The sequence below is a fragment of the Mugil cephalus genome, chromosome 1 (assembly GCF_022458985.1).
Source record: "Mugil cephalus isolate CIBA_MC_2020 chromosome 1, CIBA_Mcephalus_1.1, whole genome shotgun sequence".
NCBI lineage: Eukaryota > Metazoa > Chordata > Actinopteri > Mugiliformes > Mugilidae > Mugil > Mugil cephalus.
In genome coordinates, this window is record NC_061770.1 from 30,721,676 (window position 1) to 30,793,764 (window position 72,089).

General features: G+C 38.7%; 4 protein-coding genes across 4 annotated transcripts; all 4 read right to left on the reverse strand.

Annotated features, from left to right (window-relative positions):
• Positions 1 to 27,119: 27,119 nt before the first annotated feature.
• On the reverse strand, positions 27,120 to 44,812 carry LOC125003844 (lamin-A-like). Its single transcript, XM_047578074.1, has 5 exons — positions 44,758 to 44,812; positions 41,275 to 41,442; positions 29,868 to 29,966; positions 29,629 to 29,736; positions 27,120 to 29,504 (listed from the first exon to the last, which is right to left on the reverse strand). The coding sequence occupies exons 1-5, from the start codon at positions 44,797 to 44,799 to the stop codon at positions 29,400 to 29,402; spliced, it is 522 nt and encodes a 173-aa protein (XP_047434030.1). The 5' UTR covers positions 44,800 to 44,812; the 3' UTR covers positions 27,120 to 29,399.
• A 4,970-nt stretch (positions 44,813 to 49,782) lies between these two features.
• On the reverse strand, positions 49,783 to 57,866 carry LOC125015948 (butyrophilin subfamily 3 member A2-like). Its single transcript, XM_047598059.1, has 7 exons — positions 57,822 to 57,866; positions 56,215 to 56,317; positions 55,649 to 55,990; positions 51,907 to 52,248; positions 51,053 to 51,340; positions 50,836 to 50,949; positions 49,783 to 50,746 (listed from the first exon to the last, which is right to left on the reverse strand). The coding sequence occupies exons 2-7, from the start codon at positions 56,294 to 56,296 to the stop codon at positions 50,667 to 50,669; spliced, it is 1,248 nt and encodes a 415-aa protein (XP_047454015.1). The 5' UTR covers positions 56,297 to 56,317; positions 57,822 to 57,866; the 3' UTR covers positions 49,783 to 50,666.
• A 5,136-nt stretch (positions 57,867 to 63,002) lies between these two features.
• LOC124995885 (butyrophilin subfamily 2 member A1-like) lies at positions 63,003 to 65,636 on the reverse strand (the record flags this gene model as incomplete). The annotated part of the gene is made up of 3 exons (XM_047568626.1): positions 65,615 to 65,636; positions 63,360 to 63,701; positions 63,003 to 63,235 (listed from the first exon to the last, which is right to left on the reverse strand). Coding segments are annotated over exons 1-3 (597 nt in total), but the record flags the coding sequence as incomplete, so codon positions are not given.
• Positions 65,637 to 69,607: 3,971 nt separating this feature from the next.
• LOC124995905 (lamin-A-like) lies at positions 69,608 to 71,712 on the reverse strand. Its single transcript, XM_047568665.1, has 5 exons — positions 71,617 to 71,712; positions 71,375 to 71,434; positions 70,848 to 70,946; positions 70,612 to 70,719; positions 69,608 to 70,487 (listed from the first exon to the last, which is right to left on the reverse strand). The coding sequence occupies exons 1-5, from the start codon at positions 71,710 to 71,712 to the stop codon at positions 70,386 to 70,388; spliced, it is 465 nt and encodes a 154-aa protein (XP_047424621.1). The 3' UTR covers positions 69,608 to 70,385.
• Positions 71,713 to 72,089: the final 377 nt, after the last annotated feature.

The following is a 72,089-nucleotide window of genomic DNA, read 5'->3' on the forward strand; positions in this document are numbered from 1 at the left end:
GTAGAGTTGTATTTCTGGACTTTACATGTTTCTCTGAGTTTTGTTGTTTGTGATGAGAATGATGTGTGTGAATAAAATACTTTTCTCTCCATGTCTTTGAGCTTCTTCTTTATCTCCTCCATCTCCTTGTTTCTGGTCTCCATCTCTTTGTTTCTGGTCTCCAGCTTCTCTTGCAGCTTCTTCTTCTCCTTTAATTCATTTACGTGAGGGGAGAGAGAAGATAAAGTTAAGATTCTGAACCCTTTATTAGACACGTGTTGAAATATTTGGAAATACAGAATTTCAGTCTCAGAGTGTTGTTGTTGGACATTAGAAGACTTTTTTACCTTTGGGATTTTTTTCAGAAAATCAAGATCGACTAATTTACCATATATGGTAATGGTATATATGGTTCCTTGTCCTTAAGTGGTGAACAAATGTAAAAATGTATTTAGAACATCAGAACATCAGAGCTGATTCAGACACTGATCAAAATACACATTATCACCTTAGACAACATTAGGAGACTTCTTCTTCTTCATGGTCCCTAATAAACCAGTTCTGCTCAGAGGTCATTCATAGGTGGGCCTTGTAGACCACATTAGACCCTGATTAGACCTGAGAATGTTGGCTCAATGAAAACCACATGACAATAAACCTCACTGAGAGGCCCTTTACAGGGTTAAACATGAAACTCTGTGTTCAATATTTCCAGCTCCTTCATTTCTCTCTGATGTTTCTTCTCCGTGTCTTCTCATGGTTGAGCTTCTTATTGGACTTAGATGAAGAAGCAGATATTTAATTCAGTGTTTTTAGTGTCTGTTATTCCAGCGTAATTTTGTTCTTTCTCGTCATGTTAAATTATTTAATGTATGTGGCACTGATTGACCAGATAAAATATCTGTGAACAGCTACTTAAGACCTGCCTCTGATGGTCTCAGTCTCTTCCTACTGCCAGCCAGCTCCTATTCTTTTGTCTTTTGTTTCCCATTACAACACTCATACACATTACATTTACACATCCCCACTACTGATTCCACTGACTTTCACATCCTACAGGTTTAGATTTTTACATGAACATTTAATTTTTTTATGAACATTATACATATGACTAATAGAGAGATTCTGATTCTGATTTAATCAATATTTTTTGTAATTTATTGTTTTGATTTATATAAATTAAATTCGTATCTGTATCATGTGACGACTCCTGTCATGGACATCTGTGGAGCAGTGAGAATGAAGTATGTTGGGTGTGTCTCAAGACTTGTGTTTCCCTGAGGTTGCCATGGAAACGGAGTGACTGATTGACACCTGATGTGGAGCACCTAGACCCGGTGTTTTGCAGCAACTTAAGCCCTGCCTCTGATGGTCTCAATCTCTTCCTACTCCAAACCAACTCCCAGCCAGCTCCTATTCTTTTGTCTTTTGTTTCCCATTACAACACTCACACACATTACATTTACACATCCCCACTACTGATCTGACTGACTTTCACATCCTACAGGTTTAGATCGTTACTTTTGAGTATTTGATTATTTTCTGTTAAATAAATTGTTGTTAAATCGCTCCTGCCTTCGTCCCTCTCTGTCCTTTGTTGCAACCATTGAGCTGGGTTGTAACAACATCTGAGTAAAAAGTGTTGATATCCTCTCCTCCTTTAGTTCATTGACCTGAGTAAAAAGGAGGTGAAGTCCAGATTGTTAACAGTCAGACTCTAACTTGTCCAGAACATATTCTCTATTATCTACTGTGTGGATTTTAAATGCTGTTTATTCCTGTAGTTCTACCATTTGACCTGTAGATGGAGCAGAGTTGTGTTTGTGTTTGTCAAACTCCACCAGTAGTTCATTAATGACAGAGAACTCAGTCTCTCTGAGATTAGAGTCAAATATGTGAAGGTTTCTGTCTGATCAAATCATTTCTTTGTGTGTTGATCCAGCAGGTGGTCTACATCATACCAGTCTATTGGAGTTAGGAGATAGGACAGAGTATTCTGGCTAGAACATAGTCAGACCTTCTGACCTTCTAACAAGCAGAGAGAAGATGTTGACCACCAACATCAACCTCCTTAGAACAAGACAATGATCTGAATATTAAATGAAACAGAAACACATTGAAACAAGAACAAACTAGAATCTGTTAGAAACTACTAACCTCCTCCCCCTTCTGTGTGTTGGAACTAGACGACTGAGAAGAACGAAGAGAGATCAGTAAAGATTATAAATGATGGACATACAGATTGTATCATAGTTCTTTTAATGTGATCACTTACCCAAGAATACCAGGAAGACGTGGAAGCAGCAGCTTTGATTTTCTCCAACTGGAAGAATTTATTGAAGTCAAATAAAAAGATTTTATCATCACTGATTCTATTTCTTCATGTCAGACTAAACAACACATTTAACTTTTAATCTGAAGGATGTATTCATATGAAATTATTTATAGAGTTGTATATCTGGACTTTACATGTTTCTCTGAGTGTTGTTATTGCTGGTGAGAATGATGTGTGTGAATAAACTACTTCTCTCTCCATGTCTATGAGCTTGTTCTTCACCTCATCTTTTATCTCCTCCATCTCTTTGTTTCTGGTCTCCATCTCCTCCTGCAGCTTCTTCTTCTCCTCATTTAGTTCATTGACCTGAGAGAATTGACAAATCAGTGTAGCGTGTAATCCAGTGTTGGGCATGTTACTCTTAAAAAGTAATTAGTTACAGTTACTTCTCCCCAAAAGTAACTGAGTTAGTAACTGAATTACTGCACTATAAAAGTAACTAGTTACCAGGGAAAGTAACTATTGTGTTATGGTCCTTTTTTCTTTTTAAGTTTAAATATGTTTCATAATTAGATTTTTTTCTTAGCAGGTTTCAGCCAGTTGCATATAGAATTGTATAGACACGTATTTACACAGAATTTTTAATATTTATTGCCCCTCAACTCCAACTGGTAGACACATAAGGCTTTCACATCCAGAGTCCGAGGTCGGACCTCCACCTGTGAGAGCTGCATGTCTGTTTTTTCGTCCCTCATACGTCAACGCGCACATTTCAGATAAAGTTTCAGTTTGTTGATGACCTGAAGAATGGACCCGTCAAACCCCCGCTCTTTCTAAAGGCTGCTGATATTAGAGTAAATCACTGTGTCCTGTACAGAGCCCGATATCTGCCTCCAAATCCCCCTTTCTTCAGATACAGAGCGCTGCCATGATCGTTAAAGTGGGAGATCACTATACAAGCTGGATATAAACACAGTCACTGTTCATCTATGAGCTTCATTAACGATCATGTGACAACACATTTGATTTGTTTGAGAAAAAAAAGGAACAACAATCTCTGCCCTTCAGAGATCAGTCTTTATGGGAGAAGATCGAAACTTGTTTTTGAGCTTAAGCTTCTACACTGATCCAGTCTGTCAGGCCTCTAGTCAGAATGTAACAGGTAGATATGAGCCAGAGAGAAAAACCCGGTCCAACCAGTTACGACTCGCATCTTTTCCTATTAAGCTTTGCTGCCGCTTACCTCTGCTAGTTGGGTGTGGGTGTAATAATGGAACCAGTAATTAGTTAGATTACCCCGTTACTGAAAAAAGTAACGCCGTTTATTTTAACGCCGTTATTCCCATCACTGCTCATCACATGTATCTAGTCTTTATTCTATGTCTGCAGCGCCATCTATGGGTGAGACATGGTATTTTTACCTGTGGTTCCTCAGCCTGCTCACCAGGTGTGTGATTACCTGATCTACTGAAGATGATTCTATGCTCAGAGTTAAACCCTGAAGAAGACGCATGGGTTGTATCTCAGTGTGTCCCACTGATGTTTTCAACATTTCATCATGAAATAACCATCTCAATAAAGGCTAGAAGGAGATATACAATTATATTTAAATGTCTTTTTGATCTCGTCTGTTTCTATTTGTCCATGTCAGACTGGTTTAGTTGATCTGAAGGAGGTATTGATATGAAGAATCTACTTTGAATGATGTGTGTGAATAAACTACTTCTCTCTCCATGTCTATGAGCTTGTTCTTCACCTCATCTTTTATCTCCTCCATCTCTTTGTTTCTGGTCTCCATCTCTTTGTTTCTGGTCTCCATCTCTTTGTTTCTGGTCTCCATCTTCTTCTTCAGCTTCTTCTCCTCTTGAAGCTTCTTGTTGTCACCAGTTAGTGTTTCCAGCTGAGGAGAGAGAAGACAGAAAGAGGAGATGAGATTAACAACAGACCTCCTTCATGAATGTTCTTTTCTCTTTTCTTCTCATTCAAAGCAGTCAGAGGTTAAAGAAGAAAATCCTACGTGGATACGTAGGTCTGACCAGGATACTTGAACTCCTTCACTTGGGCCACAAACTTAAACCACAGACATTTTCTTCTTTATCCTCATGAAATCAATTTATTTTTGTAGCATCATTATCAATATTTAACAGCATCACAAGCCAGTAGACTTTAGTATTGATATTTAAAAAGAAAACTCAAGATCTGCCTTTACAGTTTGACTTTGAACTGAGTCTCAACTATTTATTTATTTATTTGATTATTTTACTGCTTTACTAGTTGGTCTTTTTATTCTCATGTTGCAGGAGATTACTCGGCCATGCTTTGAAGTAGAGACATTCTGAAAAGTTTGTACGAGGCACGACAAGTGTAGCTTTCTTTTTCACAAAACGGCGTTTCTGTACCTGCTACGGTTTGGTCACAGTCGCAGTTTACGTTTGGGTGAAAAAAGTAGAAAAACATGGTTTAACATGGGACCCTATGGCCGCACTCTAATCGCACTCTAGCCATAGGATTTTACTGTTTTAACTGAAAAAAAAGTGGTTCAAAGTGGTCTGGCAGCCACAAATTTAGAGCTACAGAAATAACAATTACACAAAAACGTAGGACTTTTTTTTGGCTTTCCGATGGTGCATCTCTGATTCGTGTATGTCCTACGGTTTGGACTCCAGGCCCTTCCGAGCGAGGAGTGCGACCAACATCCCGCCCATCCACTCCCATGTTAAATAAAGGTCAGATTTGGGGTGAAAAACGGCAACGCGAGGTGTTCTCTCTCTCGTCACAGCGGCCACAGTTTTCTCCGTACGTGCATTGAACCAACATTAAATCGAAGAGGACCCTCGTCTGACGCTCACAATGCGTTAATTTTCCCCGTACGACCTATCGTTGGGGAGTTATGAACATTTGTTCGGAGGCCAAATCCTAGGGTACAGAGATAGCTACTCCCCACTTACATAAGAACTAAAGTTCTTATATAAACTGTGAGAGAGCAGGGGAGGGGCCGTAACCATGGTTACAAAACCCACACGCACGGAGGAGGAGGGAGGAGCTTATAGTGACAGCGTCATATAGGGAGGAGGGGCTAATTAACAGCAGGTGTGTACCTGCTCATCATGTTTGCTACAGTACCTAAGGAGGGAGACTTTCATTAACACAACAGCTGTGTACCTGCTGACATCACAATGGAACACTAAGTCACTCACACCGCCAAATCATTACGACCACCTTAGACATGGACAGAGATGGTGAAGGCAATTCGTCTGAGATTTTGACATTGTTCCTTCTTGTAATAAACCTTTTTTAAATGCAAGACAAGACTTGTCAGCGGTGATCACTTCTTTCTTCAGCACATCAATATACAACACTTCCTCTCAGCCTCCTTTTGGACAACTGCTTACAGCGCTCCCTGTTTAAATTTTCACTCACAATTTGGTTAATTAGATAATGCAAAGACTGTGGAATAATTTTATTATAATCTGGTATAGGCCATTTTGTCCATGGTTCTAGTTTGATGTTAAAAGACAGGAGGAAGTATTTAAACACTCTGTGTTAAATTATTGGTGAGAAATAATTAATTACTGGCCTCTTTAACAGTCAAACTATTGCAGACACAATATGTGACATGGATCAAATAATCTTTGATACAACGTCAAAAATGTTCTACTGAATCAAACCTGCATGTCTTCTGAATCCCAGCTGACAGAGCAACGTAGGACCTACGTCGTAGGCTATGGTAGGTCAGTGTGTTAATGTTCTGTGGATGGCTGAGCTCGCTCTCTCCCGAGGAATTCCCATTAACATCTGGTTCAGCACAAAAAAAAAGCTAAACCTACCTCTCTCCCTCTCATTCACATTTCTTGAACATAGTTTGAACATGAAGAAGCTGAAGAAGGACATGAAGAAGCTACTGGTATGAACTGAAATTATACTAATTAAATTTATGATTGATTTGAATGGAATTATATTGATGATAAATGGTTTTTGTTACTAACAGCAGATGTAGTTTGGGTTTCATTATTAGGACAGATTGATGTATTCATGCAGCAGTGAAGGTAATTAAATGACATAAAGATTAAAAACAGTGAATATTCTGCCCTTTAAAAAGCTATGTTAAAGTTCATTTTCCCTGTACGACCTATCGTTGGGGAGTTATGAACATTTGTTTGGAGGCCAAATCCTAGGGTACAGAGACAGCCAACCCCCCCCCCCCACAACATTTTTCTTCTTTATCCTCATGAAATCAATTTATTTTTGTAGCATCATTATCAATATTTAACAGCATCACAAGCCAGTAGACTTTAGTATTGATATTTAAAAAGAAAACTCAAGATCTGCCTTTACAGTTTGACTTTGAACTGAGTCTTAAATATTAATTAATTTATTTGATTATTTTACTGTTTTAGTAGTTGGTCTTTTTATTCTCCTGTTACAGTAATTCTATCTCTTGATCTATTATTTGCCTCTTAGCATTTTTTATCATTATTTACACTCTGATGTTTTCACTTTGTCCTGTTTTCTTCCATTTCTACTAATGTGTAGTTTTTATTTCTTGACTGGTTCTTTCTTCCTGTTGTTGGTTTTCTCAGTCTCTGGTGTTTCCTCTCCTACCATAGAGTTTCCACAGTTCTAGCTCTTCTTTTAATGAATGCTGTTCTTATCACACATTATTAAGGTGTGTGTCTGTGGTGGTGATAAACTCTTTGTGCTACATTTTGTATGTAAAGTAATTAAAGTGTGATTGATGGTTTATTGATCAGTGTGTACTGGCTCTAATGTGCCTCTGGCTCTTTAATTGTGATATGAACCTGTTTGCATCATTGAGCCTGTGTGTGTATAGGTGTGTATATGTATATGAATGTATACATGTATGTGTATGTATTATTATTTATTCTCACTCATCACATGTATTTAGTCTTTATTCTATGTCTGCAGCGCCATCTATGGGTGAGACATGGTATTTTTACCTGTGGTTCCTCAGCCTGTTCACCAGGTGTGTGATTACCTGATCTACTGAAGACGATTCTATGCTCAGAGTTAAACCCTGAAGAAGACGCATGGGTTGTATCTCAGTGTGTCCCACTGATGTTTTAAACATTTAATCATGAAATAACCATCTCAATAAAGGCTAGATGTAGATATACAATTAGATTTAAATGTCTTTTTGATCTCGTCTGTTTCTATTTGTCCATGTCAGACTGGTTTAGTTGATCTGAAGGAGGTATTGATATGAAGAATCTACTTTGAATGATGTGTGTGAATAAACTACTTCTCTCTCCATGTCTATGAGCTTGTTCTTCACCTTCGGTTTTATCTCCTTCAGCTCTGTGTTACTTGTCGCCAGCTCCTCCTGCAGCGTCTTCTTCTCCTCTTGAAGCTTCTTGTTGTCACCAGTTAGTGTTTCCAGCTGAGGAGAGAGAAGACAGAAAGAGGAGCTGAGATTAACAACAGACCTCCTTCATGAATGTTCTTTTCTCTTTTCTTCTCATTCAAAGCAGTCAGAGGTTAAAGAAGAAAATCCTACGTGGATACGTAGGTCTGACCAGGATACTTGAACTCCTTCACTTGGGCCACAAACTTAAACCACAGACATTTTTATTCTTCATCCTCATGAAATCAGTTTATTTTTGTAGCATCATTATCAATATTTAACAGCATCACAAGCCAGTAGACTTTAGTATTGATATTTAAAAGAAAACTCAAGATCTGCCTTTACAGTTTGACTTTGAACTGAGTCTCAACTATTTATTCATTTGATTATTTTACTGGTTTTGGTCTTTTTATTCTCCTGTTGCAGGAGATTACTCGGCCATGCTTTGGAGTAGAGAAATTCTGAAAAGTTCGTACGAGGCACGACAAGTGTAGCTTTCTTTTCCACAAAACGGCGTTTCTGTACCTGCTACGGTTTGGTCGCAGTCGCAGTTTATGTTTGGGTGAAAAAAGTAGAAAAATATGGTTTAACATGGGACCCAATGGCCGCACTCTAATCACACTCTAGCCAGAGGATGTTTCTGTTTTAACCGAAATAAAGTGGTTCAAAGTTGTCTGGCGGCCACAAATTTAGAGCTACAGAAATATAAATGACGTCACAACGTAGGAATTTTTGTTGGCTTTCCGATGGTGCATCTCTGATTCATGTATGTCCTACGGTTTGGACTCCAGGCCCTTCCGAGCGAGGAGTGCGACCAACATCCCGCCCATTCGCTCCCATGTTAAATAAAGGTCAGATTTGGGGTGAAAAACAGCAACGCGAGGTGTTCTCTCTCTCGTCACAGTGGCCACAGTTTTCACTGTACGTGCGTGGAACCAACATTAAATCGAAGAGTACCCTCGTCTGATGCTCACAATGCGTTCATTTTCCCCGTACGACCTATCGTTGGGGAGTTATGAACATTTGTTCGGAGGCCAAATCCTAGGGTACAGAGATAGCTACTCCCCACTTACATAAGAACTAATGTTCTTATATAAACTGTGAGAGAGCAGGGGAGGGGCCGTAACCATGGTTACAGAGGAGGAGGGAGGAGCTTATAGTGACAGCATCATATAGGGGGGAGGGGCTAATTAACAGCAGGTGTGTACCTGCTCATCATGTTTGCTGCAGTACTTAAGGAGGGAGGCTTTCATTAACACAACAGCTGTGTACCTGCTGACATCATAATGGAACACTAAGTCACTCACACCGCCAAATCATTATAACCACCTTAGACATGGACAGAGATGGTGAAGGAGATTCGTCTGAGTCTTTTACATTGTTCTTTCTTGTAATAAACCTTTTTTAAAGGCAAGATAAGACTTGTCAGCGGTGATCACTTCTTTCTTCAGCACATCAATATACAACTCTTCCTCTGGTATAGGCCATTTTGTCCATGGTTCTAGCTGAGCTTGCTCTCTCCCGAGGAATTCCCATTAACATCTGGCTCAGTGCAAAAAAAACGCTAAACATACCTCTCTCCCTCTCATTCACATTTTTCCTTCTTCTTTGTTTGTGAAATTTCATCTGAAATGTTACAGAGGGACACATCGCGTATTTACCGGAGCATGTGTCCTGGCGACGCGCATGGGTAGATGGGTCCCTCCATGTTGAGTCAAAAGTCAAAAATAAGTCAAAGCCAAAGAAACTGACACCTGCAGGAAAAGAGGAGCAGTGTGTTCTTTCCTGCTGAGGAGTGGAAAATCCTCAAAACTGACACCAGGTGATGAACTGACTGAAGACACCTGCAGCTTGTCAGGAACTCTCTGCACTTCAGAGTGGCTTCAGATAACAAGGGACAAACCACAGTTCAGAATGGGTTGAATGTGAAGAAGCTACTGGTATGAACTGAAATTATACTAATTAAATTTATAATTGATTTGAATGGAATTATATCAATGATAAATGGTTTTTGTTACTAACAGCAGATGTAGTTTGGGTTTCATTGTTAGGACAGATTGATGTTTTCATGCAGCAGTGAAGGTAATTAAATGACATGAAGATTAAAAACAGTGAATATTCTGCCCTTTAAAAACCTATGTTAAAGTTCATTTTCCCCGTACGACCTATCGTTGGGGAGTTATGAACATTTGTTCGGAGGCCAAATCCTAGGGTACAGAGACAGCTACCCCCCCCCCCCCCCCATTTTTCTTCTTTATCTTCATGAAATCAATTTATTTTTGTAGCATCATCATCAATTTTTAACAGCATCACAAGCCAGTACACTTTAGTATTGATATTTAAAAAGAAAACTCAAGATCTGCCTTTACAGTTTGACTTTGAACTGAGTTGTAACTATTTATCGACTTATTTATTTAATTTCTTTACAGTGTTAGTCGTTGATCTTTTTATTCTCCTGTTACAGTAATTGTATCTCTTGTTCTATTATTTGCCTCTTAGCATTTTTTAAATTATTTTCATTCAGATGTTTCCACTTTGTCCTCTCATGTTTTCTTCCATTTGTACTAATGTGTAGTTTTTATTTCTTGACTGGTTCTTTCTTCCTGTTGTTGGTTTTCTCAGTCTCTGGTGTTTCCTCTCCTACCATAGAGTTTCCACAGTTCTAGCTCTTCTTTTAATGAATGCTGTTCTTATTCACACATTATTAAGGTGTGTGTCTGTGGTGGTGATAAAACTCTTTGTGCTACATTTTGTATGTAAAGTAATTAAAGTGTGATTGATGGTTTATTGATCAGTGTGTATTGGCTCTAATGTGCCTCTGGCTCTTTAATTGTGATATGAACCTGTTTGCATCATTGACCCTGTGTGTGTATAGGTGTGTATATGTATATGAATGTATACATGTATGTCTATGTTTTATTATTTATTCTCTCTCATCACATGTATTTAGTCTTTATTCTATGTCTGCAGCGCCATCTATGGGTGAGACATGGTATTTTTACCTGTGGTTCCTCAGCCTGTTCACCAGGTGTGTGATTACCTGATCTACTGAAGTCGATTCTATGCTCAGAGTTAAACCCTGAAGAAGACGCATGGGTTGTATCTCAGTGTGTCCCACTGATGTTTTAAACATTTCATCATGAAATGACCATCTCAATAAAGGCTAGAAGGAGATATACAATTAGATTTAAATGTCTTTTTGACCTCGTCTGTTTCTATTTGTCCATGTCAGACTGGTTTAGTTGATCTGAAGGAGGTATTGATATGAAGAATCTACTTTGAATGATGTGTGTGAATAAACTACTTCTCTCTCCGTGTCTATGAGCTTGTTCTTCACCTCCTGTTTTATCTCCTCCATCTCTTTGTTTCTTGTCGCCAGCTCTGTGTTTCTTGTCGCCAGCTCTGTGTTTCTTGTCGCCAGCTCTGTGTTTCTTCTCTCCATCTCCTTCTTCAGCTGATGTTTCTCCTCTTGAAGCTTCTTGTTGTCACCAGTTAGTTTTTCCAGCTGAAGAGAGAGAAGACAGAAAGAGGAGCTGAGATTAACAACAGACCTCCTTCATGAATGTTCTTTTCTCTTTTCTTCTCATTCAAAGCAGTCAGAGGTTAAAGAAGAAAATCCTACGTGGATACGTAGGTCTGACCAGGATACTTGAACTCCTTCACTTGGGCCACAAACTTAAACCACAGACACTTTTCTTCTTCATCCTCATGAAATCAATTCATTTTTGTAGCATCATCATCAATATTTAACAGCATCACAAGCCAGTAGACTTTAGTGTTGATATTTAAAAAGAAAACTCAAGATCTGCCTTTACAGTTTGACTTTGAACTGAGTCTTAACTATTTATTTGTTTATTTATTTATTTGATTATTTTACTGGTTTACTAGTTGGTCTTTTTATTCTCCTGTTGCAGGAGATTACTCGGCCATGCTTTGGAGTAGAGAAACTCTGAAAAGTGTGTACGAGGCACGATAAGTGTAGCTTTCTCTTCCACAAAACGGCGTTTCTGTACCTGCTACGGTTTGGTCGCAGTCACAGTTTACGTTTGGGTGAAAAAAGCTGAAAAATATGGTTTAACATGGGACCCTATGGCCGCACTCTAATCGCACTCTAGCCAGAGGATGTTTCTGTTTTAACCGGAAAAAAGTGGTTCAAAGTTGTCTGGCGGCCACAAATTTGGAGCTACAGAAATAACAATTACATAAAAACGTAGGAATTTTTGTTGGCTTTCCGATGGTGCATCTCTCTGGACTCCAGGCCCTTCTGAGCGAGGACTGCGACCAACATCCCGCCCATCCGCTCCCATGTTAAATAAAGGTCAGATTTGGGGTGAAAAACAGCAAGGCGAGGTGTTCTCTCTCTCGTCACAGCGGCCACAGTTTTGGCCGTACATACGTGGAACCAACATTAAATCGAAGGGGACCCTCGTCTGATGCTCACAATGCGTTCATTTTCCCCGTACGACCTATCGTTGGGGAGTTATGAACATTTGTTCGGAGGCCAAATCCTAGGATACAGAGATAGCTACCCCCCACTTACATAAGAACTAAAGTCCTTATATAAACTGTGAGAGAGCAGGGGAGGGGCCGTAACCATGGTTACAGAGGAGGAGGGAGGAGCTTATAGTGACAGTATCATATAGGGAGGAGGGGCTAATTAACACAACAGCTGTGTACCTGCTGACATCATAATGGAACACTAAGTCACTCACACCGCCAAATCATTATGACCACCTTAGACATGGACAGAGAAGGAGAAGGAGGCCAAATCTCACTCCACAGACACTCCACTGTAGCGAATGACCACCTGCTCCTTCCACACACCTAAATGTGCAGCCAACACTGACCCCACATTAAAATAAGTCATACCAAAACTGAAACATTATGAATACTCAGGCTATTACAACACTATAATGGGGCGGGGACTGTTATTGACCCGACACTAGTAGCACAGCTGCAGTTCTGGACTGTTAACTGACACAATGCTGGATGGAATTATATTCATGATAAATGGTTTTTGTTATTAACAGCAGAGGTCGTTTGGGTTTCATTATTAGGACAGATTGATGTTTTCATGCAGCAGTGAAGGTAATTAAATGACATAAAGATTAAAAGCAGTGAATATTCTGCCCTTTAAAAACCTATGTTAAAGTTAGAATATTTGAATAAATTGTTAAAACTTTTAAAAGTATGTAAGACATTTATTAGAGAGTGATGACGGCTGCACATTTCTGTTTCTGTATGAAGGTTTTCACCCCAATATTTCCTCCAGTAATGAATAAAAATTGAGAAGAGGGAAAGAGTTGTCCTATTGCATCCGTTACAGTTGGCCAGGCCATTTTTCAAATGTGGGCAGAAGCTAAGCTAAGCTAAGTGAAGTAAAAGGGGAGCAGGGTCCCCAACCAGAGCCTCGTGTTCGCCCCCTGCTGTCAGTGTTCACGATGCTCCTGAAGGCCAGGAAGGTTCCTCTGCCTGCTCTTCCCATACAAGCATGTGGAAGAGCAGGGGTCCCAGAACAGAACCATTCCACCAAAGATAACGTGCAAATAAAGTTTAATTTTGACAAAGTGATTCTGACTGAACCTCATGTTCTGACATGAAGAAGAAGATGCTGCTTGGAGGTGAAGTGCTTCAAACCTACTCTCCTCAGCATCATCAGGTGACATTAAGATTCTTTCTTCAACAGCCACTGTGACTATTTATTCCCCCAAAGTTACTACCCACTCAGCATTTTCACACAAATCTTTCACAAGATTTTGTTGCCAGGAAATTATGTTTAATGTGAAGGTTGAAGGAGTCTGTGGTGAGCTAAATGTGTGTGATTGCTGAATGTCTCTACTGTTGTTAACAATGAGAATTTCTCCACTGTAGGATGAATGAAGGCGTCTTAAGAAGAAACAAATAAAATGTTTGTGGTTCATGGGATCAGTTAAAAAGTCAAACATCCATGTGTTCTTAGTCATGTTTCTAATGTGAACCTCAGACCTGAGATCTGACTCTAAGTTTATTCCCAGTTCTTCCAGTTTCCTGCTGAGTTTCTGTCTCTGGTTTCAGAACCAATGAGCAACACTTCAGTTTTAGAACCATCTCTGCTGTCCACAATCTGATAGAAAATAGAAAAATGATTTGATGATTCTCAGGAGAAAGAGACAAACCTCAGTCTCCAGTTTCCTCTTCAGTGTCTCCACTTCTTTCTCAGCTCTTTCTCTTTTCTTCTCCTCCTCTTTGAGCTTCTTCTCCCACTGAGAGTGAAGTCACATAAAGAGACATGATGAGAAACATTTACTTTGATTGAGGAACATGACAAACTGATTTGGTTCTAAACTACTTCCTTATTATGAAAGCATTTTACAATTCACTGCATTATTCTTTCGCTCACACAGTCACTCTCTGGTGATGGTAAACTACCTCAGTAGTAGTGTTGGGGGTAACGCGCTACAAAATTAACGCGTTACCGTAATATATCACGTTTAGGCAGTAAGGGAGTAATATAACGTGTTACTAACTATATTTTAGTAATATTATTACAGTTACTGAGTCCGGTAACGTGTTACAATCCGAGCTGTCGCACAGGCGCTGGTTTAAAAAAAAACAACACAGGCGCAATAGCCGTAAATAAAGAGGAGAAGAAGAAGACGGTTTAAAATCAACAGAAGAAGAAGAAAACTGCAAGATGGCAACAACTGAATGTTTTCTGAGTGGTTATACTCGCACTATTCTGAATTTGTCACAGAAATGGATAAGAACCACTTTATTATCTGGTCAGAGGCCGATGGAACTGTCTACGGCTAAAAATAGTAAAGTACAAGTAACCTGAAGAAACACCTGGAGTTAGAGGCTAAACGACGGCACGAGCAAATCTAAACAATGAAAGTTGTATTTCTCCAGACCAGAGGTGAAGATGTTTGACCCAGGAGAAGTGAGGAGGCTGAGTGTGTCATGGAGGATGTGCTGAATCTTTCTACAGTTGAGTCGCTGGCGTTTAAAAAGCTTGTCAGCAAAATCCCTGTTTCATCAAGTGACAAGGTAAAAACAAATCTCTAATGATTTAGTCTTATTGTTAAGGTATAAACGCATTTCCACATATAGTTAATTTAGATGAGACACGACAGGTGGTGTTAGAGGTGATTCAATGATTAAAAATGTTTTACTTTGTTAAGTCAGTTGTGTTTGCAGAGGGATTTTCATGGTTGTTATTGTCACATCATCTCAGAATAATTTAACAGTAACAATAATACATCTCCATGTTTTACAGTACTCATAAATGAGACTGTGTGTGATAATGAACAAAGCTCTAAAAAATATGGATAGAAATATATAAAGTTATGAGTCAATAGAGATTTGTGTCTCAGTGTCTGAGGAAAAATCATTCACGGAAGAAAAACTTTAAAACTGTGCAATGTAAATTTCAGTTCATATACTTGTAGCAGATTAAAAGAATAAGGTGAAAATACTAAAAGGACTATTCAGCATGAAAAAATATTGTGCACCTTCATTTTGTAATGTCTTGTCGTAAATATCTATTTTGGTGAAAGTAACTAAAAAGTAATAAGTAACTTATTACTCTACACAGAAGGTGATATTGTAAAGAAACTTATTACTTTTGAATATTTCAGTTTGTACTATTTTTATTCAGATTTTTGTCTCTTTGTCCTCTTATGATTTATTCCATTTCTGCTGATCTAAAGATTTTATGTTTTTATGAACCAAACGGATTTGGTTCTAAACTACTTCCTTATTATGGAATTAAAAGATCTGGATTCAACATGAACCTCTATTTCCAGCTCCTTTATTTCTCTCTTCATGGTTGAGCTTTTTCTTAAACTGGGATGAAGAAGAATATCTGTAATATTAGTTTGTTATTATGTTATTATTATGTGTATTTGTAGTGTCTATTATTTGGAGGAATTTAATTAATATTTAAGTGTTTTGTTTAAATGTGGTGTCATTTATATATGTGCCTTCAACGCCGGGAGTGTCTGCAAAATTTTATAAAGATTCTTGATTTATTGTTGTGATTCACGTGAACTAAATATTTGTCTGTGCATTTTATCGTGTAATAAACAAGTGAATCCGGAATTTATAACAAAGTTGACTTTGACTTCTCTCTCCATGTCTATGAGTTTGTTCTTCACCTCATCTTTTATCCCCTCCATCTCTTTGTTTCTAGTCTCCATCTCTTTGTTTCTGGTCTCCATCTCCTCCCGCAGCTTCTTCTTCTCCTCCTTTAGTTCATTGACCTGAGAGGAGGAGAAAACCTGCAGTTATATCATTTCACCAGTAGATTGAGCAAAGTTACAGTTGAGTCTGAAGGTATCAGTGTTGTCAAATCACAAACTGTACAAAAATGTGTGCTATGGCAGCTCCTAAAAGTGAAGCATGTGACTGGATGTAGCATAGGTCACAAGTCCTGTATACTCCATGTCAGGAAATAGGAATTGTGCCAAACTAAAATGCAAAACTACTAAGAAAATAGACAACTAAGTGCAGTGTATCATTCAACATATCTGTGTGTGTGTTGGGGGTAGAGTAGAACATCAGCAGAGAGTCTGGATCAAAACTCAAACAGTCAGTTTTATATGTACGATGGTGGAAAAAAGTTTTCAGACACCCCATGCATTTGTGAGATACTGCATTAAGAATCACTCTTAGGTCTTCAAGTGTATTTTCTTTTAGTACAGCCACAGACAAAATACTAAACAAAACCTAAAACCTGAAATTGATTGGTTCCATAAAAACACATAAGAAATGTTGAGTATTGTGTCATTTTGGTTTCAGTGATCCACTAATGACGGCTGTGCTTTTAATTAAAAGACACATTTTTCTGTTGCCGTGTTTCATATCTTTATAAAGAGACAACAACGGCTAAAACGAGGAACCTAACGCATGAAGCACGACTGAAGATACAGATTCTCAGCCAGGAAGGGAACAGCTGCCACCAGATCACTAGGAAGTGCAGATGCAGTCCTTCATCAGTTGGATCCACTCTGCAGAAATACAGAAGAACCAAAAGCTTGGAAGACAAACCAAGATCTGGGCGTCCAACGGTTTCTTCAACAAGAAATGACCTCATCCTGATCCACATTTACAGGACGATGGGAAGTGGGAGAAGATTCTGTGGTCAGATGAGTCCAGTTTCCACCTTTATCTCCCTCCTGCTAATGTGAGGGCACATAGAAGACCAGGCCAAGCATCATCTCCTGCATCTACAGTAGCTACTGTCAAACATGGTGGAGGCAGCATCATGGTTTGATGAATGAGTGCTGCTGGTGTTGGTCATCTAACTGTATGTGATGACACAGTGAACTCTGACAGATATTGAGCCATTCTTCAAAACCACATGCTTCCTTCTGCACGCGCTCTGTTCTGTCAAGGTTCAAACCGGATGTTTCAACAAGATAATGCTCATTATATCCTCACATCCAGGGCTGGTAGAACCTGGCTGCAGGAGCACAGGATCCAGGTCTTACTGTGGCCCCTTAATCCCCAGACATGAGCCCCGTTGAAATTCTGTGGTGGATTATCTAAAGCTCTGTTTCAAAGGCCAAACCATAGAATTTAGAAGAATTAAAAGTAGTAATTAAAGAAGGAGACATGTGAGACATGTGGATTCTGGTGTCCGAAGCATATTTATAATAGTAAAAATAAATAAAAAAATTTAAAAAGTACAAATTGTTACTCAATTCTCCCCACTTTACTTGCTCATATGAGTATTTACTGCAAGAAATGAAAATGTAAGGACCTATTTAGCTCAAAAGTACAAAACTGTCCTTCCTGGATAACGTCTGGGCTAAAGATCTAAGTACAAAATTATTCTAAAAATGTCAAAAATCTTAACAAAGGCATTGATGATACACTGGGGCATAATTGTGTTGGTGTTTGTAATGATACCTACAAATATAGTAACAACACTAAGCTCATTTACATTTTTGGATTCCGAAATGTCCTTCCTGTGTATCACACATAAAGTGGCTATATGACCATATTTGGATTTGGACATTCATGTTACAGGGTTTTGCATCAGGCAACAGATTCTGAAGGACCCACAAAAGAGAAAACAATGTCAGTAAATCTCTTTTAAAATGTTGATATTTTGACCTTTTTGCTCAGTGGTACGTGATGTACCACCATGATTACACAGTAGACCCAGTTAGTGCCTGTTACCCAGGACATGTCCTCTGTTAGAAAGACTGGACATGTTAATCAATTCAGTAGCTGTAGGTTTTTAGACATTGATTTGATGTTGTTATGTTCTTCTTGTATTATTATTAATAGCAGCTGATTTTTACTTTTTTTTTCCCTTTTAAAATCCTTATACGTCTTTAACACACACACACACACATATATATATACATATATATACACACACACATATATATACATATATATGTATATATATAATTTGAATTTGTTTGTGTCTGTCTAATGCAGCCACACCGTTAAAAACACAAAAGAGATTTTCCACAAAAATAAATAAACCATCACATCATCAAATTAATATTTAGTCCTCCTGCCATTAGCAGCAGTAGAGCTCTAATTCTACTCCATGTTCCTCATGAGCCTTTCACACTGATGAGAGATAATCTTGTCCCATTATTTTAATTCTTCAAAATCCTTTGGTTTGGGCTTTGAAGCGGACCTTTTGATAGATTTGTGGAAGGAATCATGTGGGTTTGAAGAATTGCTCAATATTTGTCAGAGTTCAATGTGGCAACAGAAAAATGTCTTTTAATGTTTAACACAGCCTTCATTAGTGGATCACTGGAACCAAAATGACACAACTGTCAGGACTTATTGTTGAGGTGAGGACCCAAAATGCAGAACTAAAGATGAGGAGGCAGGGAATCAGGGGAAAAGGGGTTCTGCGTTAGGAAGGTAATCCAGAACTCAATAAGGCAAGCACACATAGGAGGAACAAGTGGAAAGCAACATATGGAACACATCAGTTAAGTACCACAACAATGCAACAAGGAACAAAGGGAAAGCAGGGCTATACATACACGAGAGGGCTCAGGGTTGACAAGACACAGGTGAGATCGATCAGGGAAAACCGAAGGAGAGAAACCAATGAATAATCAAGGGAAACACGACAGGAAATCCAGAAACTTAACAATATATAACAGCAAACACAAAACATGACACAGACAGACATGACAAAAACACAAGGAGGCACCACAGACAGGAAGTTACAAAGCTTGACAAAATAATACAGAAAACTGAAACATGATACAAGACATAATCATGACAACAATACTTTCTTTCTTTTTATGGAACCAGTCATTTGTTAAGGTTATAATGGCTGTTAGGATTTGTTTAGTATTTTGTCTGGGATTGTACAAAAAACAAGTGCATTGGGTGTCTGAAAACTTTGTCCCACCTCTGTGTGTGTATATATATACATATATATATATACACACACATTTGTGTTTTCATAATCAAACACAAATGTATTATGTATACACATAATGTAGGAAAAGGTGTTTGAGCATTAGTGGTTGGTGTGTGTTTTTATCTACATGTTTCTCCATCTCTTCAGTCTTGTTCTTCAGTTCTTCTTTGGTTTTCTGCAGCTCTTCTTCAATCTTCTCATATTTCTGTGTCAGATATCAGACAGACAGATGGATGATGGTCAGTCAGCAGGTTTACTGATCAAACTTTCTTCAAACTGATCAATCTAAACCTTTAATCTTTTACTTCTTGTCTCTTACATATTTAGTTTCTTCTAAAAGCTTCTTCTTCTCTGTTTCCTCTGTCAGGAGCTTTTCTCCTCTTTCAGCTTCGTCTCTGGGTCTTTTCTTGGTTTCTGTGTAAAATCAAAGCAGCTGAATTCAACTAGAAAAGACGTTTGCTGGTGTTTTACATCATTAATGTGGTGACTCATCTGTAACTTACTGCTTCTATTTTGTCTCCACACAAAGAAGACACATGCTAAAATAACCATGATGCTAACAGCTAAGCTAACAACCAAACCAGTGATGATGGGAACAGCAGAACTGAAGAAATCATCTGAAATGAAAACACACAGAGTTACATGACATTTCTACACAATCACACACAAATTGTGTCAAACTAAAATCATGTCATGGTCCGTTCTCTAAGCGTGTTCTACCTGGAACATGTATGTGAGCCTCTCTGGTCTGGTGGGTGTTGTTCTGTTGGACTCTACAGGTGAAGCTGTTGTTGTGTCTCTTGTCCACAGTCACTCTGCTGCTGACAGTATAGAGGTCATCAGGACCTCTGACTGTCTCTGGAGGTCCAGCACAGAGCAGGTTTCCCTCAGCGTCCAGCCACAACACCTCAGGCTCTGGATACCAGCCTCTGGATTCACACTGTAACACCACTCCTCCTCTGTCTCTGTCCATCCCTGATAAACTGATGATGGGTGAGGAGACAGGAGCTGATGCTGAGCGCAAGAAAAAAGAAACATGTTTTTTAGGTTTGTATATTCCACAGAAACATTTATTTTCTTCACAATTGTCAGTAGTTCTCTGTCATGTGTTTTGTATAACTTTTATTACTTAGCCTTTCTAACAACACCCTCCAATAGATAGATAGAACTTGTTTCACATAATGGTGATGACAGTCTCTTTTATCATCTGTTGGTCAGTGTGTTCAACCCAATTCCATTGGTTGTTATGGGGAATGTGAATTCACTGACCAACAAGACGGATGAACCGGTTTAATGAGTGCAGAACATTAGGATCTACAGGGAATGCAGTCTCCTGCGCTGGTTATTAACACAACGTGGTGTAAACATAGATACAGTATGTGATGGTGAAGACGACGTTCTGTTGCTGCAACATAGAACTGATAAAACATAGAAACATGACAATAGTTTAGTTTAAATGTTTGGGCATCGTCATGTTCCAGCATCAGAACCTCATCCCTCCATGAAACATGGGGGCGCTAATGTCCTGGTTTGGGCCTGTTCTGCTGCATCTGTTCATCATTGATGGACCAATGGGAAACTGGGTCATGGAGGAAAACAACGAGCCCAAGAACACAATTGGTTGTTCAGAAGAACGGTTAAAGAAGAACCTGATGATAGTTTAGGAATGGCCAAGTCAAAGCCCTGACCTCCATCCACTAGAAATGTTGTAGCATCAGATGATGAGAGGAAACCACCAACATCTCAGAACTGAACTGGTTTTGTTCTGAGGAATGGAATCAAATTCCTCCAAGCTGCTGTAGACACTGATCAGCTGTTACCACAAACATTTACTTACAAGGGGCTCAGAGTACAGACTGGAGACAAGGAGTTACTGACTTTTATAATTTCTAGATGATCCACTTCTTTCATAATCAAACACAAAAATCTATCTATCTATCCGTACATCATGTCTTCACTTACCAACATGTAGCTGGACAAAAGTCTCCTTTTCCAGTGATGGAACAAAACATTTGTATTTTCCCTCATCAGAGAGTTTCACTTTGGAGAGTTTCAGTGAAATGTTTCCTTTCGTCAGCTCATCAATGAACAGAGATGTTCTCCCTGTAAACAAATCATGGTTTTGACCAACAAGTTCCTGTTGGGAGCGCCAAACGTGAACAAATCTGGGCTCCAGATCAGGTCTCGCCCACTCCAACGTCCAATCAGTGACGTCTTCAGCAGGCTGCAGGTAACATGGTAAAACCACATCTTCACCAAGAGTTGTTACTATTGGCTGAGATGAACCGATCAGTTCAGACTGACCTGGAAATCAGAGAGAGTCTGTTTTAATATTTGTAAAGAACATGAATATCACCAAAACTATCAGATCAATGTTCCTGACTCTGGTCTCTATCTCTATAATCAGACGTAGAAACAGACACAATGTTACTGACACTGGGAATCAAATCTCTGAATCTGATCTATTTATATAGATGAAATGTTTTCTAGATTAGAGAGTAGGAAACACAATGATACCAGTGATGTCATTCTGAACTCATTCACCAACACCTTGACTAGAACTGGACCAAGAGTTTATAGAAATACCACAAAGCTATGTTCTACAAAGGTTCTAGGTTCTTAAAGGGAAAACATTATTGATTCCCACTACATCAGCCAATCTACACACAATTCATCCTTTGGACATTTTATTTAGCCTCCACATCATCGAATTCTGCCATTGTACACATTATAGAATCCATCCAAATAGTATAAGAGGGAAACTAGCTCCCAAGGCATGTTGGATGTTTGCTTTCTGTACTAAATGGTTGTATTGTGTTGTTATCTCTCTACCCACTATGGCAGAGAAGAGCAGAGGCAATTGTGTTTACTGTTGTGTTCCATTCTGACTGTCACTAGGGCTGCACAGGGACCAAGAAATGGCCCTGGCATTTTTGATCTACACACAACATAGTCTACAACTGTCTGATCTGACTCCTCCCATTTCAACAGCGTAGACTAAACACAGAGAAAGAGAGAGAGGCAGGGATGTTAGAGTCACTAGTGTTTCTTCTCTGTTTACCAACGATTAATCATCTATTTCAGCAAAGCAATGTTTCACTGATATTATCATAACGTAGAACAAGGTTGTGCACAAAACCCTATAGGCTGCTATTATCATGTATGTTTTAAGTCTGACTAAATAAAATTAATAATGTAACCTATAATAATTTCCTAGGTTGATCATTTGCATATAAACCTACAATTTCCCCAGATACTGTTCAGTGGACACATCCAGTAACATTTCATCTCTAATCATGATCGTACTACGGTGGCCGACACGGGCCAAACGGACGGCAACGACCAAATACGTCTCAATTCGAGAAAACAGCTTCAGGTACAGAAACGATGCAAAATCACAAACTCAAACACAACTCTAAACGAAGTACAAAAAGAGGAACGTGCTGCAAACGAAAAAACGTGCAATAACTAAACCTGGTAATAAAAATAAAATGTACTTTGGAAAAGCTGACATTTCACAAAAAAGGTAAGTGCTAAGAGTGCAACAATAATAATAGTCCAATAATAGTAAAAAATTAAATGGTAACTTGTTTATCTAACCAACCTTGTAAAGTTAGCATCACTCACGTAAGTAGCCTAGCCAAGCTAACACAAACTTTTTCCTCCAAAAGTTTATTATCAATGCAACACTTTCAATTGTAAACCCCACAGCTCAAAAGCATAACGGACACTAACATACATACAATAGTGCAAAAACGGTTAAAAACGTGTGTGTTGTTTTATTTTGATGTTTACCCTGCAATAGCTCACTCTGTCCCATATAAAACAATGGCCGCTATGACAGCTTGTGGTTTGTTTGGAACTATTGAAGCTACATGAACCACGTGACAGCCCTAGCGGCGACATCAAAGCGTGTCTCAACCATAGACATTAATACCTATGATTAATACGTCTCTGTTTTACTCCATAGCTCTGCCCCGTGTGTCTCTCCATTGAGCTGTTACGCTAGGAGCGCCCCCTTCAGGTTTGGAGAACTTCCGTTTGTAGTGACCGGTAATGCAGCGTTTTTTGTTTGCAGATCGTTTCTGGGTTTGCAGATCGTTGGGGAAGATGGGGGTCGTTTTTATGCCACGTCCTAGACCCTTAGACGGGGCGTAACATTAGAAATGAACAAAACACTCGATTGTATGATGTAGTTACTGGCAGTGAATTACTTATCACTATCAATCCTGAATTAACATTTCATTTAGGTCTAATTTACCTTCACAGACGTGTGTCAGGAAAACATGGAACACCAACACCATGAGAGATGAGAAGTGAAAGGTCAAGTATAGTTCATCCATCTGGAAAAGAATCACAAAGGTCTGCAAGAACAAAAATATATTAATTTATACTGAAGAACCATATGATTAACAGTGAAACACAGCAAGTCAGAGCTGAACACAAATACAGAGACTATTAATAATTACAAAGATGATTCTTCAGAGCCAGGACTGAAAGAACAGACTGACCATGTTAAGAAGCAGACAAGCCTGTTTAAAATATAACAGGTAATACAGTGAATATAATTAAAGTTCATCTGGGTTTAAGGCCTGTTCAGTGAGCTCTGGTTTACAGAAAGAGCAGACAACAAATCTGACAATGTGTCCCTGGGAATGTCACCCAAGGAATAATATTCACGATGAACCTGAAAGGCATCGATTAAGGAGCAGGGTCCCTGAACACTGAGCAGAACCTGAAACATTTACATATTTTCTTCATCCTTAAACCTAATGCTAACACTAGGGCTAACAAACGGTGAGATGAGGCATCCTACAGCAGGTTTAGCATCCACACATTCAGGTGAACTGTCAACCAGGGTTTATAAAGGGAAGTAGATTCCACCACCAGAGAAGTCAACCACCACTTCACTCTATTGCATCACACACAAACAAACAGAACAACTTAACTACAGTCGACCAAATGTTGAAACCCACTCATTAACTAACAGTCAGCATTTACTGCAGCACCATCACTCACAGCAACGTAGCAGCTAGAATCCACCAATAAATACATTTATATATCAGTTAACTCAGACTTTGACCATAAATCAAATGCAAGCCAAAGATGAATAAAAGTCAAATGTGATAAAACAGAGTTAATAACAATTAAAATCATGTAACAGTCTGATTAAAAAGATGAGTCTTGAGACTCTTTTTAGAAGTATCAACAGTCTCTGAGGCTCTCAGGTTCTCCAGCTGTTCCACAGTCAGTAGCCATGATAACTAACTACCACCTCCCTGTGTCTTTTACTTCTAACTTGTGGTATTGTCAAAAGGCCGGTGCTGGAGGACCTCAGGGTTTGTGAAGGTTGATACGGTAAAAGTATGTTAGGAAAGTAAAATGGCCCAAGACCCTTAAGACATTTAAAATCTACTAAAAGGACCTTAAAATGGATCCTGAAACGCACAGTGGAGCCATTTTTAAAAAATCCATAAACAACCATTCATTCTTACCTTGTTGGTCACAGTTCCTCTACAAATCCTGTGTCAGGTAACAACTGGATAGAGAATAACAAGATGATAAAGTGTTGAGAGTAAAGGTTACAAAGTAATAAAACACACAGGAAGTCACCCATTAACAGACTCTGTGAGTTATGACATGTCCTACTTTCACTTTTGGTCCCTTTAGGTTAGATTGCATTCAAACATACATGGTATGTACAACAAACCAGGAATGTAAATACCAAAAAGATAATAATAAAGTAATAAATTATATATAATATATAAATTGCTATATGCATTACAGACAATCTGTATCAGTGCCTTATTGTGAATTCTGCCTCTATGTGTTCAGCACAAACACAGGGTTGAAATTGTGTTACTCTTAGACCCATGGAGCAACAAGTTAAAGACTAAATACATGAACATCTTAGATAAAAGAAAAGAACTCAATAAATATGAAAACTAAGGCACAGTGAAAGTTGAAGTGAGTCCAAAGCTGCATAAAGTGGCTGATGAGTTCAAGGGATATCGATCTACATAATATATATACATACATATATATTAGACACCAATGAGGGCTTTTGTCAGATAAAACTTGATAAAACCTCTAAACTCTGCACATTTAACACTCCCATCAGAAGATACAGATTCCTGCGTTTACCAGACGTGTTTCAGAGAGCTATTGTGCAGATGATTGAAGGACTAGATGGGGCTGTGAACATCATTGATGACTTTCTTGTCTGGGGAGACTCTGTGACAGAGCACGACCACAGATTGAAGTTATTGCTGGATAGAGCAAAAGAGAACAACCTGAAACTCAACAAAAACAAACGAAATGTAGTACATCAGACACACACTCAGCTCCAGTGGACTGAGACCAGACGAGGAAAAAGTGAGAGCAGTGACACAGCTCCCAGATCCACAGGATGAGCAGGAACTGCTGAGGTTGATGGGGATGATTCAGTACCTCGCAAAGTTCATCCCAGATTTGTCAGACATCAGTGAACCTTTAAGAAAGCTGCTTGAAGGAGACACGGAGTGGCACTGGGAGGAAACGTCTTAAACAGCTGGTCACCAACGCTCCAACCCTAAAGGTTTATGATGTTAACAAACCACTGACGCTGTCAGTAGATTCCAGCTCAGAAGGCATCGGTGCAGTCATATCGCAGGATGGACAACCAGTAGCTTACGGGTGGAGAGCTCTCACTGACTGTCAGCTCAGGGATGCGCAAATAGAAAAAGAGCTACTAGCCATTGTCTATGGGTGTGAGAAATTCCACCAGTATGTGTATGGAAAAAACATTCAGGTTGCGAGTGACCACAAGCTGCTGGAGAGTATTTTCAAAAAAAGTCCTTGCACCAAGCTCCCATGAGGCTTCAGACGATGCTGCTGAGGCTGCAAAGATACTGGCTTAAAGTCACCTGTAGACCGGGCAAGGAACTGCATGTTGATGTTGCAGATGTGTTGAGTCGAGCATTCATCAATGAGCAGAACGAAGAGCTGCTGGAGAAAGAACTAGAGGTACACATGATCACACATCATCTACTCATGTTAGAGGAAGAACTGCACAAGTTCGGGGCAGCAACGACAAACGACCCTGAAATGAAGTCACTGAAAGACATTAAGAGGTTGGACCAATGAAAAAAAGAGCAGCACCAAAAGACATTCAGCCCTATTGGACATTTAGAGATGACATCACACACACATCTGGGCTGAACCAGTGTTTGCCAGGCATGGCGTTCCTCGTGTTGTCATCTCAGATTAATGGTCCTCAGTGTTCCAGTGCTGAGTTCAAAGACTTAGTGGAACAGTGGGAATTCAAACACAACACGTCCAGTCCTGGTCATGCTCAGTCAAATGGCCGAGCAGAAAGGACGGTACAGATGATTAAGAATCTGCTGAAAAGAATCAGAAGTTACTGGTGACCCTTACATTTCACTACTGAAGCATCACAACACACCACTGGAGGGAGCAGGATTATCACCAGCCCAGCTACTAATGGGACGGCGGCTAAAAGGGAAACTGCCGACTTCAGCGTCACTCCTTACTCCTTACAGAGAGGGCTGTCCCAGTACGCAGTCAGCTGAAAGGAAAGCAGGAGGAACAACAACGATATTCTGACAGACAAACCAAGACACTGTCTGACCTGCAGGCGGGAGAAAATGTCAGGGTGCAGAAAGGAGGGGCCTGGTAGCTGGCAGTAGATCTTTGGTAGATCTTTGGTAGGTTGAACACCTGATGGGAGACTAAACAGAAGAAACAGAAAACTGATGAGAAAACCTTTTATGTCACAGAAACACGAGGCTGCAACCTGAACACAGACTCAGGGATGAAACCCTGCGACACAAACGACGGACACAGCAAAACACACAGGTTCAGCTGAGCACACTGTGGCTGCAGAAAACAAAGAGACACTGAATGAACAACCTGAAACACTCTCATGTCCAATCAGATCTGGTGGACAAGTGAGACGACCTGTTAGATACAGAGAGGAGATGAAGTAAACGCACAAGTCAGTGAATGTGTGTTGTTGTATTAGTTGTGGTTTCACAGATGTCGAAGTACATGGTTGTCTACATGCAGCTACTGTCAGAGCAGGTTGAAACATTTTCAGTGAGTAAAATGTTTAGTTACATTTGATGTTGGCGGAGTGTTCATCTTTAATAACACATGTTTCCACAGGTTAAATCAACAAAGGAACAGACTTAAAAATGCATAAAAAGGGGATCTTAATAAAGGGGGGCCTGTGATGGAGGAGATTCACTTAGGGACTGTGATGGATGGTCTGAGCAACAGGAAGTAGCAGCTTCTTAAGGGTTCAGTTCTACTACAGATCAAACACACTTGATAATATTCTACTATCTGTCTCAGAATGATCTTGCAGCGTCTGGGGACACGGTTTTACTTTTGGAGCCACCAGAAGATGATCCAGTTAGTTCTGTACATTAAATAACAGGTTTGACTTGTCCTTTAAATGTCCACATGAGTTCTGTTGATTCACGTCTGCATGTATATGTCAGGAGGAGTGAACCTCTGCAGATGAGGAGATGCTGTCACTGGACTCCAGAATGCTTGAGGTATCATGTCAGTGCTGTGGAGATGTCCTGCTTATTTAGTCCAGATTAATATAAAGTCAGTGATGTGGTGCTGATAAAAATATGTCTTCCAGGACCCAGAGACTGCACAGCCTCTACAGCAGCCTGGTAACATGGAGAGGAGATGCTGGAGGAAATCTACGTGATGCACAGATACTGCTGCTGATTGACATTTATTCAAAAGAATTCACAGACTGTAAGAATTCTGTACGGTATGAAGAACACCTGCAGTAACAGACAGAGCTGGAAGAAGTCAACACACTTGATATTTCAAGTTTCTGTTCTCGAGGCTGGAGACGTGTTCTCAGATTCATCAATAAACTCCAGGACGTTCATCTTCTTGGACATATGATAAGGTTTTCTTTATACTGTATAGAAACATGATAAATCCTGAGCATTTTCTACCATTTAACTGTATGTTCTGTCAAACTCAGTTTTTCCTCAATAATGACTTCAAACAGTTCAGTAGTGACATTACTCTCAGTACAAACAGAAACAACAAACTTAGAAAAAAAAACCCTGAAGAAAACCAGTTTCAACTCAAGAAGCAAACACACATTTTAAATTCATATCAGCTTCCATTTTAAGTGTTTATGTTTCTACTTAGATTTCCCATCTTGACAATGAGTGTTGTCATAAAGTTTGTTTAAACTTCAGACAGATTCCGCTCATATCTTTCTACAAATGTAACATTTATTTCATTTTCTTCAACGTGTTCCATCTTTATTGATCCAAAACAGTTGATTTGAAAATGCTGAGATGGAGAAGCAGCCAGAAATAAAGTGCTACTACCAAGTGGACCAATCACAGCTCTTGTTACATTTATGGGGAGTTGCATGTCATGCTATGGTGTTGGGGTCTGTTTTGTCGCCATAGCTACAGTGATTAAGCCTAAATCACTCACATTTCTGCAACTAAGTTTAATACAATGCACACATAACAGTCAATAATAATAATATGCAAAAGTGTATTCTTTATTTATTTATTTATTTTTTAAATGAAGGTCCCTCAAAGTAAGTATTCGATCACTGTCCACATGACCAAATGTCCCTCCTGGATGCAATGGCTGCTGCATGCCAGGACATCACAGCTGACAAGTGCCAGGACTGGATAAGGCATGCAATAAGATACTTCCCAAGATGCCTGGCCAGAGAAGACATCAGGTGTGATGTCAATGAAAATATGTGGCCCAATGCTGACGGCCGAGGAGATTAGCTTTTTTCTTCCTCTTTTACAGTGATTTCTTCTGCTCCTTTTTATTTTTGTGTATTTGACAACACAGCAATGAATGACAGCTAAATGCTGATTATTTTCCTCTTTACTGCAAGTCATTTTCATTTTCATCTTCTTCTTTCATAAACATTCTGTAAAGCTGCTCTGACATGGGTCGTTCACTTTTTGTACTGAGTGTTGTGCAAAGAAAGGAACAAAATTCCGGTCCAACAAATGAAAAATGAATAACGTCATCACAAACATTAATTTACATGTATGATCAATCCAATAATCTGTTGATTGTGACAGAAAAAAGAAAAAAGTAGATTTGACACATTCAAAGTGATTCAGTTTGTGTTATTCCATCAGTTGTCAGTGTTTTTTATGACACTGTGCTGTGACTGACTAAATGTTTCTGTTGGAAGACAACGTGTGTCAGTGCTTTGGTAGATTTGGTGAACTGTGTTAGTGTATTATTGTATTTGGAAGTGTGTGTCTGTGTTTAGTTACACTGCGTGATTTTGAGCATGCTGTTTCTCATCTATAATGTTGCTGTTTGCTGGATTACTGAACTTTATTGAAGGAGTTCAACTGGGAACTATTTCACTGCAGAGAGACCTGGACTCTGTCTCCAGGCCACCAGGACTTCAGGTCCTCCCACACCAGGTCACCAGGTACTTTATAATACTCATGGTCTGAAGGCCATATCTGTAAATGTAGTAAATCCAAAGGTCACAGAGTCACAGTCAGAAAATAATCATTAGAAAAACTGAAGGAAAAGTAAGGAAATGGAAAATTTAACAACATCAATGAAACATCTACAAACACTCACAGTAACAGACTTTCCAGTCTTGAGTTTCACTGATGGATCAAATGTGTATGTGATGGGTTTTTTATTGTTGATCTGGACTTTTAACTGACGTCCCCCCAGTGGTTTGTCCTGCAGGACGGAAATGAAACACAAGAAGAAGAATGAGACACAGAGACAGGAACAAATGAATGTTGGTGTCTATTAAATCTGTTGAATCTATATTTTCTATGAAAATAAAATAACTCTTAAATCAACATCACCTGATCAGACTTGTTTCTCAGACTGATATATCTGTAGTTGTCATTAACCACCACAGTGATGTCTCCTGACGTCTCCTGACTGTCTGAGCTGCTGCTGTTCTGTGTTTGTTCAGGTTTTTGGAGGAGACGACATCCACAGATTAGTCCTTTCACATCAGTCAGCTTCATGTTCTATCTCTCAATCATCCAGACTTTCTCATGTTTCATTTTCTGTTGCTCTTTGAGGTTGATCTGCTTCACACCAACAGACTGAACAAACTCATCAGGAAGGCAGAGTCTGTTGTTGGCTCTAAGCTTGTCTCCCTGGAGGAGGTGGTGGAGGACAGGATGCTGGCAAAGCTGCTGGCAATCATGGACAATCCCTCTCATCCCCTCTACAAAACACTGGACAAGCTGAAAAGCAGCTTCAGCAACAGACTCATTCAACCTGCTGCTGTAAGGAACGATACAGGACATCGTTCCTTCCAACTGCAATAAGACTTTACAACTCATCCACCTCTGTCAGATCCACCATCACAGAACTGCACTAATCTACCTTTCACCTTTGCACTTCAAGTATATCTTACATAGTCAAGTACTTATATGCATGTATCACACCTATACGATATATCATATTATATCCTTTCTTGTATGTGTATATATATTACATATTTTCATTAATACATGTTTACATATTATATATTGTAGTTATGTATGCTCACCTTGCACATATGACACATTTCTATGTGTATATTATTATTTTTATTAGTTATATACTGTTATTATATGGTATTATTTGATATCATAATTATTATTATATATTATATTAAATACTATACCTCTATTATATACTGTTTAGTTACAATACCACTACCATCATATCATCAGCACTACTGCCATCATCCTGCCACTGCACCAAATCCACCTATGTATCTTGTGTTTTTTTTTAAGTGTCCTTGTCCTATTCTGTGTTTTTATTTTTGCTTTTATTTGCACTCATTGACATGAATTAAATAGTTTTGGTTCATATTTTATTTGTAATAAACATTGAAGTAAAAAGTGCTGCAAATTGATGTTTCTGTGTGTTTGTACATCTCTCTCTCCATCCATGAGATTAAACATGAACCTCCTTCATGAATGTTGACTCATGTTTTCTCACTCAAAGCAGTAAAAGAAAATTAACAGTCTACATGAGACCATAAACAGATCCACATTTGACTTTCAATCTGAAGACTGTATTCATACCAAATTATTTGTAGAGTTGTATATCTGGACTTTACATGTTTCTCTGAGTTTTGTTGTTTGTGATGAGAATGATGTGTGTGAATAAAATACTTCGCTCTCCATGTCTTTGAGCTTCTTCTTTATCTCCTCAAGCTCTTTCTTTCTGGTCTCCATCTCTTTCTTTCTGGTCTCCAGCTTCTCTTGCAGCTTCTTCTTCTCCTTTAGTTCATTTACGTGAGGGGAGAGAGAAGATAAAGTTAAGATTCTGAACCCTTTATTAGACACATGTTGAAATATTTGGAAATACAGAATTTCAGTCTCAGAGTGTTGTTGTCGGACATTAGATGACGTTTTTACCTTTGGGATTTTTTTCAGAAAATCAAGATCGACTAATTTACCATATATGGTAATGGTATATATGGTTCCTTTTCCTTAAGTGGTGAACAAATGTAAACATGTATTTAGAGCATCAGACACTGATCAAAATACACATTATCACCTTAGACAACATCAGGAGACTTCTTCTTCTTCATGGTCCCTAATAAACCAGTTCTGCCCAGAGTTCATTCATAGGTGGACCTTGTAGACCACATTAGACCCTGATTAGACGTGAGAATGTTGGCTCAATGAAAACCACATGACAATAAACCTCACTGAGAGGAACAGGGACACAATTTAAAATGAACCGCCAATATGGTTCCAGGCCCATTAGAGGGTTAAACATGAAACTCTGTTTAATATTTCCAGCTCCTTCATTTCTCTCTGATGTTTCTTCTCCTGTGTCTTCTCATGGTTGAGCTTCTTATTGGACTTAGATGAAGAAGCAGATATTTAATTCAGTGTTTTTAGTGTCTGTTATTCCAGAGGAATTTAAGATGAACGTCTTCCCCAAGGTGCTCACCCAGTTCTACAGAGACACCATCAAAAGTGTCCTCAGCTCCTCCATCACTGTGTGGTACCCCACATCCTCCGCCCACACCAAGAACAGACTGGAACCTGCTCACTGCCTGTTCACTACACTCCCATCAGGTCCCAGGTTCAGGTCCATCAGGACCAGAACCACCAGACACCTGAGCAGTTTCTTTCCCTTTTGTTCTTTCTTGTCATGTTAAATTATTTAATGTATGTGGCACTGATAGACCAGGTGAAATGCTTGTGTACATTGTACATATGACTAATAGAGAGATTCTGATTCTGATTTAATCGATATTTGTGTCATTTATTGTTTTGATTTATATAAATTAAATTCTTATCTGTCGTTTGCGTCTGTGGAACAGTGAGAATGAAGTATGGTGGGTATGTGTCAAGAATTGTGTTACTCTGAGGTTGCCATGGAACCGGAGTGACTGATTGACACCTGATGTGGAGCACCTGGACCCGGTGTTTTGCAGCTACTTAAGCCCTGACGCTGATGGTCTCAGTCTCTTCCTACTCCAAACCAACTCTCAGCCAGCTCCTATTCTTTTGTGTTTTGTTTCCCATTACAACACTCACACACATTACATTTACACACGCATCTACATTCCCACTACTGATCCCACTGACTTTCACATCCCACAGGTTTAAACTGTTACTTTCGAGTATTTGATTATTTTCTGTTAAATAAATTGTTGTTAAATCGCTCCTGCCTTCCTCCCCCTCTGTCCTTTGTTGCAACCATTGAGCTGGGTTGTAACAATGATATAATAAACATCTAAGTAAAAAGTGTTGATATCTTCTCCTCCTTTAGTTCATTGACCTGAGTAAAAAGGAGGTGAAGTCCAGATTGTTAACAGTCAGACTCTAACTTGTCCAGAACATATTCTCTATTATCTACTGTGTGGATTTTAAATGCTGTTTATTCCTGTAGTTCTATCATTTGACCTGTAGATGGAGCAGAGTTGTGTTTGTGTTTGTCAAACTCCACCAGTAGTTCATTAATAACAGAGAACTCAGTCTCTCTGAGATTAGAGTCAAATATGTGAAGGTTTCTGTCTCTGATCAAATCATTTCTTTGTGTGTTGATCCAGCAGGTGGTCTACATCACACCAGTCTATTGGAGTTAGGAGATAGGACAGAGTATTCTGGCTAGAACATAGTCAGACCTTCTGACCTTCTAACAAGCAGAGAGAAGATGTTGACCACCAACATCAACCTCCTTAGAACAAGACAATGATCTGAATATTAAATGAAACAGAAACACATTGAAATGAGAACAAACTAGAATCTGTTAGAAACTACTAACCTCCTTCCCTTGTTTGTTGGAACCAGACGACTGAGAAGAATGAAGAGAGATCAGTAAAGATTATAAATGATGGACAAACAGATTGTATCATAGTTCTTATAATGTGATCACTTACCCAAGAAAACCAGGAATACTTGGAAACAGCAACTTCGATTTTCTCCAACTAGAAGAATTTATTAAAGTCAAATAAAAAGATTTTATCATCATTGATTCTATTTCTTCATGTCAGACTAAACAACACATTTGACTTTTAATCCGAGGAGTGTAAAACTATTTAATTTTCACTCTGTAAATAATCTGTATTTCTCTCTACATTTCTTTCTGTATGTTGTTTCTGATGTGAATGATGTGTGTGAACAAACTACTTCTCTCTCCATGTCTATGAGCTCGATCTTCACCTCATCTTTTATCTCCTCCACCTCTTTGTTTCTGGTCTCAATCTCCTCCTGCAGCTTCTTCTTCTTCTCCTCATTTAGTTCATTGACCTAAGAGTAGAAAACCTGCAGTTGTATCATTTCACCAGTAGATGGAGCAACGTCACAGTTGAGTCTGAAGGTATCAGTGTTTTCAAATCATAGACTGTACAAAGAGTGAATGCTACAACAGCTCCTCTAAAGTGAAGTCAAAGCATGTGGAGCTCCCCCTGGTGCCAAACTAAAACACAAAACTTATACAGAAATGGACAAATCAGTGTAGCGTGTAATCAAGTGTTGGGCATGTTACTCTTAAAAAGTAATTAGTTACAGTCACTAGTTACTTCTCCCCAAATGTAACTGAGTCAGTAACTGAATTACTCCACTATAAAAGTAACTAGTTACCAGGGAAAGTAACTATTGTGTTACTGTCCTTTTTTCTTTTTAAGTTTAAATATGTCTAATAATTAGATTTTTTTCTTAGCAGGTTTCACAGCCAGTTGCATAGAGTAGAATTGTATAGACACGTATTTACACAGAACTTTTAATATTTATTGCCCCTCAGACTCCAACTGGTAACATAAACCGCTTTCACATCCAAAGCCTGAGGTCGTACCTCCACCTGTGAGAGCTGCATGTCTGTTTTTTCGTTCCTCATACGTCATCGCGCACATTTCAGATAAAGTTACAGTTTTTTGATGACCTGAAGAATGGACCCGTCAAACCCCCGCTCTTTCTAAAGGCTGATATTAGAATAAATCACTGTGTCTTGTACAGAGCCTGATATCTGTCTCCAAATCCCCCTTTCCTCAGATACAGAGCGCTGCCATGATCATTAAAGTGGGAGACATCACTATACAAGCTGGATATAAACACAGTCACTGTTCATCTATGAGCTTCATTAATGATCATGTGACAACACATTTGATTTGTTTGAGAAAAAACAAGGAACAATAATCTCTGCCCTTCAGAGATCAGTCTTTATGGGAGCAGATCGAAACTTGTTTTCAGAATATAACAGGCAGATATGAGTCAGAGAGAAAAACACGGGTCAACCCGGTCCAACCAGTGACGACTCGCAACTTTTCCTATTCAGCATTGCTGCCGCTTCCCTCTGCTAGTTGGGTGTGGGTGTGATTTGTGTATAAACCGAACACTGTCTGTGATTGGCTTATCATGAAAGTCTACTGCACCATAGCCAACCATCATCACCTATGCGGTTGTTTCGCCCCTCCATCCTCTCCTCTCGGCTCCCATAGCTGAGAACCAAGTAACACGCACCATTTAATTGTGAGTAACCGAAACGGCGTTATAAAGATGGAAACGGTAATTAGTTAGATTACCCCGTTACTGAAAAATGTAACGTCGTTTATTTTAACGCCGTTACTCCCATCACCATATTTCTCAAAAAAAAGCTGAAAAATATGGTTTAACATGGGACCTTATGGCCGCACTCTAATCGCACTCTAGCCAGAGGATTTTTCTGTTTCAACCGAAAAAAAGTGGTTCAAAGTTGTCTGGCGGCCACAAATTCGGAGCTACAGAAATAAAAATTACATAAAAACGTAGGTATTTTTGTTGGCTTTCCGATGGCGCGTCTTTGATTCATGTAAGTCCTATGGTTTGGACTCCAGGCCCTTCCGAGCGAGGAGTGTGACCAACATCCCACCCATCCGCTCCCATGTTAAAAAAAAGTCAGATTTAGGGTGAAAAACAGCAACGCGAGGTGTTCTCTCTCTCGTCACAGCGGCCACAGTTTTGGCCGTACGTGCGTGGAACCAACATTAAATCGAAGAGAACCCTCGTCTGATGCTCACAATGTGTTCATTTCCCTCGTACGATCTATCGTTGGGGAGTTATGAACATTTGTTTGGAGGCCAAATCCCTGGGTACAGAGATAGCTACCCCTCACTTACATAAGAACTAAAGTTCTTATATAAACTGTGAGAGAGCAGGGGAGGGGCCGTAACCATGGTTACAAACCCCACACACACGGAGGAGGAGGGAGGAGCTTATAGTGACAGCATTATATAGGGGGGAGGGGCTAATTAACAGCAGGTGTGTACCTGCTCATCATGTTTGCTGCAGTACCTAAGGAGGGAGACTTTCATTAACACAACAGCTGTGTACCTGCTGACATCATAATAGAACACTAAGTCACTCACACCGCCAAATCATTACGACCACCTTAGACATGGACAGAGAAGGAGAAGGAGATTCGTCTGTGTTCTTTACATTGTTCTTTCTTGTAATAAAGTTTTTTTAAAGGCAAGATAAGACTTGTCAGCGGTGATCACTTCTTTCTTCAGCACATCAATATACAACTCTTCCTGTGGTATAGGCCATTTTGTCCATGGTTCTAGCTGAGCTCGCTCTCTCCCGAGGAATTCCCATTAACATCTGGCTCAGTGCAAAAAAAAAGCTAAACATACCTCTGTCCCTCTCATTCACATTTTTCCTTCTTCTTTGTTTGTGAAATTTCATCTGAAATGTTACAGAGGGACACAGCGCGTGTTTACCGGAGCACGTGCCCTGGCGACGCGCATGGGTAGATGGGTCCCTCCATGTTGAGTCAAAAGTCAAAAATAAGTCAAAGCCAAAGAAACTGACACCTGCAGGAAAAGAGGAGCAGTGTGTTCTTTCCTGATGAGGAGTGGAAAATCCTCAAAACTGACACCAGGTGATGAACTGACTGAAGACGCCTGCAGCTTGTCAGGAACACTCTGCACTTCAGAGTGGCTTCAGATAACAAGGGACAAACCACTGTTCAGAATGGGTTGAATGTGAAGAAGCCTCTGGTATGAACTGAAATTATACTAATTAAATTTATAATTGATTTGAATGGAATTATATTGATGATAAATGTTTTTGTTACTAACAGCAGAGGTCGTTTGGGTTTCATTATTAGGACAGATTGATGTATTCATGCAGCAGTGAAGGTAATTAAATGACATAAAGATTAAAAACAGTGAATATTCTGTACTTTAAAAACCTATGTTAAAGTTCATTTTCCCTGTACGACCTATCTAGGGTACAGAGACAGCTACCACCCCCCCCCCCCCCCACCATTTTTCTTCTTTATCTTCATGAAATCAATTTATTTTTGTAGCATCATCATCAATATTTAACAGCATCACAAGCCAGTAGACTTTAGTATTGATATTTAAAAAGAAAACTCAAGATCTGCCTTTACAGTTTGACGTTGAACTGAGTTTTAACTATTTATCTACTTATTTATTTAATTTCTTTACAGTGTTAGTTGTTGATCTTTTTATTCTCCTGTTACAGTAATTGTATCTCTTGTTCTATTATTTGCCTCTTAGCATTTTTTAAATTATTTTCATTCAGATGTTTCCACTTTGTCCTCTCATGTTTTCGTCCATTTCTACTAATGTGTAGTTTTTATTTCTTGACTGGTTCTTTCTTCCTGTTGTTGGTTTTCTCAGTCTCTGGTGTTTCCTATCCTACCATAGAGTTTCCACAGTTCTAGCTCTTCTTTTAATGAATGCTGTTCTTATTCACACATTATTAAGGTGTGTGTCTGCGGTGGTGATAAAACTCTTTGTGCTACATTTTGTATGTAAAGTAATTAAAGTGTGATTGATGGTTTATTGATCAGTGTGTACTGGCTCTAATGTGCCTCTGGCTCTTTAATTGTGATATGAACCTGTTTGCATCATTGACCCTGTGTGTGTGTATAGGTGTGTATATGTATATGAATGTATACATGTATGTGTATGTATTATTATTTATTCTCACTCATCACATGTATTTAGTCTTTATTCTATGTCTGCAGCGCCATCTATGGGTGAGACATGGTATTTTTACCTGTGGTTCCTCAGCCTGTTCACCAGGTGTGTGATTACCTGATCTACTGAAGACGATTCTATGCTCAGAGTTAAACCTGAAGAAGACGCATGGGTTGTATCTCAGTGTGTCCCACTGATGTTTTAAACATTTCATCATGAAATAACCATCTCAATAAAGGCTAGAAGGAGATATACAATTAGATTTAAATGTCTTTTTGATCTCGTCTGTTTCTATTTGTCCATGTCAGACTGGTTTAGTTGATCTGAAGGAGGTATTGATATGAAGAATCTACTTTGAATGATGTGTGTGAATAAACTACTTCTCTCTCCATGTCTATGAGCTTGTTCTTCACCTTCTGTTTTATCTCCTCCATCTCTTTGTTTCTAGTCTCCATCTCTTTGTTTCTGGTCTCCAGCTCCTTCTTCAGCTGATGTTTCTCCTCTTGAAGCTTCTTGTTGTCACCAGTTAGTTTTTCCAGCTGAGGAGAGAGAAGACAGAAAGAGGAGATGAGATTAACGACAGACCTCCTTCATGAATGTTCTTTTCTCTTTTCTTCTCATTCAAAGCAGTCAGAGGTTAAAGAAGAAAATCCTACGTGGATACGTAGGTCTGACCAGGATACTTGAACTCCTTCACTTGGGCCACAAACTTAAACCACAGACATTTTTATTCTTTATCCTCATGAAATCTATTTATTTTTGTAGCATCATTATCAATATTTAACAGCATCACAAGCCAGTAGACTTTAGTATTGATGATTAAAAAGTAAACTCAAGATCTGCCTTTACAGTTTGACTTTGAACTGAGTTTTAACTATTAATTTATTTATTTGATTATTTTACTGTTTTAGTAGTTGGTCTTTTTATTCTCCTGTTGCAGGAGATTACTCGGCCATGCTTTGGAGTAGAGAAATTCTGAAAAGTTTGTACGAGGCACGACAAGTGTAGCTTTCTTTTCAACAAAACAGCGTTTCTGTACCTGCTACGGTTTGGTCGCAGTCGCAGTTTACGTTTGGGTGAAAAAAGCTGAAAAATATGGTTTAACATGGGACCCTATGGCCGCACTCTAATCACACTCTAGCCAGAGGATGTTTCTGTTTTAACCGAAAAAAAGTGGTTCAAAGTTGTCTGGCGGCCACAAATTTGGAGCTACAGAAATAAAAATTACATAAAAACGTAGGAATTTGTGTTGTCTTTCCGATGGTGCATCTCTGATTCGTGTATGTCCTATGGTTTGGACTCCAGGCCCTTCCGAGCGAGGAGTGCGACCAACATCCCACCCATCCGCTCCCATGTTAAATAAAGGTCAGATTTAGGGTGAAAAACAGCAACGCGAGGTGTCTCTCTCTCGTCACAGCGGCCACAGTTTGGGCCGTACGTGCGTGGAACCAACATTAAATCGAAGAGGACCCTCGTCTGATGCTCACAATGCGTTCATTTTCCCCGTACGACCTATCGTTGGGGAGTTATGAACATTTGTTCGGAGGCCAAATCCTAGGGTACAGAGATAGCTACCCCCCACTTACATAAGCACTAAAGTTCTTATATAAGCTGTGAGAGAGCAGGGGAGGGGCCGTAACCATGGTTACAGAGGAGGAGGGAGGATCTCATAGTGACAGCATCATATAGGGAGGAGGGGCTAATTAACAGCAGGTGTGTACCTGCTCATCATGTTTGCTGCAGTACTTAAGGAGGGAGACTTTCATTAACACAACAGCTGTGTACCTGCTGACATCATAATGGAACACTAAGTCACTCACACCGCCAAATCATTATGACCACCTTAGACATGGACAGACAAGGAGAAGGAGGCCAAATCTCACTCCACAGACACTCCACTGTAGCTTATGACCACCTGCTCCTTCCACACACCCAACTGAGCAGCCAACCCTGACCCCACATTCAAATATGTCTGCCAAAACATTATGACCACTGAAGTCATTACAGCAGGAGAGTGGGGCAGGGACCGTTATTAACGCGACACTAGTGGCCTGGCTGCAATTCTGGCCTTTCTACCAACACAATGCTGGGTCTCAGACAATGCCAAAATATTATGACCACTCAGGCTATTACAACACTATAATGGGGCGGGGACTGTTATTGACCCGACACTAGTAGCACAGCTGCAGTTCTGGACTGTTAACTGACACAATGCTGGATGGAATTATATTGATGATAAATGGTTTTTGTTACTAACAGCAGAGGTCGTTTGGGTTTCATTATTAGGACAGATTGATGTTTTCATGCAGCAGTGAAGGTAATTAAATAACATGAAGATTAAAACAGTGAATATTCTGCCCTTTAAAAAGCTATGTTAAAGTTAGAATATTTGAATAAATTGGTAAAAACGTTTAAAAGTATGTAAGACATTTATTAGAGAGTGATGATGACTGTACATTTCTGTTTCTGTATGAAGGTTTTCACCCCAATATTTCCTCCAGTAATGAATAAAAATTGAGAAGAGGGAAAGAGTTGTCCTATTGCATCCATTACAGTTGGCCAGGCCATTTTTCAAATATGGGCAGAAGCGAAGCACAAGGGGAGCAGGGTCCCCAACCAGAGCCTCGTGTTCGCCCCCTGCTGTCAGTGTTCACGATGGCTCCTGAAGGCCAGGAAGGTTCCTCTGCCTGCTCTTCCCATACAAGCATGTGGAAGAGCAGGGGTCCCAGAACAGAACCATACCACCAAAGATAACATGCAAATAAAGTTTAATTTTGACAAAGTGATTCTGACTGAGCCTCATGTTCTGACATGGAGAAGAAGATGCTGCTTGGAGGTGAAGTGCTTCAAACCTACTCTCCTCAGCATCATCATGTGACATTAAGTTTCTTTCTTCAACAGCCACTGTGACTATTTTTTCCCCAAAGTTACTACCCACTCAGCATTTTCACACAAATCTTTCACGAGGTTTTGTTGCCAGGAAATTATGTTTAATGTGAAGGTTAAAGGTGTCTGTGCTAAATGTGTGTGATTGCTGAATGTCTCTACTGTTGTTAACAGTGAGAATTTCTCCACTGTGGGACGAATGAAGGCGTCTTAAGAAGAAACAAATAAAATGTTTGTGGTTCATGGGATCAGTTAAAAAGTCAAACATCCATGTGTTCGAAGTCATGTTTCTAATGGGAACCTCAGACCTGAGATCTGTCTCTAAGTTTATTCCCAGTTCTTCCAGTTTCCTGCTGAGTTTCTGTCTCTGGTTTCAGAACCAATGAGCAACACTTCAGTTTTAGAACCATCTCTGCTGTCCACAATCTGATAGAAAATAGAAAAATGATTTGATGATTCTCAGGAGAAAGAGACAAACCTCAGTCTCCAGTTTCCTCTTCAGTGTCTCCACTTCTTTCTCAGCTCTTTCTCTTTTCTTCTCCTCCTCTTTGAGCTTCTTCTCCCACTGAGAGTGAAGTCACATAAAGAGACATGATGAGAAACATTTACTTTGATTGAGGAACATGACAAACTGATTTGGTTCTAAACTACTTCCTTATTATGAAATTAAAAGATGTGTATTCAACATGAACCTCTGTTTCCAGCTCCTTTATATTGTTCTTCAACATTTCATCATGAAATCATCATCTCAATAAAGACAAGAAGGAGATATACAATTAGATTTAAATGTCTTTTTGATCTCGTCTGTTTCTATTTGTCCATGTCAGACTGGTTTAGTTGATCTGAAGGAGGTATTGATATGAAGAATCTACTTTGAATGATGTGTGTGAATAAACTACTTCTCTCTCCATGTCTATGAGCTTGTTCTTCACCTCATCTTTTATCTCCTCCATCTCTTTGTTTTTGGTCTCCAGCTCTTTGTTTCTGGTCTCCATCTCTTTGTTTCTGGTCTCCATCTCTTTGTTTCTGGTCTCCATCTCCTTCTTCAGCTTCTTCTTCTCCTCTTGAAGCTCGTTGTTGTCACCAGTTAGTTTTTCCAGCTGAGGAGAGAGAAGACAGAAAGAGGAGATGAGATTAACAACAGACCTCCTTCATGAATGTTCTTTTCTCTTTTCTTCTCATTCAAAGCAGTCAGAGGTTAAAGAAGAAAATCCTACGTGGATACGTAGGTCTGACCAGGATACTTGAACTCCTTCACTTGGGCCACAAACTTAAACCACAGACATTTTTCTTCTTCATCCTCATGAAATCAATTTATTTTTGTAGCATCATCATCAATATTTAACAGCATCACAAGCCAGTAGACTTTAGTATTGATATTTAAAAAGAAAACTCAAGATCTGCCTTTACAGTTTGACTTTGAACTGAGTCTCAACTATTTATTTATTTATTTGATTATTTTACTGCTTTACTAGTTGGTCTTTTTATTCTCCTGTTGCAGGAGATTACTCGGCCATGCTTTGGAGTAGAGACATTCTGAAAAGTTTGTACGAGACACGACAAGTGTAGCTTTCTCTTCCACAAAACGGTGTTTCTGTACCTGCTACGGTTTAGTCGCAGTTTACGTTTGGGTGAAAAAAGTTGAAAAATATGGTTTAACATGGGACCCTATGGCCGCACTCTAATCACACTCTAGCCAGAGGATGTTTCTGTTTTAACCGAAAAAAAGTGGTTCAAAGTTGTTTGGCGGCCACAGATTTGGAGCTACAGAAATAAAAATTACATAAAAACGTAGGCATTTTTGTTGTCTTTCCGATGGTGTGTCTCTGATTGGTGTATGTCCTACGGTTTGGACTCCAGGCCCTTCCGAGCGAGGAGTGCGACCAACATCCCACCCATCCGCTCCCATGTTAAATAAAGGTCAGATTTGGGGTGAAAAACGGCAACGCGAGGTGTTCTTACTCTCGTCACAGCGGCCACAGTTTTGGCCGTACATGCGTGTAACCAACATTAAATGGAAGAGGACCCTCGTCTGACGCTCACAATGCGTTCATTTTCCCTGTACGACCTATCGTTGGGGAGTTATGAACATTTGTTCGGAGGCCAAATCCTAGATACAGAGATAGCTACCCCCCACTTACATAAGCACTAAAGTTCTTATATAAACTGTGAGAGAGCAGGGGAGGGGCCGTAACCATGGTTACAGAGGAGGAGGGAGGATCTCATAGTGACAGCATCATATAGGGAGGAGGGGCTAATTAACAGCAGGTGTGTACCTGCTCATCATGTTTGCTGCAGTACTTAAGGAGGGAGACTTTCATTAACACAACAGCTGTGTACCTGCTGACATCATAATGGAACACTAAGTCACTCACACCGCCAAATCATTACGACCACCTTAGACATGGACAGAGAAGGAGAAGGAGATTCGTCTGAGTTCTTTACATTGTTCTTTCTTGTAATAAAGTTTTTTTAAAGGCAAGATAAGACTTGTCAGCGGTGATCACTTCTTTCTTCAGCACATCAATATACAACTCTTCCTGTGGTATAGGCCATTTTGTCCATGGTTCTAGCTGAGCTCGCTCTCTCCCGAGGAATTCCCATTAACATCTGGCTCAGTGCAAAAAAAAAGCTAAACATACCTCTGTCCCTCTCATTCACATTTTTCCTTCTTCTTTGTTTGTGAAATTTCATCTGAAATGTTACAGAGGGGCACAGCGCGTGTTTACCGGAGCACGTGTCCTGGCGACGCGCATGGGTAGATGGGTCCCTCTATATTGAGTCAAAAGTCAAAAATAAGTCAAAGTCAAAGAAACTGACACCTGCAGGAAAAGAGGAGCAGTGTGTTCTTTCCTGCTGAGGAGTGGAAAATCCTCAAAACTGACACCAGGTGATGAACTGACTGAAGACGCCTGCAGCTTGTCAGGAACACTCTGCACTTCAGAGTGGCTTCAGATAACAAGGGACAAACCACTGTTCAGAATGGGTTGAATGTGAAGAAGCTACTGGTATGAACTGAAGTTATACTAATTAAATTTATAATTGATTTGAATGGAATTATATTGATGATAAATGTTTTTTGTTACTAACAGCAGATGTCGTTTGGGTTTCATTATTAGGACAGATTGATGTATTCATGCAGCAGTGAAGGTAATTAAATGACATAAAGGTTAAAAACAGTGAATATTCTGCCCTTTAAAAACCTATGTTAAAGTTCATTTTCCCTGTATGACCTATCGTTGGGGAGTTATGAACATTTGTTTGGAGGCCAAATCCTAGGGTACAGAGACAGCTACCCCCCTCCCCCCTCCCCCCCCCCCAACATTTTTCTTCTTTATCTTCATGAAATCAATTTATTTTTGTAGCATCATCATCAATATTTAACAGCATCACAAGCCAGTAGACTTTAGTATTGATATTTAAAAAGAAAACTCAAGATCTGCCTTTACAGTTTGACTTTGAACTGAGTTTTAACTATTTATCTACTTATTTATTTAATTTCTTTACAGTGTTAGTTGTTGATCTTTTTATTCTCCTGTTACAGTAATTGTATCTCTTGTTCTATTATTTGCCTCTTAGCATTTTTTATCATTATTTATACTCTGATGTTTCCACTTTGTCCTGTTTTCGTCCATTTCTACTAATGTGTAGTTTTTATTTCTTGACTGGTTCTTTCTTCCTGTTGTTGGTTTTCTCAGTCTCTGGTGTTTCCTCTCCTACCATAGAGTTTCCACAGTTCTAGCTCTTCTTTTAATGAATGCTGTTCTTATACATACATTATTAAGGTGTGTGTCTGTGGTGGTGATAAACTCTTTGTGCTACATTTTGTATGAAAAGTAATTAAAGTGTGATTGATGGTTTATTGATCAGTGTGTACTGGCTCTAATGTGCCTCTGGCTCTTTAATTGTGATATGAACCTGTTTGCATCATTGACCCTGTGTGTGTGTATAGGTGTGTATATGTATATGAATGTATACATGTATGTGTATGTATTATTATTTATTCTCACTCATCACATGTATTTAGTCTTTATTCTATGTCTGCAGCGCCATCTATGGGTGAGACATGGTATTTTTTACCTGTGGTTCCTCAGCCTGTTCACCAGGTGTGTGATTACCTGATCTACTGAAGACGATTCTATGCTCAGAGTTAAACCCTGAAGAAGACGCATGGGTTGTATCTCAGTGTGTCCCACTGATGTTTTAAACATTTCATCATGAAATAACCATCTCAATTAAGGCTAGAAGGAGATATACAATTAGATTTAAATGTCTTTTTGATCTCGTCTGTTTCTATTTGTCCATGTCAGACTGGTTTAGTTGATCTGAAGGAGGTATTGATATGAAGAATCTACTTTGGATGATGTGTGTGAATAAACTACTTCTCTCTCCATGTCTATGAGCTTGTTCTTCACCTTCTGTTTTATCTCCTCCATCTCTTTGTTTCTAGTCTCCATCTCTTTGTTTCTAGTCTCCATCTCTTTGTTTCTGGTCTCCAGCTCCTTCTTCAGCTGATGTTTCTCCTCTTGAAGCTTCTTGTTGTCACCAGTTAGTTTTTCCAGCTGAGGAGAGAGAAGACAGAAAGAGGAGATGAGATTAACGACAGACCTCCTTCATGAATGTTCTTTTCTCTTTTCTTCTCATTCAAAGTTTTTTTCAAATTTTCTTCTTTATCCTCATGAAATCAGTTTATTTTTGTAGCATAATTATCAATATTTAACAGCATCACAAGCCAGTAGACTTTAGTATTGAAATTTAACAAGAAAACTCAAGACCTGAATTTGTTTCTTTCACCGTTTTAATAGTTGCCATTTTTATTCTTTGGTTAAAATAATTTATTACTTTCTCTCTTGTTTATCTTTTAGTATTTGTAGTAATAATAATAATAATAATAATAATAATAATAATGCCTTGGTTTTATACAGCACTTTTCCATTAGATGTTCAAAGCATTTTACAATTGACTGCATTATTCTTTCGCTCACACAGTCACACTCTGGTGATGGTAAACTACCTCAGTAGCAGTGTTGGGGGGTAACGCGCTACAAAATTAACACGTTACCGTAATATATTACGTTTAGGCAGTAAGGGAGTAATATAACATGTTACTAACTATATTTTAGTAATATTATTACAGTTCCTGAGTCCGGTAATGTGTTACAATCCGAGCTGTCGCACAGGCGGAGATTTAAAAAAAACAACACAGGGGCAACAGCCGTAAATAAAGAGGAGAAGAAGAAGACGGTTTAAAATCAACAGAAGAAGAAGAAAACTGCAAGATAGCAACAACTGAATGTTTTCTAAGTGGTTATACTCGCACTATTCTGAATTTGTCACAGAAATGGATAAGAACCACTTTATTATGTGGTCAGAGGCCGAGGGAACCGTCTACGGCTAAAAATAGTAAAGTACAAGTAACCTGAACAAACACCTGGAGTTAGAGGCTAAACGACGGCATGAGCAAATCTAAACAATGAAAGTTGTATTTCCCCAGACCAGAGGTGAAGATGTTTGACCCAGGAGAAGTGAGGAGGCTGAGTGTGTCATGGAGGATGTGCTGAATCTTTCTACAGTTGAGTCGCTGGCGTTTAAAAAGCTTGTCAGCAAAATCCCTGTTTCATCAAGTGACAAGGTAAAAACTAATCTCTAATGATATAACGTTGGTCCTATTGTTAAGGTATAAACGCATTTCCACAGATAGTTAATTTAAGATGAGACACTACAGGTGGTGTTAGAGGTGATTTAATGATTAAAAGTTGTTTTAATTTGTTAAGTCAGTTGTGTTTGCAGAGGGATTTTCATGGTTGTTATTGTCACATCATCTCAGAATAATTTAACAGTAACAATAATACATCTCCATGTTTTACAGTACTCATAAATAAGACTGTGTGTGATAATGAACAAAGCTCTAAAAAATATGGATAGAAATATATAAAGTTATGAGTCAATAGAGATTAGTGTCTCAGTGTCTGAGGAAAAATCATTCACGGAAGAAAAACTTTAAAACTTTGCAATGTAAATTTCAGTTCATATACTTGTAGCAGATTAAAAGAATAAGGTGAAAATAATAAAAGGACTATTCACCATGAAAAAATATTGTGCACCTTCATTTTGTAATGTCTTGTCATAAATATTTATTTTGGTGAAAGTAACTAAAAAGTAATAAGTAACTTATTACTTTACACAGAAGGTGATATTGTAAAGAAACTTATTACTTTCAAATGCAAGTAACTTGTAATATAAAATATATTACATTTTGAAAGTAACTTGCCCAACACTGCTCAGTCACAGCTGCCCTGGACACTCACAACCACACACCAGTGGAGTTCCCACTGGGGACGAGGTGGGTTAAGTGTTATGCCAAAGGACCAATGGACAAACTATGGACAGGGCAGAACCGAACCACCAACTTTTCAGTATTTCAGTTTGTACTATTTTTATTCAGATTTTTGTCACTTTGTCCTCTTATGATTTATTCCATTTCTACTGATCTGAAGATTTTATGTTTTTATGAACCAAGCTGATTTGGTTCTAAACTACTTCCTTATTATGGAATTAAAAGATCTGGATTCAACATGAACCTCTGTTTCCAGCTCCTTTATTTCTCTCTTCATGGTTGAGCTTTTTCTTAAACTGGGATGAAGAAGAATATCTGTAATATTAGTTTGTTTGTGTGTTTGTAGTGTCTATTATTTGGAGGAATTGAATTAATATTTAAGTGTTTTGTTTAAATGTGGTGTCATTTATATGTGTGCCTTCAATGCTGGGAGTGTCTGCAAAATTTTATAAAGACTCTTGATTCTTGATTTATTGTTGTGATTTACGTGAACTAAATATTTATCTGTGCATTTTATCATGTAATAAAAAAGTGAATCCGGAATTTATAACAAAGTTGACTTTGACTTTTCTCTCCATGTCTATGAGTTTGTTCTTCACCTCATCTTTTGTCTCCTCCATCTCTTTGTTTCTGGTCTCCAGCTCCTCCTGCAGCTTCTTCTTCTCCTCCTTTAGTTCATTGACCTGAGAGGAGGAGAAAACCTGCAGTTATATAATTTCACCAGTAGATGGAGCAAAGTCACAGTTGAGTCTGAAGGTATCAGTGTTGTCAAATCATAAACTGTACAAAAATGTGTGCCATGGCAGCTCCTTTAAAGTGAAGCATGTGACTGGATGTAGCATAGGTCACAAGTCCTGTATACTCCATGTTAGGAAATAGGAATTGTGCCAAACTAAAATGCAAAACTACTAAGAAAATAGACAACTAAGTACAGTGTATCATTCAACATTTCTGTGTGTGTATTGGGGGTAGAGTAGAGCATCAGCAGAGAGACTGGATCAAAACTCAATCAGTCAGTTTGATATGTACGATGATGGAAAAAAGTTTTCAGACACCCCATGCATTTGTGAGATACTGCATTAAGAATCACTCTTTGGTCTTCAAGTGTATTTTCTTTTAGTACAGCCACAGACAAAACACTAAACAAAACCTAAAACCTAAAAAGTATTGGTTCCATAAAAATACATAAGAAATGTTGAGTATTGTGTCATTTTGGTTCCAGTGATCCACTAATGATGGCCATACTTTTAATTAAAAGACACATTTTTCTGTTGCCGTGCTTCATATCTGTATAAAGAGACAACAACGGCTAAAACGAGGAACCTAACGCATGAAGCACGACTGAAGATACAGATTCTCAGCCAGGAAGGGAACAGCTGCCACCAGATCACTAGGAAGTGCAGATGCAGTCCTTCATCAGTTGGATCCACTCTGCAGAAATACAGAAGAACCAAAAGCTTGGAAGACAAACCAAGATCTGGGCGTCCAACGGTTTCTTCAACAAGAAATGACCTCATCCTGATCCACATTTACAGGACGATGGGAAGTGGGAGAAGATTCTGTGGTCAGATGAGTCCAGTTTCCACCTTTATCTCCCTCCTGCTAATGTGAGGGCACATAGAAGACCAGGCCAAGCATCATCTCCTGCATCTACAGTAGCTACTGTCAAACATGGTGGAGGCAGCATCATGGTTTGATGAATGAGTGCTGCTGGTGTTGGTCATCTAACTGTATGTGATGACACAGTGAACTCTGACAGATATTGAGCCATTCTTCAAAACCACATGCTTCCTTCTGCACGCGCTCTGTTCTGTCAAGGTTCAAACCGGATGTTTCAACAAGATAATGCTCATTATATCCTCACATCCAGGGCTGGTAGAACCTGGCTGCAGGAGCACAGGATCCAGGTCTTACTGTGGCCCCTTAATCCCCAGACATGAGCCCCGTTGAAATTCTGTGGTGGATTATCTAAAGCTCTGTTTCAAAGGCCAAACCATAGAATTTAGAAGAATTAAAAGTAGTAATTAAAGAAGGAGACATGTGAGACATGTGGATTCTGGTGTCCGAAGCATATTTATAATAGTAAAAATAAATAAAAAAATTTAAAAAGTACAAATTGTTACTCAATTCTCCCCACTTTACTTGCTCATATGAGTATTTACTGCAAGAAATGAAAATGTAAGGACCTATTTAGCTCAAAAGTACAAAACTGTCCTTCCTGGATAACGTCTGGGCTAAAGATCTAAGTACAAAATTATGCTAAAAATGTCAAAAATCTTAATAAAGGCATTAATGATACACTGGGGCATAATTACGTTAGTGTTTGTAATGATACCTACAAATATAGTAACAACACTAAGCTCATTTACATTTTTATTCAAGAAATACTTTTGTTCCCATTTTTGGATTCTGAAATGTCCTTCCTGTGTATCACACATAAAGTGGCTATATGACCATATTTGGATTTGGACATTCATGTTACAGGGTGTTGTATCAGCCAACAGATTCTGAAGGACCCGAAAGAGATGACAATGTCAGTAAATCTCTCTTAAAATGTTGATATTTTGACCTTTTTGCTCAGTGGTACATGATGTACCACCATGATTACACAGTAGACCCAGTTAGTGCCTGTTACCCAGGACATGTCCTCTGGTAGAAAGACTGGACATGTTAATCAATTCAGTAGCTGTAGGTTTTTAGACATTGATTTGATGTTGTACTGTTCTTCTTGTATTATTATTAATAGCAGCTGATTTTTACTTTTTTTTCCCTTTTAAAATCCTTATACGTCTTTAACACACACACACACACACATATATATACATACAGTATATATACACACATATATATATATACATATATGTATGTATATATATAATTTGAATTTGTTTGTGTCTGTCTAATGCAGCCACACCGTTAAAAACACAAAAGAGATTTTCCACAAAAATAAATAAACCATCACATCATCAAATTAATATTTAGTCCTGGTGACATTAGCAGCAGTAGAGCTCTAATTCTACTCCATGTTCCTCATGAGCCTTTCACACTGTTGAGCGATAATCTTGTCCCATTATTTTAATTCTTCAAAATCCTTTGGTTTTGGCTTTGAAGCGGACCTTTTGATAGATTTGTGGAAGGAATCATGTGGGTTTGAAGAATTGCTCAATATTTGTCAGAGTTCAATGTGGCAACAGAAAAATGTCTTTTAATGTTTAACACAGCCTTCATTAGTGGATCACTGGAACCAAAATGACACAACTGTCAGGACTTATTGTTGAGGTGAGGACCCAAAATGCAGAACTAAAGATGAGGAGGCAGGGAATCAGAGGAAAAGGGGTTCTGCGTTAGGAAGGTAATCCAGAACTCAATAAGGCAAGCACACATAGGAGGAACAAGTGGAAAGCAACATATGGAACACATCAGTTAAGTACCACAACAATGCAACAAGGAACAAAGAAAAAGGAGGCACGACAGACAGGAAGTTACAAAGCTTGACAAAATAATACGGAAAACTGAAACATGATACAAGACATAATCATGAAAACAATACTTTCTTTCTTTTTATGGAACCAGTCATTTGTTAAGGTTATAATGACTGTTAGGATTTGTTTAGTATTTTGTCTGAGATTTTACAAAAAACAAGTGCATTGGGTGTCTGAAAACTTTGTCCCACCTCTGTGTGTGTATATATATACATATATATATATATACACACACATTTGTGTTTTCATAATCAAACACAAATGTATTATGTATACACATAATGTAGGAAAAGGTGTTTGAGCATTAGTGGTTGGTGTGTGTTTTTATCTACATGTTTCTCCATCTCTTCAGTCTTGTTCTTCAGTTCTTCTTTGGTTTTCTGCAGCTCTTCTTCAATCTTCTCATATTTCTGTGTCAGATATCAGACAGACAGATGGATGATGATCAGTCAGCAGGTTTACTGATCAAACTTTCTTCAAACTGATCAATCTGAACCTTTAATCTTTCACTTCTTGTCTCTTACATCTTTAGTTTCTCCTAAAAGTTTCTCCTTCTCTGCTTCATCTCTGGATCTTTTCTTGGTTTCTGTGTAAAATCAAAGCAGCTGAATTCAACTAGAAAAGAAGTTTGCTGGTGTTTTACATCATTAATGTGGTGACTCATCTGTAACTTACTGGTTCTATTTTGTCTCCACACAAAGAAGACACATGCTAAAATAACCATGATGCTAACAGCTAAGCTAACAACCAAACCAGTGTTGTTGGGAACAGCAGAACTGAAGAAATCATCTGAAATGAAAAGACACAGAGTTACATGACATTTCTACACAATCACACACAAACTGTGTCAAACTAAAATCATGTCATGGTCCGTTCTCTAAGCGTGTTCTACCTGGAACATGTATGTGAGCCTCTCTGGTCTGGTGGGTGTTGTTCTGTTGGACTCTACAGGTGAAGCTGTTGTTGTGTCTCTTGTCCACAGTCACTCTGCTGCTGACAGTATAGAGGTCATCAGGACCTCTGACTGTCTCTGGAGGTCCAGCAGAGAGCAGGTTTCCCTCAGCGTCCAGCCACAACACCTCAGGCTCTGGATACCATCCTCTGGATTCACACTGTAGCACCACTCCTCCTCTGTCTCTGTCCATCCCTGATAAACTGATGACGGGTGAGGAGACAGGAGCTGATGCTGGGCGCAAGAAAAAAGAAACATGTTCTTTAGGTTTGTATATTTCACAGAAACATTTATTTTCTTCACAATTGTCAGTAGTCCTCTGTCATGTGTTTTGTATAACTTTTATTAATTAGCCTTTCTAACAACACCCTCCAACAGATAGATACAACTTGTTTCATGTAATTGTGATGACAGTCTCTTTTATCATCTGTTGGTCAGTGTGTTCAGTAAAGCAATTAATATACAAGCCGCCCAATTCCATTGGTTGTCATGGGGAATGTGAACTCACTGACCAACAAGACTTGCACTGGTTATTAACATGGACATGTGACGGCGAAGACGACCATCTGCTGCCATGGCATAGAATAAAACATAGAAACATAACAATAATTTGGTTTAAATGTTTGGGCATCGTCATGTTTGTAGATCAACCAACTATCTATCTATCTATCTATCTATCTATCTATCTATCTATCTATCTATCTATCTATCTATCTATCTATCTATCTATCTATCTATCTATCTATCTATCTATCTATCTATCTAATTAACATGTAAATCATGTCTTCACTCACCAACTCGTAGCTGAACAAAAGTCTCCTTCCCCAGTGCTGGAATAAAACATTTGTATTTTCCCTCATCAGAGAGTTTCACTTTGCAAAGTTTCAGTGATATGTTTCCTTTCGTCAGCTCATCAGTGAACAGAGATGTTCTCCCCTCAAATGATTCATGCTTTTTATCCACGAGTTCTTCACGATAACGCCTCACATGGACAAATCTGGGGTTGAGATCAGGTCTGGTCCACTCCACCGTCAAGTCAGTGGCGTCTACAGCAGGCTGCAGGTAACATGGTAAAACCACATCTCCACCAAGAGTTGATAGTATTGGCTGAGATGAACCGATAAGTTCAGGCTGAACTGGAAATCAGAGAGAGTCTCTTTAAAGTGTGAAGTTAATTAATTTCATGTCCTCAAATAAGCATTTAACTTTTTATCTCTGCAGACTTGATCGTGACTAAACTATTTAACAGAATCTAAAGCACCTGATATAATCTGTAGACATCATTCAACTTTTTCTCATGTTAAAAAGAAAACTAAATGTTGCAAAAATCAGCCATATCGAAAAATCACAATTTAAATCGAATCAGCAGAAAAAATGAAAAAGAATTTCGGTAACACTTTCTATGCAGGTTGTATTTATAATGCCCTATGAATGCACTCATAATGTTTTATAAGGTGTCTATAAAGCATTATAATGGTCATTATTACCATCTATACATATTCACAAGTCGTCATAACCAACTTCATGATGCATTATGACAACTGGTTATGAATGATTATAATTTTAATTTGAATAGTGCATTATAAATATGTCAATATCTGCCTAGTCACTTGTTAATGTTATGATGCATCATAACTACTTTGCTTTGCTAAATGTGCATAGTGATGCATAATGAGTTTTGACTTCTACTATAGTCCTTTATATCTGTAGTTATAAGTATATGTAATAAAGTTATAATAATTCTATACATCTCCCTACAGCACACTGTTATAAACAGCTATGCAATATCATAAGTGCTATTTGTCAGCGCTAAGTAAAGTGACAAGAATATGACACTATTATTAACAGATATAAGTTACTATGAGTAATTAAAAGGTGCAATGAACTAAGTCCTGAATCTTAGAGCAAATGAAATGCCTGGACAGTAAAGACAAAAGAAATGCATTTAGTTCACTTTATTTTCATTTAAACCAACACACATAATCAGAATGATTATCAATGCTCTGAGCACATTATACAAACACATGAAACACATGAAACAGGCCACAAAAGTGGCACGGCGTGGTCCTAGAGATGTGGCCCTTAAAATCGCCTTTGGGTTGGTGAGGTGATTCAGGGTCAGAGGTCAGGAGATGGTTTGACAGCAACTACAAGAAGAACAGAGGCAAATCTTTAGTGCTCTAGCTGGGTTTGTTTTTTTTGCAGAAAGCTTTGATTGAAAACACATAAGCAGATCACGTTTTTTTGTTTAAAGCAGCCTAATGAGACATGATGTTACCGCATATCATGCAGGCAGCGCAGATTACCCGTAGGTGGCTTAAGCTAGCTAGACGAAAGTTACCAGACACGGCTAGTTTTAATTCACAAATTAGATCGTTTTCATATTCTTGCGTTTAATGATTGAAACCATTCGAAATCATTGCTTTAATATGTAAACGATGTGCTTCATGTAAGCAAAGTAAGGCATTAGCTCAAAAAACACTAGCAGGACAGAGAGAGGACCTACCTGTCCTGGAGAGGACTCAGAGGAGAAAGGAAAGAAAAGCCGCTTTATGACTAGTACATACAGTCAATGCTTTACGACAGTGGGAGGAGCTGGGGACGGAGGTGGGTGGGTGGGGTCAGAGGTCAGGTTTCATGAACTAAGGAATGACATTTCTACAATAATAATAATATAAATAAAAACGATATCAAAATAATATCTGACGGCATTCAATAAAGGCGGACATTTCTAGCGATCCTGTATAAGAGACCAATATAACAAATAACCATTAATTTTTTTTCGAATCTCAAAGTGCCGAATCCTGCAGCAAAATTGACGTTACATTAAAAACCGAAATAAGACCATTACAAATCTAGTCTAAATGAAATTAAATCAAACCTCTTCATTGCGCAGTGTCCCATTGACAGTCGTCCTCACGAAATAACTTCCAATTGAAATACATCAGTTTGAAATTCGTTTCGAGCGGCATGAAAATTTGAGGAAAATCGGCAGGCACCAAACAATAGATTAATTTTCGTGACAGTTTCACATCCACTGTGACACCGGGTTGGCATTTAACCGCTTCTTTATACAGGATCGCTAGAAATGTCCGCATTTATTGAATGCCGTCAGATATTATTTTGATATCGTTTTTATTAATATTATTATTATTGTAGAAATGTCATTCCTTAGTCCATGACCCCTGACCTCTGACCCCACCCACCCACCTCCGTCCCCAGCTCCTCCCACTGTCGTAAAGCATTGACTGTATGTACTAGTCGTAAAGCGGCTTTTCTTTCCTTTCTCCGCTGAGTCCTCTCCAGGTCAGGTATGTTGTCTCTCTGTCCTGCTAGTGTTTTGTGAGCTAATGCCTTACTTTGCTTACATGAAGCACATCGTTTACATATTAAAGCAATTATTTCGAATGGTTTCAATCATTAAACGCAAGAATATGAAAACGATCTAATTTGTGAGTTAAAACTAGCCGTGTCTGGTAACCTTTGTGTAGCTAGATTAAGTCACCTACGGGTAATCTGCGCTGCCTGCACGATATGCGGTAACATAATGTCTCATTAGGCTGCTTTAAACAAAAAAATGTGATCTGTTTATTTGTTTTCATTCAAACCTTTCTGCATAAAAACAAACCCAACTAGAGCACTAAAGATTTGCCTCTGTTCTTCTTGTAGTTGCTGTCAAACCATCTCCTGACCTCTGACCCTGAATCACGTCACCAACCCAAAGGCACTTTTAAGAGCCACATCTCTAGGACCACGCCGTGCCACATTTGTGGCCTGTTTCATGTGTTTGTGTAATGTGCTCAGAACATTGATAATCATTCTGATTATGTGTGTTGGTTTAAATGAAAATAAAGTGAACTAAATGCATTTCTTTTGTCTTTACTGTCCAGGCATTTCATTTGCACTAATTTACCTAAAGCTGACAAATAACACCTATGATATTAACACTGTGCATATGGGGTAAAGATGCCAGACTCAGGACTTAGTTCATTGCACCTTTTAATTACTCATAGTAACTTATATCTGTTAATAATAGTGTCATATTCTTGTCACTTTACCTAGCGCTGACAAATAGCACTTATAACAGTGTGCTGTAGGGAGATGTATAGAATTATTATAACTTTATCACATATACTTATAACTACAGATATAAAGCACTATAGGCGAAGTCAAAAGTCATTATGCATCACTATGCACATTTATCAAAGCAAAGTAGTTATGATGCATTATAAAACTAACAAGTGACTAGGCAGATATTGACATATTTATAATGCACTATTCAGATTAAAATTATAATCATTCATAACCAGTTGTCATAATGCATCATGAAGTTGGTTATAACGACTTGTGAATATGTATAGATGGTAATAATGACCATTATAATGCTTTATAGACACCTTATAAAACATTATGAGTGCATTCATAGGGCATTATAAATACAACCTTCATAGAAAGTGTTACCAGAATTTCATATCGTCCAAACCCTAGTTGTCTGTCTGTCTGTCTGTCTGTCATGTAAATCATGTCTTCACTCACCAACTCGTAGCTGAACAAAAGTCTCCTTCCCCAGCGCCGGAATAAAACATCTGTATTTTCCCTCATCAGAGAGTTTCACTTTGGAGATTGTCAGTGATATGTTTCCTTTCGTCAGCTCATCAATGAACAGAGATGTTCTCCCCTGAAATGATTCATGCTTTTTATCCACGAGTTCTTCACGATAACGCCTCACATGGACAAATCTGGGGTTGAGATCAGGTCTGGTCCACTCCACCGTCAAGTCAGTGGCGTCTATAGCAGGCTGCAGGTAACATGGTAAAACCACATCTCCACCAAGAGTTGCTACTATTGGCTGAGATGAACCAATCAGTTCAGACTGACCTGGAAATCAGAAAGAGACTGTTTAAAGTGTGAAGTTTCATTCAATAAAACCACTGATCTCTGCAGACTTGATCATGAAAAAATTATTTGACAGAATCTGAAGCACCTGTGTCAGTTTGTGAAAGTTTTCTCCACATTATTAAATCATACAATGAATAAACAGACAGGAATGTTGTGCTTGGGTCATTTATCTTTAATTAAAAATAACTTAGCGTCCAATTTACCTTGGCAGACATGTGAGAGGAAAAGATGTAAAACCAACACAGTGAGAGTTGAGAGGTGAAAGGTACGGTGCAGTTCATCCATCTGGAAAAGAATCACAGGGCTCTGAAAGATAAGTGACAAGAAAATGAAGATAACTGGGTTAATAAGCTATGGATTTGAACAGATCAGCCATTAAAACCACTGAGAGGAGAAATTCACTGAACATATAGTGATAATTAATTGTTCTGCTGGGAAACTCTTGGACCTGGCATTCATTTGGATGTTACTGAGACATGTACTTCCCAACTAGACCAGACCAGACAGGGCAACCCTAAACCATAGCAATGAAAGTCCTTGATGGCAGCAGACACCCAGGAGGACGCAGCCTAACACAGACACACACACAAAATGCTTTAACAACAACAAAGAAAAAGTACAAGGTTTTGACCTGGCCTCCAAATTCACTAGATCCCAAACAGATCAAGTATTAGTGGGATGATCCACAGAGGCCCCGCCCTCTCAGAGGCCACCATTTGAATGTCATTTCAGGAACATTATTCATCATTCATTAACCATTAATCTAAACAGCACTCATGTTAGCTAGACTAAAGAACTGTAGACGAGGTCCATCACAAAATCATAACCCTAGCCATGGGGCTAACCCTAACTATGAAGCTAGTCTCTAAACCTAGACACAACAAATATAAAAGGAAAATTAATCAAGATGCATTTCAAGTTTCAGAGCTGAGGTTTATTGGTGAAGAGTTGGACTAAAAAAAACAGTGAGATGAGTCATCCTACAGCAGGTGTAGCATCCACACATTCAGGTGAACTGTCAACCGGGGTTTATAAAGGGAAGTAGATTCCACCACCAGAGAAGTCAACCACCACTTTACTCTATTGCATCACACACAAACAAACAGAACAACTTAACTACAGTCGACCAAATGTTGAAACCCACTCGTTAACTAACAGTCAGCATTTACTGCAGCACCATCACTCACAGCAACGTAGCAGCTACGATCCACCAATAAATACATTTATATATCAGTGAACTAAAGTCAGACTTTGACCATAAATCAAATGCAAGCCAAAGATGAATAAAAGTCAAATGTGATAAAATAGAGTTAATAGGAATTAAAATCATGTAAAAGCCTGATTAAAAAGATGAGTCTCAACAGTCTCTGAGGCCCTCAGGTTCTCCAGCTGTTCCACAGTCAGTGGCCATAATAACTTACTACCACCTCCCTGTGTCTTTTACCTCTAACTTGTGGTATTGTCAAAAGGCCGGTGCTGGAGGACCTCAGGGTTTGTGAAGGTTGATACGGTAAAAGTACGTTAGGAAAGTAAAATGGCCCAAGACCCTTAAGACATTTAAAATCTACTAAAAGGACCTTAAAATGGATCCTGAAACGCACAGTGGAGCCATTTTAAAACTGGTGGAATGTTTTCCCACCCTCTGGTGCTCGTCAGCACTCAGAAATGGTCTTTTTGTGAAGACCAGAGGAAAAAAAGCATCAGTACCTCCATGTTAGCCTGAGAGAGAAACTGGCAGACTGTGGATATATTCTTAAGATGGTAGAAACCTATCTTTGTTAGCTATCCATAAACAACCATTCATTCTTACCTTGTTGGTCACAGTTCCTCTACAAATCCTGTGTCAGGTAACAACTGGATAGAGAATAACAAGATGATAAAGTGTTGAGAGTAAAGGTTACAAAGTAATAAAACACACAGCAAGTCACCCATTAACAGACTCTGTGAGTTATGACACGTCCTACTTTCACTTTTGGTCCCTTTAGGTTAGATTGCATTCAAATTTATTGTCTTCGCATATAAAACAGGTGCATGTACAACAAACCAGGAATGGAAATCACAAAAAGACAATAATAAAGTTAATAATTATATTATTCATATTATATAAAATATTCTAACATATAAATTGCTATATGCATTACAGACAATCTGTATCAGTGCCTTATTGTGAATTCTGCCTCTGTGTGTTCAGCACAAACACAGGGTTGAAATTGTGTTACTCTTAGACCCATGGAGCAACAAGTTAAAGACTAAATACATGAACATCTTAGATAAAAGAAAAGAACTCAATAAATATGAAAACTAAGGCACAGTGAAAGTTGAAGTGAGTCCAACGCGCCATAAAGTGACTGATGCTGGCCCTGAGTTTGAGGGATATCGATCTACATAATATATATATACATAGAGTTAGGCTTACTTAGACTTAGATTTAGACTTAGACTTTAATGATCCACAAGGTTAATTACTTTGTCACAGTAGCTTCATTATACATAAAAATAAAATAAAAATAATTAGTATCTAGTAAAATAAACAGTATAATCAAGACAAATTCACAAAATTACCATTATGAACAAAGGTAGTTGGCAAAACAGTGTCCGAGGTGATGTGGTTGTTTGGCCAGTTGCATAGCAACAGCGGCATGGATTGTATCATCGCATGGTGTTTCCTTGTTGTTGTTGCTGAGGGAAGGATGTAAATTCAAATGGACTGTGTCAACTCACAGAGTCTGAAGCCTGAGCTTGAACAGAGCTAGCAGCTGATCTCTGGGACAAACCACCGGACACAACAGCCACTGCACCGAACTCGACAACCAACGACACAACCAAAAACACAAAGTCCAGAAAAACAAAATAAAATACATCACAAAAAGACAAAACGACCTGAAACCATTTTGACTGACTCAACACACTGAGATTAACCTAAAAAGGTTAACATCACGGAGCCACTGGTGACATGCAGCCACTATCCAAATTATGACCCCTACTGTCATAATAAGCACCAACAACCTGACCACCATCCTGTCTCCATGGTTGTCAATATTCCTCACCACTTTCACAATACTCTGGACTTTGTTAACAGACAGGAACCATCAGAGTAATCTAGTTTATGCTGCTCAGGAAAGTGAACAGACTTGTTTACTGAGGAAACAGAAGAACCCGTTTACGGCTCAATAAATGAGATCCAGCATCCATGTTTTCTGATGGTTAACACCCACAGATATAAACCCAATCACCCCCACCAGCCTTTTAGAACTTTTATACCTGCTGCTGTGTTAGCACAGTCTCACACATTTCTGACATGAAATAAAATAAAATGTACAAAATCAGTATATAAATGGAAAAGTACATTTTTATTTTAAAGCTTTAAACATGTTCTCAAAACAAAACATTAAAAGGTTAAAATGTACATCTCTTCATCTTTTCATCTCTTTACAACAGGAAACAAGGAGACTTGTTACATAGAATCTGAAACACTGACGTCATCCTGTAAAAGTCTTTAAACAAACCAACGTTCACATCAAACTTGACTAATCCAATAAAATGGAGCCAAGTGTTTCCAGAGACTTTCTCTGCAGTGTGTGGTTTCTGCAGGAAGATCTGAGTCGTGCTGTTTCTCATCTATAATGTTGCTGTTTGCTGGATTACTGAACTTTATTGAAGGAGTTCAACTGGAAACTATTTCACTGCAGAGAGACCTGGACTCTGTCTCCAGACTTCCAGGGCTTCAGGTCCTCCCACACCAGGCTATCAGAGACAAGATGCTCACTGTCTGGATGGTATAACTGTAAATGTAGTAAATCCAAAGGTCACAGAGTCACAGTCAGAAAATAATAATTAGAAAAACTGAAGGAAAAGTAAGAAAATGGAAAATATAACAACATCAATGAAACATCTACAAAGACTCACAGTAACAAACTTTCCAGCCTTGAGTTCCATTGATGAATCAAATGTGTATGTGATGGGTTCACTATTGTTGATCTGGACTTTTAACTGACGTCCTTCCAGTGGTTTGTCCTGCAGGACGGAAATGAAACACAAGAAGAAGAATGAGACACAGAGACAGGAACAAATGAAGGTTGGTGTCTATTAAACCTGTTGAATCTATATTTTCTATGAAAAGAAATGACTCTTAAATCAACATCACCTGATCAGACTCGTTTTTCAGACAGATATAGTTGTTGTTGGGATTAACGAACACAGTGATGTCTCCTGACTTCTCCAGAGTGACTGAGCTGCTGCTGTTCTGTGTTTGTTCAGGTTTGGGAGGAGACGACATCCACAGATTAGTCCTTTCACATCAGTCAGCTTCATGTTCTATCTCTCAATCATTCAGAGAACTTTTCATCATTAAACATAATAGTGATGAGGAGGTAGGACCTAGAACATGAGGAGCTTTAGAAACCAATCATAGAAAGACAGACAATGAGAAGTCTTTCTGCTCTTAGTTAACATCATGTTTCTATCGTCCAGCTTTATTAATAAAATATGTTGGAATCAGTTCCAGAACAGACAAACAAGATTTTAAAATCTGTCTATCTGGTCTTAGTCCACATCCATGTGTTCTTCTGTGTTGTGTTGTGTTGTGTTGTGTTGAGGAGGTAGGACTCAAATACAGACACCAGAGGAGGAAGCAAAAGAAACTTTACTGAAAACTAACTGAAGCTGGAACATAATTCATTGCATGGTATACAAAACTAGATATCCAAACATAGGAGAGATCCAAAAACTAAAATCTAGACAAGAACACAAGAAACTACCTTACAAATCTAACAAGCAGAGAGAAGATGTTGACCACCAAACTCAACTTCCTTAGAACAAGACAATGATCTGAATATTAAATGAAACAGAAACACATTAAAATGAGACAAACTAGAATCTGATAGAAACTACTAACCTCCTCCTTCAGTGACTCCACTTTCTTCTGATTGTTGTAGGGCTCTAGAGGCTGAGAAGAATGAGGAACGATTACTATATGATTGAAATACAGATTGTATCATAGTTCTTATAATGTGATCACTTACCCAAGAAAACCAGGAAGACTTGGAAACAGCAGCTTTGTTTTCCTCCAACTAGAAGAATTTATTAAAGTCAAATAAAAAGATTTTAACATCACTGATTCTATTTCTTCATGTCAGACTAAACAACACATTCAACATTTAACCTGAAGGACGTATTCATATGAAATTGTTTAGTTGACGCTAGATTGTATATGTGAACACTCTGGATGTTGTTGTTTCTGATGAGAATGATTCAGGAGTCAATGAGAAATCATTGAAGTTTGTGAGAGTGACTCGCTCTTTAAAACTCACTAGTCAGCACTGTGTGTTTTTAAGGTTTGATTCTGCTTCACTTAATTTGAACTAAATTCGTCAGAAGACAAATTATACAAGTGCTGGTACCCCTGCACCTCTTCAGTTAACCTTTGTTCTATATGTTCCAGCTTTATTGATCCAAAACAATCAATTCTAAAATCAAGGAGATGGAGAAGCAGCCAGGAAAGAGAGCAAAGAGAAGAAGAAGTTTAAAAAACGAACAAACAAAACAACAACAACAAAAGTATTGGATATTTTATATGTAAAACATCCACGGAGACTCACCGCCCTGTTATGTAGGTCAAACCCAGACTAGCCCCGTCCCTCCCACTTGGAGAGAAGAGCTACCTGACTGCTGTTACCACTGTTCATTTTAATGCAGTTTTCCTTTTTTAACTCCCCGAGGGATAACTCCTCTTCATCTACGTTCATGCACATGCACTGGGAATCTGATGTGGGCGAGCAGCACTATGGACGGTCACGTCATCACGTTTTTTCTGTTTTGTTTTTTTTCTCTCAAGGGGCCTCTATGAGTTTGCGGGACAAAAAGCAACACATGTACTATGCATATGGGGTGAACCAGTAATGTGATCAGTTCTGTTTAGTGTTTCTCTGAGATGTCATCAAGTCTTGTTCATGATTTCATTGTTTTCTTTCTGAAGTATTTATTGAAGTGAATCAACTTTATAAAATATATATTTCATGGACGAATTCATATTAAATGATTTAAACACGACTTGTACATGTGCCAAAAACATTTAACTTTCTGTATGTTGTTGTTTCTGATTAGAATGATGTGTGTGAATAAACTACTTCTCTCTCCATGTCTATGAGCTTGTTCTTCACCTCATCTTTTATCTCCTCCATCTCTTTGTTTCTGGTCTCCATCTCCTCCTGCAGCTTCGTCTTCTCCTCCTTTAGTTCATTGACCTGAGAGGAGGAGAAAACCTGCAGTTGTATCATTTCACCAGTAGATGGAGCAAAGTCACAGTTGTGTTGATCAGAGGTGAGTCCTCAATAACACAACCATAGTGTTTATGTGTGTGTCTCTACATGTTTCTCCAGCTCTTCAGTCTTGTTCTTTAGTTCTTCTTTGGTTTTCTGCAGCTCTTCTTCAATCTTCTCATATTTCTCTGTCAGCTATCAGACAGACAGATGGATGATGATCAGTCAGCAGGTTTACTGATCAAACTTTCTTCAAACTCATCAATCTAAACCTTTAATCTTTTACTTCTTGTCTCTTACATCTTTAGTTTCTCCTAAAAGTTTCTCCTTCTCTGCTTCATCTCTGGATCTTTTCTTGGTTTCTGTGTAAAATCAAAGCAGCTGAATTCAACTAGAAAAGACGTTTGCTGGTGTTTTACATCATTAATGTGGTGACTCATCTGTAACTTACTGGTTCTATTTTGTCTCCACACAAAGAAGACACATGCTAAAATAACCATGATGCTAACAGCTAAGCTAACAGCCAAACCAGTGATGATGGGAACAGCAGAACTGGACGAGGACAAGAAGAAATCATCTGAAATGAAAAGACACAGAGTTACATGACATTTCTACACAATCACACACAAACTGTGTCAAACTAAAATCATGTCATGGTCCGTTCTCTAAGCGTGTTCTACCTGGAACATGTATGTGAGCCTCTCTGGTCTGGTGGGTGTTGTTCTGTTGGACTCTACAGGTGAAGCTGTTGCTGTGTCTCTTGTCCACAGTAACTCTGCTGCTGACAGTATAGAGGTCATCAGGACCTCTGACTGTCTCTGGAGGTCCAGCAGAGAGCAGGTTTCCCTCAGCGTCCAGCCACAACACCTCAGGCTCTGGATACCAGCCTCTGGATTCACACTGTAACACCACTCCTCCTCTGTCTCTGTCCATCCCTGATAAACTGATGACGGGTGAGGAGACAGGAGCTGATGCTGAACACAAAGAAGAAGAAATGTGGCTTTTAGGTATTTTAACCTAACTGAAATCTTTTCTAGAGAGATAAATGAAGACTAAAACAGTCCTAAAGTTTCACATCATGTCTTCACTCACCAACTCGTAGCTGAACAAAAGTCTCCTTCCCCAGTGATGGAATAAAACATCTGTATTGTCCCTTGTCGTAGAGTTTCACTTTGGAGAGTTTCAGTGAAATGTTTCCTTTCGTCAGCTCATTAATGAACAGAGATGTTCTCCCCACAAACAATATGTGTTTTTCAGAAACAAGTTCCTGTTGGGAGCGCCAAACGTGAACAAATGTGGGTTCCAGATTGGATCTCGTCCACTCCACCGTCAAGTCAGTGGCATCTTCAGCAGGCTGCAGGTAACATGGTAAAACCACATCTCCACCAAGAGTTGCTACTATTGGCTGAGATGAACCGATCAGTTCAGACTGACCTGGAAATCAGAGAGAGTCTGTTTTAAGATTTATAACAAGCAGGAATATCTCCAGAACTGTCAGATTATCTGATCCTGAGCTTTGTCTCTATCAGTTACATTGTGTCTGTTACTATGTCTGATTAATTAGAGATAAACTAAAATATCTTCTAGATTAGAGAGTAGAGAACATACCCAGTACCTGTCTAATGATCAACAAAACTCACAAATTCTGTGAAGTCTCTGCTTCAACATATCCATAAAAATAACATGAGAAAATGATATTAGAGTGGGTAGGTATCCTTCTACCCACCGTGGCAGAGTGAAGCAGAGGAGTGGAGACATTAGCAGAGTCAACATTTTATTTGGGTCTATTTTACCTCTGCAGATGTGTGTTAGGAAAACATGGAACACCAACACCGTGATAGATGAGAAATGAATGGTAAGGTGCAGTTTATCCATCTGGAAAAGAATCATAAAGATCTGGAAGTGAAGAGATAATATATATTGATTTATCATGTTTAAAATATAGCAGATAATACCGTGAATATAGTTGTATGAAGGTCCATTCAGCTCTGGTTCACTGACAGGGAGCTAAAAGAAAGTCTGACAATGTGTCCCAGGGAATGTCACCTAAGGAATCTTAATCATGATAAACATGAAAGGCATATAAACCCTAGCTGCCCTAACCCTAACCCTAGTGCTGACCCTAACACCAGCCTTAATCCTACGGCTGAGTCATCATGAAACAGGTTTAGCACCCACTTACTCAAGTGAGCTGTCAACCAGGAATTATACAGTGAAGTACATTCCACTTCCAGAGAAGCCAACCACCACTTTATTCTATTGCATCACACACAAACAAACAGAACAACTTAACCCTCCTATTATCCCTGGGTCTATTTGACGCCAATCAATGTTCATCATTCAAGAAATAACAGTAGAGGTCAACTCACTGGTAGCAAGGGGTTATTTATGTAGTCAACAAATACACAAAGTGCCTGACACAAAAACTTGGACAACAAGTTTATGTAAATCATTTTCTTGAGGGTAAAATTTGTTAGTAATATTTGAGGACAACAGGAGGGTTAACTACAAATGTTGAAACCCACTCATTAACTAACAGTCAGTAATTACTGCAGCACCATCACTCACAGCAACGTAGCAGCTACAATCCACCAATAAATACATTTATATATCTGTTAACTAAAGTCAGACTTTAACCATAAACAACCATTCATTCTTACCTCGTTGGTCACGGTCTCTCTACAAACCCTGACATGTCATTGTTTTATACTTTCAGTTTTATAAAATCTGTCTTTTCTCTGCTGTGTCTCTGTCTCTGTTACCGATCAGGAAGCTGGTTCTGACTCCATCAGAGGAGGAAGGTTGAGGGACGTCTGGAGGAGAGGACCCACAAGAGGACGATCGACAGAGACACAAATAGACAGAAAACAACTGAAAGAGATAAGAAGGAGGAAATGGAGGCAAATGATTCACATACCTGAAAGACTTGAAGGAAATTGAATTAAACTGAACTGGTCAGGTGAGTGCTCAGTGTCAGATGCCTATTGGCAAAGAAAACAAAACAAAACAAAGAAGACACACAAATTAATACAGAGATAGAATTCACAGCACACATTCCTATGTCATAAATTTCACACTTGTTTTGAAGATGCATGTGTGAATAGTGTTGTTAGGATATCAACAGCAAAGATGATGTATTAAATATTTTTCACTGGCTCCTGGTTTAATGATAACAAGTGGTTATAGTAGATGAGCTGAGATTAATGTGTTTGTTTAAAAGCTTATAGGTGACAAACACTCATACTAACCTGACTCAAACAACAGAAACTGAACTTGCTGGATTTGCAGGAAATGCTATATAACTGTCTGCTCCAGTGATAAATCCCATTCAGACTAAACCGCCTCACCTGCCCTTTGGCATTTCCTCATGATTTCCTCTGATATGAATGGCTAGATATGAAATCACCTCAGAGGTTTGGACCAGTGGTACTCCATGGAACATGTCTTAATCCTGATTGGACAAAATGACATTTAACACTGACATGGAATGCATTTGAAAATATCCCTCAGGTCATTATTCACCTCAAAGAGAAACTACTCCAGAGGTATCTCAGCTATGACCTGATACTGTGTCATAAAGTAGGTGTTGAGAGGTAGAGAGTCCTGAACTACCAACCACCCACTTGATCAGATAAGTGGACGACACCTGGGTTACAATCAAAAACGCAGGAGGTGGAAACTTTCACAGGACACATCAATGCATCATCAAGGAGCATCAAGTTCACACGAGAAGACATCAGAGATAGTCTGCTCTTTTTAGATGGTGATGTGCATCTTGAAGTCTCAGAACATGTGGATATCAAGGCTTCTATTTAGCACAAGACGATATCCCAGAGAGAGCAAGAGAACAAGAAGAGGAAACACTGCATTCCTGTTCATTTCAAACATGGTAGCACTGAGGCAGGAATATGTTCACCCCAAAGACAAAACACCCAGGAACCATCAGAGTAATCTACTTTACGATGCTCAGGAAAGTGAACAGACGTTTTCATTGAGGAAACAGAAGAACCCGATTACAGCTTAATAAATGAGATCCAGCATCCATGTTTTAGCCAAAGAAGACATATGGTTTGAATAAAAGAGTAAAGGAAGACATCTATGTCAAACTGGAAATCACTTCTCTCAACAGTAGAGGTGACAATGTCAGGCCGTGACTCGAAGTAGGACTCAGAATGCAGAGATATGGAATGACAAAAGGCTTTTATTGGATTCTCCGGAGATCCCTCACAGAGAGAGAAACAATTGGCTACAAAAAACCTAGACTCACTAACTCTGACTATTGAAAATGAAAAACTCTCCAGAAGGAGGAAAAACTCAAATCAAAGAAACAAATCGAAAAAACACAAAAACACTCCGAATGGAGGAAAACGTCCGGACTAAGGATCTAAACTAAGGAAAGAACTAACAAACAAAAATTCTCTCTTCGAAAGGAATAACTGGCTTACTTGGCAGCTTCTATGGATGTAGACATGAAACAAGGCTCGGGTGCAGGTCGAAGACGATAACACTCTGGCACAAGACAAGGGGAACACAGACTACTTAAACACATGGAGGGAAATAGGGGACAGGTGGAAACACTTAGGGCAATCAGACAGACACATGAGGAAGGGCAAGTGACCTGAAACGAGAGGAGAATTACTTTTCAAAATAAAACAGTAGATGACAGGACAAAACAAACCCAAGACAAGACACCCTCACCACGGTGTGACAGACAATCCAGGTGTAATTGTCATCATTTTAGAACACAGTCATAACATCTGTCTCACCCCCATTGACACCTGCAGGATGAATCACTGGGACTGGAGCCTCTCAACATTAATGGGTCATCAGAGAAACAAACGGTTTTCATCCAACTGTAGATGATGTCTAGTGGTTTACAGTGTCAGGTCTTGAGGTGAGGACCCAAATGGAGGACAAGAGATGAGGAGGCAGGGAAGTTTTTTTAATGAAAACCAATAGGTACAAAAGGTACTTCAGGCATGGCAGAATAACACAAAATACAAAAATTAGAGAATCAGGGACTTGGCATGGAGATGAAAACATGACATGAGGGCAAAAACCACAGGAATGCAAGGCATACACAGCTAGGTTGGGACACAACAACTCAACATGGAACAAAGAGAAGGCAGGGCTATATATACACAACAGGGCTGAGGGATGACAAGACACAGGTGAAACTAATCAGTGCAATCAAACCAGGAGAAACCAATAAGCAATCAACACACAAGAGACAGGAAGTTATGAAACTAAAAAAAATAAAACAGGAAACATGACATGGACAGACATCGTGACAGAAACAGGAGGCCTAACAGACAGGAAGTTACAAAACTAAACAAAAGACAGACACAGAACCATGACAAACAGATGCTATTCATGTGAGGTTCTGATGGGTAACACTCACAGATGTAACCCATATCACCCCCACCAGTCTTTTAGAACCTTTATAACCTGCTGCAGAGTCTGTTTCAATATTAGTAATGAACATAAATCTCCAGAACCATCAGGTCAATCAGCTCTATGAATAGGGCAGATTTCAGAGACTGGATGCCCAGTGTCAGTAACACTGTGTCTGTTACTATATCGGCTTATAGAGATAAAATTAAATGTCTTCTAGATTACAGAGCAGAAAACACCCCTGATACCACTGATATCATTCTGAACTCATTCATCAACTCCTTGACTAATCCTGGATCAAGAGTTTATAGAAATACCACAAAGCTCACATATTCTACAAAGGTTCTGGTTCTTAAAGGGAATCCTGCTACAAAATACTATTGATTCCTGTTACATCAACCAATGTACACACAATTCATCCTTTAGACATTTTATGTACCCTCACCTTCATCTAATTATGTCACTGTACACATTTTAGAATTCATAAAATTCATAAAAACATAAAAAAATTTGTTCAGTGTGGTCAAACGCTTCCTTGTAACTCCAGCATCTTCCAAGGAAAGATGACAAAAGAAAAATTGACTAAAACCATTCATTGTGGATTATTTTTAAATAAAAATGACTAAGTCTCAAGTGTACCCAGTGTACACCAAGCACAATAAAAAAAACATTTTTTAAATTAGACTGTAATAACTAATCTGTAAATTACATCCACAGCCTCATCGAAACCTGTGAGTATTTACTTTGTGTGTAATTTGGTTTCAGTAATTAAAGATCTATTCCAATTATTTGTTAGGAAGTCAAGATTTAATTTATAGGGCAATGAAGAAAAAACAATAAACACATGAAAAATGAAATTAGATTTCAGCTTTATTTAAATATTTCCCACTTATCAGTGTCACCAATGAACTGAACGTCATGTAGTGAACCAACTTTCAACAGAACCATCCAAAAGGCTTCAAGCTTCATGGAGCCTTGTTTGGTCATCACTAGTGATGATCCTCTGACATGTGGTAGCTCATGAAATAGTTGCATCGAACCACTGATGTTACACAAATAGGTAAAACTACCACATCAACTATGTTTGGAAACTGTGGTGAATCATGAAAACCACAAGATGGTGATAACTACAGTATGTGTGGAATATATTCTCAACATATTTGAAATCAGATCACATTAACCATCTAGTGTACTGAACGCCCACTCATAAACATCCTTTAAGCTACTGACTGTTGTTATTTCTTTGTAAGTCAAACAGGAATGTTCATGGCAAATCAAATCCCAGACAAGCATGAACCAATAAATCACACGTCTCAGTTACACCACATGTTGCGTTGAAGCTTCAAAGTTTTTATTGGTCACCACTACATGAGATTGAGGTAAATTTCATGGAAAGGCTTTGACATTTATTTAACTCCAGTGAAATGACACACAAAACCAACCAGAACCAACAAAAGACTGAGGCAAATAGCTGCCTTTTATCCCCTCCCTGCTCAAAGTGATTAACAGAGAGAGTCTATCTACAGGAGGCAACATCTAATGAACATATACACCATAAAAACACCATATAAAACAAGACATAAACACTCAGTATTTAACAGTGTTCGGCACGTTACTTTAAAAAAAGTAATTAGTTATAGTTACTAGTTACTTGTCCCAAAAAGTAACTGAGTTAGTAACTGAATTACTCCACTATAAAAGTAACCAGTTACCAGGGAAAGTAACTATTGCGTTACTCTTCTTTTTTTTTCAATTTAAATATTTTAAATATGTTTAATAATTTGATATTTTTCTTAGCAGGTTTCAGCCAGTTGCATATAGAATTATATGGACACGCACTTACACAGAACTTTTAATATTTATTGCCCCTCAGACCCATAGGCAAAAGTCCCGGGTTGGACCTCTCGGATGCAGAGTGCTGTCATGATGGTTAAAGGGAGATCTAAAAAAAAAAAAGCAAAACATAAATAATTAAAGTGGGAGATCACTATACAAGCTGGATATAAACACAGTAACTGTTCATCTATGCGCTTCTTCACTGATCCAGTCTGTCAGGCCGTCGAGTCAGAGTGTAACAGACAGATATGAGTCAGAGAGAAAAACCCGTTCCAACCAGTGACGGCTCACAACTTTTCCTATTCAGCAATGCTGCTACTTACCTTTGCTAGTTTGGTGTGGGTGTGATTTGTGTATAAACTGAACACTGCCTGTGATTGGCTTATCATGAAAGTCTACTGCACCTTAGCCAATCATCATCACCTATGCGGTTGTTTTGCCCCTCCGTCTTCTCCTCTCCAAGAACAGCTTTGCTTGTCCCGTGTAGCCAAGTAAGGCGTCCCATTTCATTTTCAGTAATTGAAACGTTAGTAACGCCAGTTATTTTAACGCAGTTACTCCCATCACTGGTATTTACACAAATACATTTAGGCTACCTAACAATAGATCAGCACTTAACCAAATAAATAGATCAGAAGTAGTAGCCCCCACGTTGTGACAATGACATTGAATAACGATTTAAACTCTAAAGAAAAAAACAAACCATACTGATAAAGGTTTTTCTTTTCACACACAAACAAGATTTTAATTCAATAAAAAGATCATTCAGTGACAGGATGCTGTTGTGTATACAGATCAGGAAAATCTGAGTCATGCTGTTTCTCATCTATAATGTTGCTGTTTGCTGGATTACTGAACTTTATTGAAGGAGTTCAACTGGGAACTATTTCACTGCAGAGAGACCTGGACTCTGTCTCCAGACTTCCAGGACTTCAGGTCCATCCACACCAGGCTATCAGAGACAAGATGCTCACTGTCTGGATGGTATAACTGTAAATGTAATAAATCCAAAGGTCACAGAGTCACAGTCAGAAAATAATAATTAGAAAAACTGAAGGAAAAGTAAGAAAATGGAAAATATAACAACATCAATGAAACATCTACAAACACTCACAGTAACTTTGTCTCCAGCCTTGAGTTCCATTGATGGATCAAATGTGTATGTGATGGGTTCACTATTGTTGATCTGGACTTTTAACTGACGTCCTCGCAGTGGTTTGTCCTGCAGGACGGAAATGAAACACAAGAAGAAGAATGAGACACAGAGACAGGAACAAATGAATGTTGGTGTCTATTAAACCTGTTGAATCTATATTTTCTATGAAAATAATAAAAACAAAGAAACATCACCTGATTAGACTCGTGTCTCAGACAGATAAACTTGTAGTTGTCATTAACCACCACTTCGATGTCTCCTGACGTCTCCTGACTGTCTGAGCTGCTGCTGTTCTGTGTTTGTTCAGGTTTGGGAGGAGACGACATCCACAGATTAGTCCTTTCACATCAGTCAGCTTCATGTTCTATCTCTCAATCATTCAGAGAACTTTTCATCATTAAACATAAATGTGATGAGGAGGTAGGACCTAGAACATGAGGAGCTTTAGAAACCAATCAAAGACAGACAGACAATGACAAGTCTTTCTGCTCTTAGTTAACATCATGTTTCTAGTGGGAGGTTTGGCTGTTTTCAGGAAGGATGTTTGTTAAAGTTGAATAAAAAGTTACAGCAGATGATTATTAGTAACATTTAGAAACATTTAGTTTAGTTGTTGTTCTGATTTAAGTTGGAAACTACTCTCTAACTGAACGTTGTTCATTAAATCTCTAATAATTTATGATTTAGGGCTTCAAGTCAGTAACTGTAAGAAATGATGAACCTCTGTGTTGTTGGTTTCCAGCTGCTCTTTGACATTTGGACATTTCTCTTGTTGTTGTTCCTCTTCTTGGTTGATCTGCTTCATTAACTGGAAAAAGAAAGAAGAGATGAAGAGATTTAATTTATTACACTCATTGATATCAACTAAATAGTTTTTGGTTCATATTTTATTTGAAATAAGCATTGAATTAAAAGTGTTGCAGTTTGTGTTTCTCTCTCTCCATCCATGAGTTTATTCTTCACCTCATCGTTCTTCTTCTCCTCTTTGGGCTTCTTTTTATCGTCCACATGAGGAGAGAGGAGACAGGAAAACAGACGGATGAAAATGGTTGATAGCATAGAATAAAAGAGTTGATAAATCAATAAAAGATGTTTAAAAGCTTTCTTTCTATCCATGTGTTCTTATATGTTGTGTTGTGTTGTGGAGGTAGGACCCACATACAGACACCAGAGGAGGAAACAAAAGAAAAAAGTGATGCAGGTTATGTAGAAACACAAATCCAAAAATAGATGAGAAATCTAGACAAGAACTAGACAAGGAACTTTCTCACAAATCTAACGAGCAGAGAGAAGATGTTGACCACCAACATCAACCTCCTTAGAACAAGACAATGATCTGAATATTAAATGAAACAGAAACACATTGAAATGAGAACAAACTAGAAGCTGATAGAAACTAACTTCCTCCTTCTGTTTGTTGGAACCAGACGATTGGG

Bases quoted from the DNA above. Each gene is read 5' to 3' on its own strand.
- LOC125003844 (XM_047578074.1), bottom strand. From the start codon at position 44,799: ATGGAGACTAGAAACAAAGAGATGGAGGAGATAAAACAGAAG. The intron at 29,737-29,867 runs GTGATGTTGATT...TCCGTCCTGCAG, and splicing joins TGAGAAACAAGTCTGATCAG to GACAAACCACTGGGGGGACG. The intron at 29,505-29,628 runs GTGAGTGTTTGT...CTACATTTACAG, and splicing joins AGACTGGAAAGTCTGTTACT to ATATGGCCTTCAGACCATGA.
- LOC125015948 (XM_047598059.1), bottom strand. From the start codon at position 56,296: ATGGATGAACTGCACCGTACCTTTCACCTCTCAACTCTCACTGTGTTG. The intron at 52,249-55,648 runs GTGAGTGAAGAC...TCTGATTTCCAG, and splicing joins TTTTGTTCAGCTACGAGTTG to TTCAGCCTGAACTTATCGGT. The intron at 50,950-51,052 runs GTAGAACACGCT...TTTTCATTTCAG, and splicing joins GGCTCACATACATGTTCCAG to ATGATTTCTTCAGTTCTGCT.
- LOC124995905 (XM_047568665.1), bottom strand. From the start codon at position 71,712: ATGCTATCAACCATTTTCATCCGTCTGTTTTCCTGTCTCCTCTCTCCT. The intron at 71,435-71,616 runs GTGAAGAATAAA...AACCAAGAAGAG, and splicing joins AGGAGAAGAAGAACGATGAG to GAACAACAACAAGAGAAATG. The intron at 70,720-70,847 runs GTGATGTTTCTT...TCCGTCCTGCAG, and splicing joins TGAGACACGAGTCTAATCAG to GACAAACCACTGCGAGGACG.